Source organism: Primulina huaijiensis, chromosome 15, assembly GCF_012295235.1.
Source record: "Primulina huaijiensis isolate GDHJ02 chromosome 15, ASM1229523v2, whole genome shotgun sequence".
In the NCBI taxonomy this organism is placed as follows: Eukaryota; Viridiplantae; Streptophyta; class Magnoliopsida; order Lamiales; family Gesneriaceae; genus Primulina; species Primulina huaijiensis.
The window spans coordinates 25,002,912-25,074,303 of record NC_133320.1 but is presented as its reverse complement, the minus strand read 5'-3'; the positions used below and the strand labels follow the sequence as shown (position 1 = coordinate 25,074,303).

Here is a 71,392-nt window from a genome sequence, read left to right as displayed (position 1 = left end):
ATACAGAATAATTAATGGAATCGAATTCTTGAGTTTCGGAAGTCACAATTTTCAAATATAAGATTGGGGTGGACATGAATGACTAAGTTTTTGCCAAAATCTAACTTCGTCAAACTTTGTCCTTCGAAATCTCCAGCCGGATTATGAACCTGGCGGCTCTGATACCACTTAAATGTCACGCCCCGAAATCGAGACGTGTCATCGGCGTTGTTTAACAATTTAAAACCGTATAACAACAAGCCACGTAGTACATCAAATAGCCAAAAGCCAGTCTATTACATAAATCAATAATCGTCTTTACAATGCGATTAAAACGAAATGCGGAAGCGTATAACACGATAATATAACTAAGAGACAATGATAAGACTGGTCTTGAATTGGATTGACTTCATCACCATCCCCAAAAGTATTCTTGTTCTTTATCTTCGATTTGTTTCTCGTTCTTATCTGGAGGTGGGAATGTAAGGGGTGAGTACTTGGGAAATACTCAGTAAATGGGGGCCGATCGGGCATAACGAATATCAAGGTTATAATTATACGAATACATTATTATAATCTCAATCTTAAGCATGTTGAATCGAATATGAACAAGATACAAACATAGCACTGAAAATCATCTCCTTTTTCATGGTTTACTGATCAGTCCCCTATATGTTACTCCTCTAAGGGGCGAGGCCAAAAGAACGGTTATTATAACCCACCGCATCAGGGCCTTAAACAAAACATATCAAATATCGGAATTTCCTTGCCATTTCTAATTCGAATCATTACAGTGCATTTCAAAGATTTCAAACATGCTTTCAAATATTATAACGAATATCAATCAACAAATTGTTCAAAGATTTTCATAACAAATAGGAACGAATATATCATGCCGATCGAATTTCAAGAAACATACTTAATTTATTTTTTGAGCAAATGTGGACATACTTACGAAGAACAAGTATGTCGATATATATATCAAGTAGTACACTCATGAAATGCAAGTGTACGTAAAAGTATAACAAAAACCCACTTACGAAGAAATATATATAACAAAAGCCCACTTACTTGATGATAATCTTCAAAGATTTGAGGGAAAGACAACTAAAATTCGAACACGAAAGCTGCTGGACTGCGTCGAACCGGACAAGAATTATGCTACTGCGATGCTTCGAAAATGGACAAGAATGAGTTGCTGAAATTTTCAGAATGTTGTGAATGTTTTGTGCCTTCTTTTTGGTCATCATGCATGGTATTTATAGGCTCATGGAAGGGAGGTGAAAAAGCTCTCATTCAATGCCATTACATCCATGTTTATGGCCTTCTTGATGGCCTTAAACACCATTAACATGTTGTTATGTCTCTTCAAATTCCTCCTTGAATTCATGGCTTGAAAATGTGGTTTAAAGGCTCGGCTTTGTGGCTCTTCAAATGTGGCTCTTCAAATTCTTAATGTGGCTCTTCAAATTCTTTGGTCTTCACATAAAACGTCTTACAGAGTATTTTGAAAACAACTTGCAAGACACAAGTTAGAGGAATCAGACATTTAGTGACCGTTCCCATGCTACAAAATTTTCTTTTACATCTTGATTGATTACACGAACTCATTCGTCTCTTAGTTCAATAAATAATTCAAAGAAACCTGATCGCAGGAGGTAAAATTGGAAACCAGCTCGAGGAATCAGGTGAAAATGCTTTTGTGGCTGGGAAAAACATTTGGAATTAAGTTAGTGTGAGCTTTTGTTTTCTACTTACTAAGTAGTGGTTAAGACACACGGCTCTACAGTTGGATAAACAATTTCCAGTAGTCAAAAGAGCTGAATTTACCTTAGAGTTTCCTACATGGGTTTTTGACACAACATTAAAGTCCAAGGGGCCCACGGGCCCTCAGTGAGTGAGCATATAAGCAAGCTGGTGCACCAACTTATTATCATTAATACGCGATCTGTCAGGTATTCAACATTTGTGAATTGGGTGCTGTGGTGGCCTTCTTTTCCAATATTAGTTTATTTTAAGGAGACACAGACTAAGCCTGAAGGACAAATTCACTTTTTCCCAGTAATCTTTGTAAGTGTCAAAACACCTTGAAACCTGAGTATATATATATCTATCTACCTTGTTTTGCTTCCGTGATCAAATTCTTGATCTGATAAAACCCATTTATCCTTCTTTCCTTATATTGTTTCGAGTAGAATGGCAAGCAACTATATGATGTCATGGTAGAACGATGTGGTTCTTCGAAAACCAGCGGCCCTGAATAGTGGTAATGACAATGTTGGAGTCCGAGATGAATTAGGTGTGTGCTTGTTCTTTTGCATGTAATAATTCAACATACAGTTTCCTCTTTCTTCAATTCGTTGTTTACTTGGTTATTTGGTAAGACAACTCTGATATAGATGGTGTCGTGAATTGGGTCAAGATGACGCGGCTTAATGCATTTTTTTTGCAGGAGGAGCTGAAAGTGATCAGAAGTTGTTTATGGAGGAGGCCTCAGTTTCATGTACAAATTGCAATGTAAGATCAATCGTTCCTTGTATCAATTTTTTATCATTAAGGAAGCATGTTGCATCTACACAAACTTTTAACCGATCAATTGTTCCGTTAACTTTTGATTCTTTGGTTAAAAAAATCCAAAATTATATCGAATTTTCTCAAAATATTAGTCTACTGTACTTGATCAAAACGTATCAAATTAAGTAAAATTTGGATCCGACCCTCGAAATTCGAGGCTAAAAGAACAAACTTTTCTGGCAAGATAATATTTAATGGTGTTCGAAAATTACTAATGTCAAAAAACGCAATCACTTTTACTAAAAAAAAAAAAAGGAGTTCAGATTTTCGAAATTGAAAAAAAGAGAAAGAAAAAGGGTTTGGATCACTTCGTAAGTAATTAAGCATTGCTTTGCTTGTAATAAACGCAGCAATTATAGTATGTTTGAGGAAAAACTGTTCAAAATGTCAAAATGAACATTAATGTCATTATGTCGGGATTTACTCTCAATAAGAAATTATTTTCCATGAAGGATAAGAACCAAAATACAGAGAGAAAAGTAATATTACATAAAATATTTAAAAATGGGAGTGTCATTTTTTGTAATCTCAAGCTTTATATGTAAAATTCTATCATTTGTGTTGTGATAAACATCCCCAAGCAACAAACTAAGATATTAAAATAAGATTGAAACCAGGAAAGGAAAACGACACCACTCAATAAAAATCTTTACAACAAATCTGGAATTAAATTCAAAAAAGAAAAAGAAAAACAATGTTATCTTTAGAGATTACAATGACTCCAATTATGATTATCATTGTGTGCAAAGAAAAAAATTTAAAGCCTCGATCAAATATATAAATTTCTTTCGCTCGACGTGCATATGTATATTACTTTTTTTTCTTTATAAGAAGAACCATTCATACAACAGAGGTAAGTTAAAACCAACCTTGTTGTAACCTATACCACTGCACTTATAATTAACTATTGGACGTTAATAAATTAAAAGACCAGTGAAATGCATGTCTTAAGAACAAGGACTTAAATTAATTCCCATTTATTTATTATTATAATATCGAAGAAAACGTAGCAATCGCATGAATATTGATGGCTTAGCACTTATGAATCACTCAGTTTATATTTTTGAACCAATATATATAAATTCAAGGTACTGCTCCCCCTTTTGATGTATATATATACGAACATGGCCTGTGTTTTGATTCATTAAAATATATATGTTTTTGCAGGCTCAGCATTAATATTGAAGATCGGTGTTAGACGCAACAAAGTTTCCCCGGTATATATATATATACGTCTCTCCCTAAATTATATCTGGCATAAACAATCCACTTTATAACCAAATTCTCGACACTTTCATAATTTCTATTCCAAAATATTCTTGTAAAAGATGATTATATATTTGTATAACCTTATATGTTTTTTGAAAGGAAATTAATTAATTGCATGCAGGATATGTTTGGAGTAGTGTTATTCATTGTTGCGTTAGGTTCTTCACATGCTAGTTGCATATTTGACTGCAAAGATGAAGACCATTTTAGTGTGACAGACTATGGAGCCAAAAGTGATGGTCAAATTGATGATTCACAAGTAAAAATTTTCATTTTGGATCATTTTGTTAATGTTTGCAGTTTCATTAATTTTATATATAGTGCTTTTAAATTCAGGCATTTTTAGAGACATGGGATGCTGCGTGTACCGCACCAATTCCATCTTCAAGATTCATTGTTCCTCCGAACAAGACATATTTACTTAACCCGATTATTTTCCAAGGTCCATGCCAACCTACAACTATCTATTTCATTGTAAGCACGAATCTTTTTAATTTCGTTTGTGAGGAGTAGCTAGCTAATTGGGTGCTTCTTTTATTTTATTATGATGATTATTGTTAAATATTAAATTATGTACGTGTGATAATAATAATAATTAATAATATGAAAATCATGTAAAGTTTGGTTTGTCATGTACAAAGATTTCAGGCAGAATTATCGGGCCGGAACTGCCTAGCGAATGGAATGGGAAGGATGCGAGTGGATGGCTAGGATTTAAGGATGTGAATGGGCTAAATGTAGATGGATTTGGCACTGTGGATGGGCGTGGCCAGGGGTGGTGGGATCAATCATGCAGATATCATCCTCAATTGGTACATTTATAAATAAAATAAATGATCAAACTGCAACATAAATATGAATTTTACTTGAAACATTTCGTTTCTGAATTTGCAGAAACAATGCACCACATTGGCTCCAACTGTAAGTATGTCTGATTTATCACTTTTGTTTTTCCCCAATTTTATTTTAAGTGTGTATATATATATTCGCTAAAAATAAAATAAAAAATGGGCTGGGTAGCATAAAATGCATGTACCATTATTTGCAGACTTCAAATAATAGTTATGGAATGTGATCCAAAACAATATTGTTAGGCATTGAAGTTTATGTCATGCAACGACACCAACGTCAGCAACTTGAAGCTCGTTAACAGCGCGCAAACACACCTATTGTTGAGGGAATGCGATAGCTTTGTGGTCAACAATGTTGTGATCGAGAGTCCTGCGAATTCTCCCAACACCGATGGCATTCATATCCACTCCTCCCACAATGTGATCATCACCAATTCCAAATTTTCCACTGGTGTGTATCACTAATTTCGTGGAATTTATATAACAATATTATACTTTGTCACACGAGACGAAATTTTAAATTTTCAAAAATTCAAGCCTTGCCTCCTCGAAGATCATAATTATCATGCTTATTTTAATCGTTGCTTGATTAGTTGATGTTTATAAATTTAAGATATGATTTGAATACTTAATTCAGGGGATGATTGTATTTCTATTGGCGATCGAGTTTCCAACATCAAAATATACAATGTGGTGTGTGGACCTGGTCATGGTATTAGGTAATTAAATGTATTTGATCTTTTCATTATTTGACATAGTTTTCAAATTATAAAATATAAAAATAAAATGATATTTATGTTTAATTATATCATAAAATACTTAGTATTGGAAGCCTGGGAAGACGAGGAAATTATGTGCAAGTAGAGAAGATTCATATCTCTGACGCATTCTTCAAGGGAACAACCAATGGAGCCAGAATCAAGACTTGGCAGGTAAATTTTTTTACAAATGTATTTTCAAATCAGCAAGTTTTCTGATTTTAAATAAGAAAATGTGAATAGAACATAAAGATTTAATTAATTAGCATCGCTCTCACAAGCTTTCTTACGACTTGGGATTTTCAATTTACGTAATTTACTTTGTAATATGTAAAACATTTTACGTACAAATTAAAGGTGGGAAGAGGATACGTCCGAGATGTGACATTCGAAAACTTGATGTTCGATTCCGTCCAAAATCCGATAATCATCGATCAAAATTACTGTGACGTTAGAAACACATGCAAAGAAGAGGTACCGTTTTATTCTATTATTTGGTTTATAATTATTTTACGATTTTCATTTATCTTCTTTTAAATTAACTTCATGTATCAATCAACTATATATATAAAGATTAATAAATAAAACACAATATCTTGATTTGTGAAGGAAACCGGAGTTGAAATCAGCAATGTGAGATACAAGGAAATATATGGGACATCGAGCGGTGAAATCGCCGTTAATCTAAACTGCAGTTACTCTGTGCCGTGTTACGAAATATTGATGGAATCGATAGAATTGGTATCGAGTACTACACCTGGAGAAGAAGTCATTGCAGATTGTGCCAATGCTTATGGTCAAGAATTCGATGTTTCTCCCGCTTCATGTCTTTTGAATTGAGCCACCGCATCGTTAAATATCATATATGTTTTTTAAAAATATATTTTTGATTTAGAATAATAATTAACACGATTAATTAAGATTGTATATGTAGAATGCATGAATATGTTACTTACAAGCTGGGTACTGTGCTATTGCTGATCGGTTTTCACTCTTTACTTTTTTTTTCTTTTAATTATTATTAATAAAATATATAAAACATTAATTTTTATAACTGCTATTATTAATTTATAATACATATAGTCATTATATCAATAAATTATGATTATTATTAATAAAAAAGAACAATAATACTAAGATGTGAAATAAGATAATAATAACAACATTAAAAAATAAAAATAAAGAGAGAAGTGGCCCGAGGCGATATCAAGGGAGCGGCTGCTTTCCACGAGGATGAAGCTTGCAGCCATGCACCACCTCTTTCCGCGGGGGGGAGTGGAGGGGAAGAAGGAAGCGGCGGAATCTGAGGTTGTGGAGAACGGTACTCTCGACAAGACTGTGAATTTGGTTAGTCAAAAGGTTGCTGAAGATGGTATAGAATTTATGGAAAGAAAGGGAGGTCATGGACTTGGTCCGATTCATAATGACGAAAATAATGGGCCAAAGTTCAAGGATTTTGGGGGTATGAGTGAAGTTATTTGTCAATTGAAAATGGAAGTGATCATGCCTTTGCGTCGTCCAGAGCTTCCGCGGCACCTGGGAGTGAAACCCATATCCGGGATATTGCTATATGGGCCACCAGGATGTGGCAAAACCAAGCTAGCTCATGCCATCGCCAATGAGGCCAGAGTCCCATTTTACAAGATTTCTGCGACTGAATTGGTGTCAGGAGTTTCAGGTGTGCATGTTATTTACATATCATATCATAAAGTAATGCAAATATTCTGTACTTTTTTTTTTGAATTACTAATTTGGAGAGTGAAATGACCATTTTCAATATTAAGTGAAACTGTGAAAGACACGGTCTGTATTTTTGATTTGACATTTTTTAATAGGGGAAAAAAAAGAGAGAAAAACAGAGCTTAGAAAAACTTATGTTTAGTCTGAAACTCCCTTCTTGGTGGAACCAATTTGTGACGTCTCTAGGATCGTTAGATTGGCTAATATTCTATTGGTTAATATCAAGGAATATCGTTAACCGATAACCACACTATGAACTCCGTTTTTCCAGATTTTTAATTTTTAGTCGACTTCGTATCTGAATATGCCATGTGCCTTTTTATGGGTTCTTAGCCACCTGTAGTTTCTTACTTATTTTTCTGGGTTAATTGCAGAAGTCGTGCTTGATAGATTTTTTATTGTACTTTGCTTCCTAACCCCTTTTCGCAACCATATGAATTACTTTGAGTGATTTTTCATTTTGTTGTTTCTTCTCTTGGTATATAGGTCAGTTTGATCACTTGATGGATATTTATGTTCTCTTTAACTCCACAGTTGCTAATTTGTTCCTCTAATGTAATAGGTGGATGTATTAACGGCAAAGCGTGGTAAAGAAGGGGGATGGGTTGTTGAGCGACTCTTGAATCAGGTCAATAAAAAAAATCTTTTGGAATCGGATCTCTTTCGTATGATATCTGGTTCTCCTTCCTACGAGTCTAATATCGATCTGTATGTCTAAACATGTTATGGGCTAAAACCAACTATTTCTATTATTTCAGCTATTAATAGAGCTTGATGGAGCAGAACAGAGAAGGGGGCGTTTATGTGATTGGTGCCACGAATAGGTAGATGTTGTCATGCCCCAAGGACGGGGTTGGTCGACACCAACATTGCTCTCAAATTTACGTTCGAAAACAACAAGCCTCAGAAGTACAAAATTCAGAAACCAGTATATTTATTCATAATACTGAATATTTTATTATCCGATACAAACTCAAATACTAATGTTTTACAGCGGAAATGTAAAACCAGATATAACAATGTCTTAACAGATGCAGCGGAAAAACAAACATAATTCAGAACTGAGGAAAAACAGTCTTCTTCATCAGCCCCAGAACTGCATCTGCTCTTCTTCTTCTAACATTTCTTCCTTGTTATTATCTGAGAGGGGTTTGGTGGGTGAGTGATTTGATAGTCACTCAATAAACGGGGGCGGGAATAACTCCCAGTTTTCAAAACCATTTTCAACAGAAACAGTAATACAAATAATATACAGAAACTCTTATTTTCAGAACAGGAATCGGTATTCAGGAATAACAGGTTTCAGAACAGAAATCAGAACTAAAAATTTAGCAAGTAAGCAAGTACTGAGCACGTTTGTGAATTTCATGGCTAAACTGATATCAGTCCCCTATATGTTCTCTCCTCTAAGGGGTGAGGCCAATAATCAGTAATCAAGATCCAGTAATCAGGAATATTTCAGAATATATATTCCTACCATTAGTTCACAAGGTTTCAGTGCTTCAAAAATCAGAGATAAAAAATACATATTGTAAGAATATGATTTATTATTATTAGTTATTAGTATTAGTGTTATATTTATTATCTATTATGGAGTTCAAAACATTGACAAACGTGAGCTCAAAACATTGAAAAACAAGAGTTCAAAACATTGAAAAACAATTGTGCCGTAATTTTTGACTAAAATAATTAAAATATTTTAAAGCATGCATTAAATTATAAGAATTATTCTCCAATCTTACCTATAAATAGATGTTTTGAGAATGAGAGAAGACACACCATAAACCTCTCAAACTAGAACATGAATGAAGCTTGGACACCATCAACATTTTCTTGAGTGATATTTTCGAGCTAGAAATTCTGTTCATTTTCGAGAGAAACTTCCAGTCCAACGGTTTATTCAAATCTAATCTCCATCGTTCATATTACACTTTCATATGTTTTAAACATCACATCAAAATTTCAGCCTCATCCATACGGTCAAATTTTGTGAAACAATTTGGCAAGAAAACTGCTCGGATTTCAACCGAGTTTAGCTAATTTACGGATTTTCGGACGATAAATTCCAGCTTGTTTCTTCCGTAATTTTGGAGCACCTTTTCTGTAAGTAGTATTATGTTTTAAAGTATTTAAGTATGTTTTCGAAAAATCGATCGACATGATATATTCCTTCGATTTGATATATGAATATTTCGTTTCGATAAATTGTTAAGCATGTTTAAATCAATTTCAAATGCATGTTCCTTTCGTTTCAAAATTATGTTGTTTTCATTTCATGTTATATTCTAATATATATTCTTAAACATCAATTTGGTGTATTCTAAGAATTATGTTTAAAGGCACTGTTATGATTCAAGTTAGAAATGGTAAAAAGAAAAATTTTCCTAAAACATTATAAGATATGACAAGTTTATGGCCCTGATGCGGTGGGTAATAATAACCGATATATGGCCTCACCCCTTAGAGGAATTACATATAGGGGACTGATCAGTAACACTATGGATAATAAGATGAAATAACAGTGCAATACGAATAATATATGATATGTCTATATGCATATGATAAGTTATGCTCATTGTTAATATCATGTCCTGATTTTGTTATGAATTATTATTGTGACATGAAATTCATTTAATATTTACATAAATATATATAAGTTATGTCGTGTCTATCATTTTGTCTATTTATTGTTCCGACGTTTGTTGAGACACGGAAAATTTCGAATTGTTAAGAACTATATATGTATATCCTTGTGTTATTGTGATCGATCGTCCCCCACTCGCTGAGTATTTTCACAAAATACTCACCCTTACACCTCTCACCCCCAGATAAGAATGAAAAACAAGTTGAAGAAGAAGAGCAAATGCATTTCTGGGGATGGTAGCAAGGTTTCAGTTGATCAAGACATACTTTGGAATTTGGCTATCTTTTATTTTTACGTTGTTCGCTTCCGCACTCGTTTGTTAAGTTGATTACGTTGTAAAGACAATGTATGTTTTATCAAAAAGACTGGTTTGGTTGTACACTGTACTACGAGGCTTGTTGATTTACGATTGAATAATTGTAAAACAATACCGGATGTCAACTCACCCCGGTATCGGGACGTGACACATATAGACTCGCTCAAATCTCTGCAGACAAAGTTCTCGCTCAAATCCATCAGTCTCGGTTCGTTATTTTATCTCTTCTGTTATACATTGAATGTTCGATTCAGTTTTTCAAGTTTGCAATCATGAGTTTCACTCCGAACTTGAAATTTTTTGATGGGTGAAATTAAAATTTTGGAATTTACGTTTTTGGATTTAAATGCATAGTTTGGTACAATGTGTGTATACGTCGATTAGGAAGTTTGTGTATACATCAACTAGGAAGTTTTTCTGACATATATTTGCCTAGGTGATAAATCTATTTTTAAACCTCCCAAAGACTTTGATAGAAACAGAAAAGAATTTGCCAAGGGATAGTGGATTTGAGTACGCTGCTGGGTGATTTCAGAAAATTGAGTGGGGATTGGGGAAGTAGAAACTAGAAAGTAGCGGAGAAATTTAGATGACATTTCCCAGATATAAATGAGAATGCATGGACTGATGCCTGATTGTTCTATAAAGACTTAAATAAGTAAGAACTGGCTAAAGTTTATTCTAAGAAATGATAATAGAAATACAGGCATTGACATTAATCACTAATTTCCCTTGTTATGTAAAATTTGTGATCCAGTAGTCAGTATCATAGTACATTCTCGTGTCTTCATTCTTTATGATGTCTGTAGCTGATGCACTATGATTTACTTGATAATTGCAGTTTAATTCATTATTATTTTTCTAGTCCCTTTATGTTTAGTAAATTATATTAATAGGCCATGAATTAACAAAATATTCCACTCAACCATGTTTTATGTCTTTTTCTAATAATTTTGAAAAGTGGTAAACATAATTTACCCTCACATTTCCTTGATATTCAGAGTTTATCTTCCCTTACATGGCGCCCAAAAATAAAGCCAGTGCAGGTCTACGTGGGAAACACTAGAAACACGACACAGAAGAAGGAGATGACAACAATATAGCAGTTTCAAGATATTTCAAATTTCAAATGGTTCTTGGCTTGGTGTCTTTTGGTTGTTTCTTCTTATCCTTGTACTTTTTTTGACAAAGAAAATTATCGGAATCAGATCATACGAAATTGGATTTGATGATGACGTATTCAGCACATATCGTGCCGCCACTTATCTTTACAATGAGTTGTTTTAGACGTTGTCTCTCTACGAATCACCCCATATGGGGGTCATTCGTAGTCGAGATGTTTCAAGCAAGCTCTTCATCTCTGACGATGACAAGATCAATCCAAATCTCAATCATCAAAAACGAGTAAGAAAACTTTTTCTGCTGCCTTGGCTTTCAGTCAGCTTCAGTTAAATTGCTTGAAGTAACAATTGATGATACCGAAGATTGTGGTGTATGTGACATGCTACTTGCACTATTTTTGACAAATTTGAACACCAAACATCCCAAATATGCGCCTGTTGTTTGTGTCATTTCTTACCTTTCAAGGAAATTAGGCATTTTTACAATGAAGCAAATGAAGAATGAGAGGGCAGAGTCCAAGGAAGAAGAGTCAAAACGAGAGGCGAAGGAACTGCGAGAGGCGAAGTAAATAGATCATGTGGATGCATTAATGAGATGTTCGACTGTTGGTTCACCACCGAAGAGAAGTTAACGACTAGGGCACCTAAATCTGATTTGAAAATGAAATACCCGGAGTTTTTAAGAATGAGAGTACTAATTGATGAGATGCAAGCAAGAGCACGAGGTGCTTGAGAGTAGGTCTATTCTAATTTTCTGTATTTGAGTTTTTATATCAATAACCGGCTTATCTTTTCTAGATTCGATAATAGTGATGTAAATTTCTTCCGGTCATCAATTTTGGTCCTTTACACAAGAATCACGTGATTAACTAATGATTTTGTTAAACCATTTCGAAGATATGTGATAATCCCAAAACCCATGTGGAGTCGCTCTGATACCAAATGTTACGGCCCGACCCACTTGAGATATTGTCCGCTTTGGCCCGAGGCCTCACGGCTTTAAAACGCGTCACAATGGGTTGCTACACGCTCATTTAAATGCCCGACCCAATTGATGTCTTTTGGTTGTTTCTTCTTGTCCTTTCACTTTTTTGACAAAGAAAATGATCGGGAATCAGTTCCTAAAAAATTGGATACGATGCTGATATATTCAGCGTATAAAAAAATCATGTCGCCACTTGTCTTTAAAATGAGTTGTTTCAGATGTTGCCTTTCTACGAATCACCCCATATGATGATCATTCGTAGTCGAGCATTTTCAAGCAAGCTCATCATGTCTGACGATGACATGATCAATCCAAATATCGATCATAAAAGACGAGGAAGGAAACTTTTTATGCTGCTTTGGCTTTTTGTTAGTTTCACTCACATTGCTCGAAATAAAAATAGATGATACCGAAGATTGTGGTGTATGTGACATGTTACTTGTACTATTTTTGACAAAATTGAATACTAAACATCGTGAATATTTGCTTGTTATTTGTGCAACCTCTTACTTTTAAAGGAAAGTCGGGTTTCCACGGCTTGAAAACGCGTCACAAGAGGTTGCTACACGCCCATTTAAATGACCAACATCTCTCCCATCGTTTAGCGATATGGAATTTCGCCTAAAGTCCTTCACCATTCTTTTCGAGACTCAGTGAGAAGATGACAACAATATAGCAGTTTCATAACATTTCAAATTTCAAATAATTCTTTGCTTGATATCTTTTGGTTGTTTCTTCTTGTCCTTTAACTTTTTTGACAGAGTAAATGGTCGGGAATAACATCCTAAAAACTTGGATCTAATGCTGATATATTCAGCATATAAAAAATAGTTCCACCACTAGTCTTTACAATGAGTTGTTTTAGACGTTGCCTCTCTACGAATCACCCCATATGGGGGTCATTCGTAGTCGAGATGTTTCAGGCATGCTCATCATCTCTGACGTTGACAAGATCAATCCAAATCTCGATCATAAAAGACGAGTAAGAAAACTTTTTATGCTGCCTTGGCTTTTTGTTAGTTTCACTCACATTGATTGAAATAACAATAGATGATACCGAAGATTGTGGTATGTGTGACGTGTTACTTGCACTATTTTTGACAAAATTGATTTCCAAACATCGTAAATATTTGCTTGCTGTTTGTGTAACTTCTTATTTTTAAAGGAAAGTCGGGTTCCCACGACTTTAAAACGCGTCACAAGGGGTTGCTAAACGCCCATTTAAATGCCAAACATCTCTCCCGTCGTTTAGCGATGTGGAATTTCGCCTAAAGGTCTTCACCCCTCCTTTCGGGACTCAATGAGGAGATGACAACAATATAGCAGTTTCAAGACATTTCAAATTTCAAATGGTTCTTGGCTTGATGTCTTTTGGTTGTTTCTTCTTATCCTTCTATTTTTTTTTTGAAAAAGGAAATTATCGGAATCAGATCATAAGAAATTGTCTTTACAATGAGTTGTTTTATTCAGCACATATCATGCCGCCACTTGTCTTTACAATGAGTTGTTTTAGACGTTGCCTCTCTATGAATCACCCCATATGGGGGTCATTCGTAGTCGAGATGTTTCAGGCAAGCTCAACATCTCTGACGATGATAGGATCAATCCAAATCTCGATCATGAAAGACGAGGGAAAAAACTTTTTCTGCTGCCTTGGCTTTCTGTAAGCTTCAGTCAAATTGCTTGAAGTAACAATAGATGATAGCGAAGACTGTGGTGTATGTGACATGCTACTCGCACAATTTTTGACAAATTTGAACACAAAATATCCCAAATATGTGCATGTTGTTTGTGTCATTTCTTACCTTTCAAGGAAATTAGGCATCTTTACAATGAAGCAAATGAAGAATGTGAGGGCAGAGTCTAAAGAAGAAGAGTCAGAACAAGAGGCGAATGAACTGCGAGAGGCGAAGTAAATAGATCATGTGGATGCATTGAATGAGATGTCCGACTGTTGGTTCGCCACAGAAGAGAAGTTAGCGACTGGGGCACCTAAATCTGATTTGAAAATGAAATACCCAGAGTTTTTAAAAATGAGAGTACTAATCGATGGGATGCAAGCAAGAGCACGAGGTGCTTGAGAGCATGCCTATTCTGATTTTCTGTATTTGAGTTTTATATCAATACACGGCTTATCATTTCAAGATTCGATAATAGTGATGTAAATTTCTTCCGGGCATCAATTTTGGTCCTTTACACAAGAATAACGTGATTAACTAATGATGTCGTTAAACCATTTCGAAGATATGTGATCATCCCAAAATCCACGCGGAGTAGCTCTGATACCAAAGTTACGGCCCGGCCCACTTGAGATATTGTCCGCTTTGGCACGAGGCCTCACGGCTTTAAAACACGTCACAATGGGTTGCTACACGCTCATTTAAATTCCCAACCCAATTGATGTCTTTTGGTTGTTTCTTTTTGTGCTTTCACTTTTTTGACAGAGTAAATGGTCGGGAATCACATCTTAAAAAATATGATCTGATGCTGATATATTCAGCATATAAAAAATAGTGCCGCAACTTGTCTTTACAATGAGTTGTTTTAGACGTTGCCTCTCTACGAATCACCCCATATGGGGGTCATTCGTAGTCGAGATGTTTCAGGCAAGCTCATCATCTCTGACGATGACAAGATCAATCTAAATCTCGATCATAAAAGACGAGTAAGAAAACTTTTTATGCTGCCTTGGCTTTTTGTTAGTTTCACTCATATTGATTGAAATAACAATAGATGATACCGAATTTTGTGGTATATGTGACGTGTTACTTGCACTATTTTTGACAAAATTAAATACCAAACATCGTAAATATTATCTTGCTGTTTGTGTAACTTCTCACTTTTAAAGGAAATTCGGGCTCCCACGACTTTAAAACGTGTTACAAGGGGTTGCTACACACTCATTTAAATGCCCAACATCTCTCCCATCGTTTAGCGATGTGGAATTTCGCCTAAAGGCCTTTACCCCTCCTTTTGGGACTCAGTGAGAAGATGACAACAATATAGCAGTTTCAAGACATTTCAAATTTCAAATGGTTCTTGGCTTGATGTCTTTTGGTTGTTTCTTCTTAACCTTCTACTTTTTTCGACAAAAGAAATTATCGGAATCAGATCATACGAAATTGGATTTGATGATGACATATTCAGCACATATCGTGCCGCCACTTGTCTTTACAATGAGTTGTTTTAGACGTTTCCTCTCTACGAATGACCCCCATCATTCGTAGTCGAGATGTTTCAGGCAAGCTCATCATCTCTGACGCTGATAGGATCAATCCAATTCTCGATCATGAAAGACGAGTAAGAAAACTTTTGTTGCTGCCTTGGCTTTCTGTTAGCTTCAGTCAAATTGCTTGAAGTAACAATAGATTATACCAAAAACTGTGGTGTATGTGACATGCTACTTGCACTATTTTTGATAAAGTTGAACACCAAAGATCCCAAATATGTGCCTGTTGTTTGTGTCTTTTCTTACCTTTCAAGGAAATTAGTCATCTTTCCAATGAAGCAAATGAAGAATGAGAGGGCAGAGTCTAAGGAAGAAGAGTCAGAACAAGAGGCGAAAGAACAGCGAGAGGCGAAGGAAATAGATCATGTGGATGCATTGAATGAGATGTCCGACTGTTGGTTCGCCATCGAAGAGAAGTTAGCGACTGGGACACCTAAATCTGATTTGAAAATGAAATACCCGGAGTTTTTAAGAATGAAAATACTAATTGATGAGATGCAACCAAGAGCACGAGGTGCTTGAGAGCAGATCTATTCTGATTTTCTGTATTTGAGTTTTTATATCAATACCCGGTTATCTTTTCTAGATTCGATAATAGTGCTGTAAATTTCTTCCATTCATCAATTTTGGTCCTTTACACAAGAATCACGTGATTAACTAATGATGTCGTTAAACCATTTCGAAGATATGTGATCATCCCAAAACCCACGCGGAGTCGCTCTGATATCAAATGTTATGGCCCGGCCCACTTGAGATATTGTCCGCTTTGGCCAAAGGCCTCACGGCTTTAAAACAGGTCACAATAGGTTGCTACACGCTCATTTAAATGCCCAACCCAATTGATGTCTTTCGGTTGTTTCTTCTTGTCCTTTCACTTTTTTGACAAAGAAAATGATCGGGAATCAGTTCCTAAAAAATTGGATACGATGCTGATATATTCAGCGTATAAAAAAATCATGTCGCCACTTGTCTTTAAAATGAGTTGTTTCAGATGTTGCCTTTCTACGAATCACCCCATATGATGATCATTTGTAGTCGAGCATTTTCAAGCAAGCTCATCATCTCTGACGATGACATGATCAATCCAAATATCGATCATAAAAGACAAGGAAGAAAACGTTTTATGTTGCCTTGGATTTTTGTTAGTTTCATTCACATGGCTTCAAATAACAATAGATGATACCGAAGATTGTGGTGTATGTGACATGTTACTTGTACTATTTTTAACAAAATTGAACACTAAACATCGTAAAAATTTGCTTGCGGTTTGTGTAACTTCTTACTTTTAAAGGAAAGTCGGGTTCCCACGGCTTTAAAACGCGTCACAGGGTTTGCTACACGTCCATTTTCATGCAAAACATCTCTCCCGTCGTTTAGCGATGTGGAATTTCGCATAAAGGCTTTCACCCCTTCTTTCGGGACTCAGTGAGGAGATGACAACAATATAGCAGTTTCAAGACATTTCAAATTTCAAATGGTTCTTGGCTTGATGTCTTTTGGTTGTTTCTTCTTATCCTTCTACTTTTTTTGACAAAGGAAATTAACGGAATCAGATCATACGAAATTGGATTTGATGATGACGTATTCAGCACATATCGTTCCGTCACTTGTCTTTACAATGAGTTGTTTTAGACGTTGCCTCTCTACGAATCACCCCATATGGAGGTCATTCGTAGTCGAGATGTTTCAGGCAAACTCATCATCTCTGACGATGATAGGATCAATCCAAATCTCGATCATGAAAGACGAGGGAAAAAACTTTTTCTGCTGCCTTGGCTTTCTGTAAGCTTCAGTCAAATTGCTTGAAGTAACAATAGATGAAACCGAAGACTGTGGTGTATGTGACATGCTACTCGCACAATTTTTGACAAATTTGAACACAAAATATCCCAAATATGTGCATGTTGTTAGTGTCATTTCTTACCTTTCAAGGAAATTAGGCATCTTTACAGTGAAGAAAATGAAGAATGTGAGGGCAGAGTCTAAAAAGAAGAGTCAGAACAAGAGGCGAATGAACTGCGAGAGGCGAAGTAAATAGATCATGTGGATGCATTGAATGAGATGTCCGACTGTTGGTTCGCCACAGAAGAGAAGTTAGCGACTGGGGCACCTAAATCTGATTTGAAAACGAAATACCCGGAGTTTTTAAAAATGAGAGTACTAATCGATGGGATGCAAGCAATAGCACGAGGTGCTTGAGAGCAGGTCTATTCTGATTTTCTGTATTTGAGTTTTTATATCATTACCTGGCTTATCTTTTCTAGATTCGATAATAATGATGTAAATTTCTTCCGGGCATCAATTTTGGTCCTTTACACAAGAATAACGTGATTAACTAATGACGTCGTTAAACCATTTCAAAGATATTTGATCATCCCAAAACCCACGCGGAGTCGCTATGATACCAAATGTTACGGCCCGGTCCACTTGAGATATTGTCCGCTTTGGCCCGAGGCCTCACGGATTTAAAACACGTCACAATGAGTTGCTACACGCTCATTTAAATGCCCAACCCAATTGATGTCTCTCGGTTGTTTCTTCTTGTCCTTTCACTTTTTTGACAAAGAAAATGATCGGGAATCAGTTCCTAAAAAATTGGATCTGATGCTGATACATTCAGCGTATAAAAAAGTAGTGTCGCCACTTTCTTTAAAATGAGTTGTTTAAGATGTTGCATTTCTACGAATCACCTCATATGAGGATCATTCGTAGTCGAGATTTTTCAGGCTAGCTCATCATCTCTGACGATGACATGATCAATCCAAATATCGATCATAAAAGACGAGGAAGGAAACTTTTTATGCTGCTTTGGCTTTTTGTTAGTTTCACTCACATTGCTCGAAATAAAAATAGATGATACCGAAGATTGTGGTGTATGTGACATGTTACTTGTACTATTTTGACAAAATCGAATACCAAACATCGTAAATATTTGCTTGTTGTTTGTGTAACTTCTTACTTTTAAAGGAAAGTCGGGTTCCCACGGCTTTAAAACGCGTCACAAGGGGTTGCTACATGCCCATTTAAATGACCAACATCTCTCTCGTCGTTTAGCGATGTGGAATTTCGCCTAAATGCCTTCACCCCTCCTTTCGAGACCCAGTGAGGAGATGACAACAATATAGCAGTTTCATAACATTTCAAATTTCAAATAATTTTTGACTTGATGTCTTTTGGTTGTTTCTTCTTGTGCTTTCACTTTTTCGACAGAGTAAATGATCGGGAATCACATACTAAAAAATTGAATCTGATGCTGATATATTCAGCATATAAAAAATAGTGCAGCCTCTTGTCTTTACAATGAGTTGTTTGAGACGTTGCCTCTCTACAAATCACCCCATATGGGGGTCATTCGTAGTCGAGATGTTTCAGGCAAGCTCATCATCTCTGACGATGACATGATCAATCCAAATATCGATCATAAAAGACGAGGAAGAAAACGTTTTATTTTGCCTTGGCTTTTTGTTAGTTTCACTCACATTGCTTAAAATAACAATAGATGATACCGAAGATTGTGGTGTATGTGACATGTTGCTTGTACTATTTTTGACAAAATTGAATACTAAACATCATAAATATTTGCTTGTTGTTTGTGTAACTTCTTACTTTTAAAGGAAAGTCGGGTTCCCACGGCTTTAAAACGCCTCACAAGGGGTTGCTACACGCCCATTTAAATGACCAACATCTCTCCTGTTGTTTAACGATGTGGAATTTCGCCTAAAGGCCTTCACCACTCCTTTCTGGACTCAGTGAGTAGATGACAACAATATAGCAGTTTCATAACATTTCAAATTTCAAATAATTTTTGGCTAGATGTCTTTTGGTTGTTTCTTCTTGTCCTTTCACTTTTTCGACAGAGTAAATGATCGGGAATCACATCCTAAAAAATTGGATCCGATGCTGATATATTTAGCATATAAAAAATAGTGCCATCACTTGTCTTCACAATGAGTTGTTTTAGACGTTTCATCTCTACGAATCACCCCATATGGGGGCCATTCGTAGTCGAGATGTTTCAGGCAAACTCATCATCTCTGACGATGACATGATCAATCCAAATCTCGATCATAAAAGACGAGTAAGAAAACTTTTTATGCTGCCTTGGCTTTTTGTTAGTTTAACTCACATTGCTTGAAATAACAATAGATGATACCGAAGATTGTGGTATATGTGACGTGTTACTTGCACTATTTTTGACAAAATTGAAGACCGAACATCACAAATATGTGTCAGCTGTTTGTGTAATTTCTTACTTTTAAAGTAAAGTCGGGTTCTCACGCCTTTAAAACGCGTCACAAGGACTTGCTACAGACCCATTTAAATGCCCAACATCTCTCCCGTCATTTAACGATGTGAAATTTCGCCTAAAGGCCTTCACCCCTTCCTTTCAGGACTCAGTGAGGAGATGACAACAATATAGCAGTTTCATAACTTTTCAAATTTCAAATAATTCTTGGCTTGATGTCTTTTGGTTGTTTTCCTTGTGTTTTCACTTTTTCGACAGCCTTAAAAAATTGGATCTGATGCTGATATATTACGCATATTAAAAATCGTGCCTCCACTTGTCTTTACAATGAGTTGTTTTAGACGTTGCCTCTATATGAATCACCCCATATGAGGGTCATTCGTAGTCGAGATGTTTAAGGCAAGCTCATCATCTCTGACGATGACAGGATCAATCCAAATCTCGATCATAAAAGACTAGTAAGAGAACTTTTTATGATTTCTTGGATCTTTGTTAGTTTCACTCACATTGCTTGAAATAACAATAGATGATACCGAAGATTGTGGTGTATCTGACATGTTACTTGCACTATTTTTGACAAAATTGAAGACCGAACATCGCAAATATGTGTCAGCTGTTTGTGTAATTTCTTACTTTTAAAGTAAAGTTGGGTTCTCACGGCTTTTAAACGCGTCACAAGGGGTTGCTACACGCATATTTAAATGTCCAAAATCTCTCCCGTCGTTTAGCGATGTGGAATTTCGCCTAAAGGCCTTCACCTCTCCTTTTGCGACTCAGCGTCCTAGCTGAGATTTGCCCCACCATCAAAAGTGGGCTGAGTTGTTACATTTGGCATCAGAGCCAGTGTGTGAGGACGACGCACGTTGTGACACATTTTAAAACCGTGAGGTCACATACCAAACTGGAATATTTCACACGTGGGTTGGGCAGTTACATTTTGTATCAGAGCGACTCCGCGTTAGTTTGGGAGGGTAGGCATACGTGGGAAAAACTAGAAACACGACATAAAAGAATGAGATGACAACAATATAGCAGTTTCAAGAAATTTCAAATTTCAAATGAATCTTGGCTTGATTTCTTTTGGTAGTTTCTTCCTGTCCTTTTACATTTTTGACAAAGGAAATGATCGAGAATCAGTTTCTAAAAAATTGGATCTGGTGCTGATAGATTCAACGTATAAAAAAATTGTGCTGCCACTTGTCTTTACAATGAGTTATTTTTTATATTTCTCTCTACGAATCACCCCATATGGGGATCATTCGTAGTTGAGATGTTTCAGGAAAGCTCATCATCTCTGACGATGACAGGGGTTGCTACATGCGTCACAAGGGGTTGCTACACGTACATTTAAATGCTCAAAATCTCTCCCGTCGTTTAGCGATGTGGAATTTTGCTCGTCTTTTCGGGACTCAGTGAGGAGATGACAACAATATAGCAGTTTCAAGACATTTCAAATTTCAAATAATTCTTGGCTTGATGTCTTTCTGTTGTTTCTTCTTGTCCTTTCACTTTTTCGACAGAGTAAATGATCGGGAATCACATCTTAAAAAATTAGACAACGTTGCTGTCGACTAACCCCGATCTCGGGGCGTGACAGCCATCATAATAGCCCATGGAACCCTTACTCACAGAACTCCTAGTTCAATTGGTATCGGATCTCTTTAATCCAAGTACTTATTACCTGGAAAAAAGTCTAGGGTTCAAGATCTGAGGAGGCATTTAATCGGCTGCCTAGAATATAAAGTTCTGTGAGTAATCATGGACTATCACAAGGGTCGTGATTGCAGGACCCAAAAAAGATAGGTCCATTGGTCTTTCATTATTTGCCTGTGGCGTGAAGTTAAAAGTTAATTAAAGGTGATCACCTGAGGTAAAATGCTGCATTTTCCTTACTTATTGGCTTATGTACTTATGTTTATTCCTTCTTACCGGTCATGATGATTGGTTTTGACCCCTTTTTTTTCCGTGTTAATGGATGCAATTTAATACATCAAAGTAGGGCGTGGAACCAACATTTCAGAGTACAAAATGGAGTTTTTCCATTATATTAATCAGGCCATATTTTCTAATGAAACCACTTAAAAAAATGAGTTCTTATTCTTTATAACGACAAGTCAATTACATAATATGGTTGAACTGAAAAGGTTGTATCTGTGCAAACAATGAGAAGTATTAAATGGGTTTCTTTGGAGTTCACATCAAGCAATGGAACATTAAGATGACCTTTTATCTATTTCGCAAAATAGTGAAGTCTGAATAAAACCGTATGGTGTGGATAATATGAAAAATGCACCTGCCAGGTATTATTGATCAAAATAAGCTTCAATAAGCTTGAACGTATCTTTCTTGGCCTGCGATTATCTTAGCGATGGAGTATTCAAATTATTATTATTTTTTTAAAAAAGCTGAATTCGGGCATTGGCAAAATTATGAACTGGTATGAAAGAACTTTTGTTACTTCATCGAAAGAGGAAATGAAGCATATGTAACGAGTATTATTGGTGGGCAGAGTTGGTAATGGATGAGATATGGATGATTGGGGTGCTCGTAAGGCTGGATTGTTTTGTTATTTTGTGACAATATGAAATCCGTGATTTTGCTTCAATTTCCACATGCATGGTCGGTCTCACCCGATCCTTTTGTCCCTCGCGACCGTCTAGTCGATCCATACTCACTGTATCTATAATCTTTGTGTGAATATTTTACATTGTATATCAAATAAAAATAAAATCATAAACATGTATTATTTTAAGCTGTCCCGTATGATGCATGACACTCATTTAAATGGTTTAATAATATAATATATATTCTCCCTCAAAATTAATAAAATCTTATTAGTAATGGGATATAGGTAGCTATATATATGATAAAAGTGGAGATTGGAGAGATTCAATACCCGTGAATTGAGCAAATTGAAATTATAATATTATATTCCATGTCACGGGACGACAAATTCAAGAATTGTGGTGAAAAAGGGTTAAATCATCTCCTCCACTCAAATTTTGAGAGGGGGTAGTCAAAGTGGATGGGTTATATTGTAGTCAGTACCATTTTAAAGACGCAAACGTGGGAAGACGAATGGGATTCGTGAGGAAACGCGAGTCTGTCACATAACAAAATGTAGAAATATGAAAGATGACAAAAAGAGAAATACCATAAGATCAAAGGTGTCCCTTAGGTAAAATGATTGACAAGTGATGATGATACTGTAAATTTTAAAGCGGAAACAAAAATTTATTGTTGTAAATATAGCTCACCACCCACAGATCAAAAGATTGGTGGTTGCAAATTCTCTACCGTATCGTAAAAGGGGGAAACATAAGAAAAGAAGCTGACGCAAATACTTTTAACTTTAGGTACGTTTTCAGCTTAGTAGCTGCTTGCTTATTCTTGTTACTCGGGATGAGAACTAAAACTCACATATGAAACCTCACTTCATGTTCGAGTTTGTAGAGTAGATTCCGAGTGTATATATATATATATAATATGTGAGGTGCATGTAATTTAGTAAACATGTATTTGATTGCACATATCTTCACTAAATATTTACTAGTATGCATATACATACATCGTGTAATATATTTCCCTCAAAACCTTACCCTGGGATAAATCTGATCGTGTGGTACTGCTTAATTTGTCCAACTTCGCGTGAGTCAGAAGCCAAGTACAACCACGAGATCGGAGTAATTTTTTCTGCATATATAGGTAATTTAATTTTCAGGTTACACGGTTATTATTGCATTTTCAATTTCCACCATCCTAGTTAGCTTGTCAACAACCGCGTATATGGCATTTATTATGAATTACATATAAAATTACCCCAAAAAAAAATCAAAAGTCAAATTACCTTCTATATTTGGAGGATTTTGTAGGGACAAATTTGATTAAGGACTAGGCGTGGTTTTTTTGTGATGACATGTAACTATCTGCAGTCAAGTGGCTGCATGCATTATCTTGATTTGTGGATGAATTATTTATGAATAGCTTTCAAGAATGCAACCATAAAACAAACAAACAAACAAACAAACAAACGTCACATGTGCACAAGAAAATCATCAGATTGTCATCATTGATTCTTTTTAAAAAAAAAAAAAATAATAGGTCATGCATAATTGCACTTTTCTGGCTTCAAAGTTGCGTCGTCGTCCAAATACAAACCTGATGTAGCGACCATGCTCAAAATACCGTCTTACTTATTTCACTAAATTCTTAATTATTCATTGCACAATTTTGTATCTCAATCATGGATGGACTAATAATTAGACCAAACATTAACGTATCTTTAGGCCATTGTCCTAGCTAAGTGTTATATATAATCAATATTTATTCAGATGATGAATATAGACAGTTGGGTGCTTCTCTTATGATAAGATAGCATCTCATTAACCGAACTAATAAGCGTATATTAGTAAAATAACCAATTATATATGGACGTCTTGTAAATGTCCAAAAACGACTAACTATAATTTTGTGACTTAAATAGTACTGTACCTTACGACAAAGATCTAGAAACAAATTATCCATTGAGGTCTGAATTTTTTTTTTTATCAGCAGTATAAAGTGAGATCTGAACAATTGATTATGAATTGCAAGCTAGAAGATTAAAATAAAACTATTATGGTTACTTCTGTCTTCATAAATTCAAAATAATTTATATTCAATGTTGCGTCAATAAGCATAATATTGCTGCATATGACATTTTTCTTACCATTATTTCTATCTAAAAAGCCATGAATGCAAGTTTTATTAGGATTTAAAACTTAATCCTGATTATATATTGAAATTAATGATGATAATTACAAAAAAAAAATTAAAAATAATTCAGTATCAATGACTCAATGTGCCACAGTACTACTGCAGATTTCACTAGATTGAAATAAAAGATTATATGTATATAGACAGAATACGAAAACAAATCTGGCTTTCACCATATCTTTTAGGTTATCACTTCATAATCAAAAGCAAACTCATATATAACTAAAATAAAAAACCATTGGTATCATATGAGACAATCTCATTGAGATTTATCTTTGAGATGAATCGAGTGTAAAATGAATTTTTTGACATAAAAAATAATATTTTTCATGAATAAAATCGAGTAAGAGATCTGTCTCATCAGATTAACTTATGAGACTGTGAAATTTAAAATATGTATCAAACTCAGATATATATTTATATGTATATATAAATGAATTTTCACTGCAGTTGCCAACTGGCGAATTTTGGCAGCTGCTTTGGCAATTCACGTGAGGTACTTGCACCACAGTTCCTCTGTAATGGTATATATATTGTCAAGCAATTAACGTGCCATACATAAACGAAATACTTATATATTTTAAAATTACATCACTGAACTGAACTAATTAATATATATATATATATATGGTATATATATTATTTAATGAATTTATACTATATATCAGCAGTGGAGAAAATATAAAATATAATTGAAAAAGAGTGCAAGATTAACTCTATATAACAACTGAATGTAATTCCAGTCCTTTGCACCAATCACATTCCATTACCAATATGGAGAACTCCTCCAAGATTTTAGCTCTTCTCTTCATTTCCATGCTCGCAGTCTCCACAGCAACCACCACAATCAAACCTGACTGTGCTAAACCTAAACCAAAACCAAAACCAAAACCACACCCGCCCAAAACCCCCACCCTCCCTCCTATCGTTAAACCACCCATAACCCTCCCACCGGTGACCGTCCCTCCTATCGTAAAACCACCCGTAACTCTCCCACCGGTGACCGTCCCTCCTATAACCCTACCGCCTGTTGTGAACCCACCGGTTGTTCTCCCTCCGGTGGTGGTGGTGCCGCCCGTGCTGACACCACCAACCACTACACCTTGTCCCCCGCCACCATCTCCAGCGAAACCGGCCACCTGCCCCATTGATAGCTTGAAACTCGGTGCTTGTGTGGATCTTCTCGGTGGGCTGGTGCATATAGGGTTGGGTGACCCTGCTGCAAATGAGTGCTGCCCAATTCTTGGAGGGCTTTTGGAAGCAGAAGCAGCAGTTTGCTTGTGCACTACACTTAAAATAAAGGCTCTGAATCTACAAATCTACGTACCCATTGCTCTTCAGTTGCTTCTCACCTGTGGGAAGACGCCTCCTCCTGGCTACGCTTGCTCTCTCTAGTTCCAGTTGAGTATTATGTACGAACATTAACACACATACACACCATACAGAAACCAAAGAAAAAAGACATGCAAACTATCGGCTTCATGGCCACCTTTTTGGCCATGTCAATCTAGCTCCCTCTATATTTTATAGATAAAATTAATTAATTTTCTAATATACATATTTTTAGTTATTTTAAATGCAATATTCTTCTGTTTATTGAACATTCATTATAATATATACGGTAACGATACACTCAAATTTTTCGATTTATTAATATTGATTGGTATGTTTTGTCTTGCCTTATGCAGGTCTCTTACTATAACATTGATTCAAGATTACACAGAGACATGAGAGGATGTCGGTCGAGTCTTGAACTTCATTCGATTTCCATGTTGTTGCATCTTGTTTAATTTCCTTGTCTTCAAATGTCTTTTGTTAATTTTAAACACCATCCATTCTGTTAACGTTGTTTCCTCGTACACAAGAAATGAATCAATCCATTTTAGTTCTCCAATTTAATTTGTTGCACTTTTTTCGTTTTTGTGCTAATATATCACCAACACCCTTCCCTCCCCCACTAAAATTTTCAAAATATTACACAAAAAAGTTGAATTAATTTTTAATTTTCGAAATATCACACAAAAAGTTTAATTTTCACGCTGATTATTATAAATAGCTCGAAATAAAAATCAAATCGATACTTTCATGTGATTTCAAGATGAGCTATAAGCCATTGTTATACTACCATAAACTAAAGCAAGAGCTTTTAAAGAAACAAGTGTAGATGGGATATATATATCGAAAATAATAATGGCATCTACAACAAAATTGACTTAACATCCCTCCAAAAATACATTCGTCTCAAAAATCTAGACGCTAGCTATTAGTAACTAAGGAGGATAAGGTAGTGATAAGAAATGCTCAAAAAAGTGATTATCAGATTTTCTGTACAAAGTTTTGAAAATTTTATAAAGAAAATCTTATAAATTTTTTTTAAGCATTTACAAATACTAGCTGCCTAGCTAAATCATGTCTATCAAATTGGGCCGATAAAATCTGATTCTGTTGCTTGAACTATGTATCTTACAAACCTTGGAAAGGATGAGTAAGATTAAAGGCAAACAAAAGTGACAAAATATTAACCATCAAGCAGAAGGTCCGACTTTATTTGCAGTTTCAACTAATTGCATGGTACAAAGCGCCGTGTGCCTTACTGCGCTTTAGATCCTGATAGCTAGATTAGCAAAGTAAGATAATCTTTGCCGCGAGCTAATATTCATGGCTATCTTAAGCTTCATGAGTTTAAAAGCTTGTACGCAACCTTGTAAAGTTGAAATAAAACCTTAAATCATATTTCGCTGATAAGGACTGATCAGTAGCTAGCTTGGCTCCTCGAAAGAGCATCGGAACATGGGGTGCGAGACCGATGTCGAGGGAGCGTCATCGGTACGAGGATCCATTTCTCAACACTGCCAATCTTTCTGCAGGCAAGTTCCAAACTGACTTAGGCAAAGCTGAGGTGGCATCAAGGAGAAGAAAGCAACACTAACATTTTAACCCGAAAAATTGTGAGTTGCATTTGTTTCGGTACCCTGACCTGTTGTAATTTTCACGAAGAATCAATTTATCACGTTTGCTTCATCTTCGATTTTTAGACTGATATGTTTTTAGAATTACTGGCACTTTGTCACTCATGACACACACAGACAAGAAGATACAATGTATCATTTGAGATTTTTCGATTAACCTCCCCCGTATTTATTATGTTTATTTATTCTTCACTTTTCTCAGGTAAATTTCAAATTCATTAATGAATAAAAAACACCTACTAATTTGATAGTTCTGGTGCTTGATCTTAAATTATCCAATAGTCTGAATTGGTGAAATTCAATTTGACTTAGAAAATATTTTTATGGGTTTATATAATGTTTTTGTTATAAGATTATATAATAATAAATAATAAAAAAAAGAAGATAAAGTTATCAGTTTAATTATTTATTTTTTAGATATTTTAAACTATTTAACATGTGGGGCATCCAAGTTCCTGGCCGTGGGCCTAATATTCGACTTTGTGAAGAATTCGAAACAAAATCTTCGTTAAAAGCATTTATTTAGATGGAAGAAATTGAATATGATAGAAAAAAAAATATATGATTATTAAAATGTTAAAATAAAAATAGATAAATAATAACAAATTTGAGATAAATCGATAAATTAAGATTTTACACTTTTAATAATAGAAATAGATAAATAATAATAACGTCAAAGGTTAATTAAAAAATATATATTCAAACCTCTCCTCCTAAATCACATCCTATTACGATACTGGGGAGTAAAATACAGCACCGAAAGATCGTATTTTTTCGCGTGGAATTGTCACAATGCGATCAAAAGCGAAAAAAGTATAATTCCCTTGATGGCCTATTTTCGCAGAAGGCTCTTTTCATTTTGTTCTCTTCAGGTAATTTCTCCATCTATTCAAAGATGCAATTTTTTTTTTTGGATTGTATTCATAATTGTGAATGTTTTATTTACATGAATTGAGGGCATTGAGTGGTAAGCGGGTTCACTGCAATTTCAAATACGCTGCGTTTGGATGTGGATGGAGTTTGGTGGGTATCGGTTTCTGACAGTCTTTTTCTTTTCTTATACTGCAGAGCTCGAATCTTTGTCGTTCTGGATTTTTGAAAGGTTTCTTTTTTCTCATTCATTATGTGTTTGTATGCGCTGAATCATCGAGTTCTTAGTTGAATTCCTACTATTGTATTGCCTTTTGACTGTATTTTGTGTTTGAAAAAGGCTAACGTTTTATCCGACAAATAATGTGCGTCCTATTTATAAATGAATTCTATTCATAGCGGTCGGAGAAGCCTTTAAGCAGAAATTCAGCTCAATTGTCACCTCACAGCCAGGAGTGCAGAAATTGGAAGAACAGGAGGGAAACCAGATTTTGGAGGATGAAATTGTCAACATTAGGCAGGAATTTGAAGCTGCAAGAGAGAGATTTCTTCGAATACCTGATGCATTGAAGGAAATGCCCCGAGTGGATCCTAAAGGTCAGGAGCATTACCCTGCTCAAGTATTGAAAAATCCTGTTGATGGGATAGTGCATTCACATTAATCTCTGAAATGATGCTACTTTGGTTTTGAAATTTTCAGGCATATATGTAAATAAAAACTTGAGGTTGAATGATATCAAAGTATACGGGTTTGACTATGACTACACATTGGCCCACTACTCTGCCAATTTACAAACTCTAATATACGATCTTGCCAAACAGTATTTAGTTAATGAGGTTTGTTACTGTTTTTCTTTTAACACATGATACACGTACCGATTAAGTCCACTTTTTGCGTGCTTTATTTGTTGGAAGCAACTAGTGCTCTTGGCTCTCTGTGGGTTGTTTCAGTTTAGATATCCTGATAGTTGCTTGGAGTTCAAATATGATCCTTCATTTCCAATAAGAGGGTTGTACTATGACAAGTTGAAAGGATGCCTCATGAAGCTTGATTTCTTTGGATCAATTGAGCCTGATGGGTGCTATTTTGGAAGGCGCAAGGTATAGAGTAGTGATATTTCCTTATTTAGTGTCTATCTCACATGAGAGCATATGCCGAAAGGCAATTGCATCCCTGGATCATTACTTTTTTTCTCTTCCATTAATATCTTTGATTTTGATCTTCACATATAAGATCGCCTATTGATCTATACCATTTGCCAGCTACTTTCTAGGTTGACATCTATTCATCGTAGTTGTCATATTGTAAATTGTTCATGAAATGTGTAGACTGAACAGACATGTTAATTAGTGGTAAAAAAAAATCCGCTCCATTGAATTCTTTGGATTTCAAGTATCATGAAATACTTGACAGACTGAAATTTCTGGTTAGTTTATCCTGAATGACGTGCTTATCTGATCTATAACTTTTCCTCAACTTCTGATCACTGAAATTTGAACCTACAGGAGAAGGATTCAGTTTTTATTGGGACCCCAGTTTTTTGTGTTCTCTATAGTTTATGACATTTAAAGCTTCTATTGATCTTCAATTTTCTGCTCCTTCCATGAATACTATGCTTCTTGATTTCCTTAGGACTTAACAAACCAAAGCCCTTTAAAATGTACAGGAGGTTCTATCAGTTTAATCCCGCTTCATAAAAAAGGATGATGTGAACATGCTACCTAGTGAGCCTACACTGTTTGAATATCTCAAGCGAAATGGAGCTTTTAAGTTAATTGACAAATAAAATGATATAAACTCTCTGTATATTGCAGTTGAGCCGATCAGAAATTAATGACTTGTATGGCACAAGACACATAGGCCGTGTTCAGGCTCGAGGACTTGTGGGTTTGATGGATTTCTTTTGCTTCAGTGAGGTTGTTTATTAGTCAATTCTTTTACGTAGTAGCTTTATAGCTTTGTGTTTTATGATTCCATTTTCTTTTAAAAACTTATTATGCCGTTGATCTACAAGTTCTACTTTGTTTTGAAGTTCATCATTTTTAGGAATGTTCTTTATGTTTTAAAATTTAGATCGATCTCTTCTCAAGTTATTGTGTTAAAAGGTTGCTGACGTTCAAAAATATTTGTTTCCGAAATATTTTGGATGTTCTTCTTTTTAGTCTATTTTGTTTGAGATTTCTTTTGAACGAGGTTAAACCGCCCTTGATGGCCTTTTATTATTCTCTAATATGAGTACTTTATGGTATTCATACTTGCATGCAGGCATTTAACTTTATCATTTTCGTTTTATTATTTTTGGACATCATGTATTTTCTCCCATTTTCACCCATCATTAATATCTTGAATGAGTTGTCTTTAAAAAACATTGCCTATTCACCCCCATAAATTGTATAGAGATCAATTCGCCATGAGTCGAAACCCAAAACCATTATTTTAGCTTCATCCATGACTTCTGGTTGGTTTCTTTGAGTGTTCTTCTCTAGACAGTTGGTGGCGTATGACTGAGGATTATGGGGACTGAGAACAAACATGTCTACATTTGAGGATGTTGGTAACTCTTATCTTGAATTGAACTGGATGCAGTGCTTGATTTCTATACACATAAAAAAAAGCAGGTCTTGCGGAGATTGGAGAAAGGAATGGCAAGTCACTCATTTGTTTATGAGCAGATTGTTTAGAATTATCTAGATGGAAAGCTCATTCATGTAAAAACTTAAATCATGTAATAAAATAATTTTTGTTTGCCTCTCTGCAGTGTTCAAGTAGAATGGATAAAGGAACATGTAATATGAATAGTTCATTTGACTAATGAAAAATTTATGAATTCAATTTGTCAAGTATTTAGGTAGTCATAATTACTGAGCGCATGATTCTCATGGATAGTTTGATCTTAGTTTTATGATGAATACTCTCTACATCGTTTATAATACGATTTGCAAGAGAATTGTTGTTTTCATTGGCTGACAAGTTTTTACAAGTCAGAGCCTGAAGTTCATTATGAGCTCTGTATGCTACTTAGGCAATTGATATCAACAGTTTCTTAGATATTGAGGTTTATGTTGATACTGAAATTAGTGAAAAATATGTTTTCAGCACATTTTGGGCTAATGCGTATTGATTAAATGGCACGAGGTGATGCCAGAGGCAGCTATTTGCTTAGCCGACAAGGCTGATTTTTTATGATAGTTTTGTCTCTTTTACTTTTCAATCCTCAATTGTTTGTGTATTTGTTGATGTACTTTACTACTTTTCCTGGTTTAACATTAATTCGGCATGGCTGGTCTATTTCTCTGTTGATCTTAAACCCTAGGGTATTTAGCAGTGGGATGATGTAGATTTAGTAATAATAATATTCAGTATTTCGTCGAACAAATAGAAGCTTCAAAAGGTCAATGTTAAACAATTAGTACTACTCCTGTGTAAATAATTATTATATGAGTGATGCTTTAATTATGGCAACTTGTGAACCTGTTGGAACTTTTAAACCTTTCTTCGGAAGGGCAATTTCATTGTCGAATCAGGCTCATTTGTGTGAACGATCTGGTTTTGTTGTGTTGCAGTCATGTCTTATTGCTGATATCGTACAACATTTTGTCAATGCTAAGCTGGAATTTGACTCTGCATATGTCTATCAAGATGTGAATCAAGCAATTCAGCATGTACATCAAAGTGGGTTAGTCCATAGAGGAATTCTTTCTGATCCAAATAAGTACCTCGTAAAGAATGTATGTTTTATTAATCTTGTTATTCATATTTTCTATCTTCTTATTAGTGTTGGCAAAAAAAATTCTCATTATCAAGGAAGATAGTGCAATTGTTTGCTCAGATTATTGGCCACTCTGTGACAATTCCAGGGTCAACTTCTACGCTTTCTAAGAATGCTAAGAGATAAAGGGAAGAAGCTTTTCTTGTTGACAAACTCTCCGTATTACTTTGTGGACGGAGGAATGCGGTTTATGTTGGAGGTAATTGTCATATCAGTAGACAGTAGGATTCCGATAAAGTAGAAACAATCAATTCACTCCTTGATTTTCACTTTTCTAATGTTTAATAGTAGATGCTGTAATGGTGAAAGAACTAGTTTAATTTTTTTTATCGGGTTGAAACTTTTGATGGTGGGTATTTTGGTGCATTATAAACAATCAGAGTTTATTCATTCTCGCTCCATAATATTTCTGTTTGATTTCGTGTTTTTACTTGTCTGAACCTTTTCACAAATGAATTTGATAACCCATTGAAATTTTGGCTCTATGACCATTGAGATGATCTTCAATGGCCTAACACCGAACACGTAAATGAATACTAAATTTTTCCACAGAAGGGGATATTTTTTTCCCTTTTTTTACATTTCTTTTGTACTCATTTTTTTCAAGTGTCCATCTGTTCCCTGCATGCAAAGTGTTCTTTGTGAGGGAGACTAAGTGTTAGTTCATCCTATGGTTCGACTAGTTGTCCGAGGTTGTCGTTAGAAATAAGTCTTCCTGGTTACTTTTTGTCATCTCAAGTTTTTTGGTTAATAAATTATCAGTAGCACTTATAAGAGGATAAGTTTGAAGAATCGTTTTAAAAAATTTTGAGGCTGCACACTCTTATCTTTTCAGCATGAGAAAAGTGATTTTTATTCATCAAACAATCTGAGTTTCTTGATGCTCATGGTGGCTTGGAGAACTCTTCTATTTTTGTTGATGCTCTTGCCACTGTTTTTCTTTCTTTTTGTTTTTGTCTAATTTTATTTTAGTTTTGATGCATAATTACTTTGCCAGACCCACTGTTTCTATTCTGTTTTTTATTTTTGTTTTTCCTATTTTTTGGGTCTCCATCATGTATTACCCCTTTTGTTTTATCAATCCTTCCAATCCTATAATCGTTGCAGTAAGTCGCATCTCATCCAAATGGCATAATAAACAGAGCTATCCTTTTTCTTTTCACCCTTAAGTATAAATCCGCCCTTCTGTTTATATTTAGGAATCAACTTATCCCATGTCCTTTTTCTCGCACTGTAGATTAAGAGAATTTAGTCAATTTATATGCAACAGATATGATCTTTTCTTTTTTCTTGGGCACCAATCTGTGTGTTCAACTGATCCTATCAAACTTGTAGGCATGCCTATAATATTTGGACTAACTAATTGAAACTAAGTTAGATTATGGATTGCTGCTTATCTCAATGAGAAACAATTTTACGATAATATGTTGGAGATATGTGTCTACATCGTCTCTGCTGTTCAATAGATGAAGCTTTCAACCATAAGACCAGAAATTTTTTATGTGATTGACAAATTTTCAGAACTTTGTACAGAATGGATATCTCACCGTCATTGTGTAGAGAGCATTATGTCATTTTCACTACCAAGCTAGGTTTATCTACTTTTCATATTTGGGAGCATTGTTCTTAGCTACAATACATGTAATTTTGTTTACCACCTATTTCGTTTGTCATCTTTGTATAGAAATAAAAATGCTAGAAAAATGTAATTGGTGTCTTTTGTTCCTGAAAAACTAGGACTCATTGCGGCACCAGGACTCTTGGAGGGAACTATTTGACGTAGTGATTGCTAAAGCCAATAAACCAGAGTTCTACACATCAGAACATCCATTTCGGTCCTCTTCTCGACCCTTCAGTACTTCTATAATTTATCATATACTTTTATTACTGAAAAAACCAAGTCTGATGGTGTTACCTGTTAAGCCATTCCATTGATCTATTTCATGTTGAAACCATATTAACATCAGTGTAAAACTGACTGGTGAAAACAATTTTTCGGTTTCCCACATATACCTGTAGATATTAGCCATTCCTACGAAATTCCTTTTGCTTCGTCTCTCTTTTTCTCATCTGGAACTTCTATGTAGCTGTTACGATGAGGAGAAAGATACTTTGGCGTTTTCAAAGGTAGATGCCTTTTCACCCAATAAAATTTATTACCATGGATGTCTGAAGACTTTCTTGCAAATAACAAAGTGGAATGGTCCTGAGGTATGATATTTGGATGAGCTCTTGTTGAGAGTTCTATTATAATTTTTTAATTTATTATTGAACAACTTGAAGTTACAAAAAGTGAATTCCTTGTTATTAATTTTCTATGGAAATCTAGGTGATATACTTTGGGGATCACCTCTTCAGCGACCTACGAGGGCCTTCAAAATCTGGGTGGCGTACAGCTGCCATCATTCATGAATTGGAAGTATGCCTCTTTTCAAGTTGGCTTGTTACATACTTTGAAGCAATTATGTTTTTATGATGTACATGTGGGAGTGTGTATGTGTTAGATTGTCGATGCTTCATGGTGCTTCTCTGAGAAACGTGAGCCAAGTTGCATGAGCTTTCATCTTCATTTTCTGCAGGATTTTCCCTTGTTAAAATGATGCTTATGAATAGGAAAACTATATGTCTGTAGGAGGTTGTCGTTTAAAGGAAGGGAAATTAACACCATTATTATAATTGATATAATTACAGCTATAAACTAGTTTCCAGCTGCTAAACTAAGAACAACAATTTTTTTTTAAAAATGATTAGAATTTGCAGTCTCAAAGATTACATGGTACCGCTATTTGTTCCTGGTTGTGGTACTCCTTTTGAGGTATGCTAGCCTGTAGATGTGAATGTTTCTGTATCCCAAAACAGTTTGTTTCATTGTCCATTGTGGTTGAATTTGTCAACTCCTTGAACATTTTAGGTATTTGTAGTACTGGTTTTCATGTTCATCCTGTTGCCAGATTTTGTCATCAATACCTCAATGAGCCAGAGATTGAAAAGTAGACTTATATTTTGTTAATGAGAATAAATCTAGATTAAAAAACGCCAAGTGCAGTCTATGCATCTGAGCTAGTTTCATATTCTAGGAATCCAGTAGACTACTCTCCTTGAGCCATTTTAGGTCCCATGATATAAATGTTCACCAAATGTATCCCAAAAATGTGTGCTGAATTCTTGTCTGATGCACTGTTCTTTGTGGGCGTGACTGAACTTCGCACTGAACTGAAATTCTCTCTTATGAGGTTCATATGAGGATGCAAAAATCCCTTTTGTAAAATACTCACTCATATTTGTCTGATGGCCATGTTTGATGCGTGAACAGTAAATAATTTCTCTTTTACTTATTTACAGAGTGAAATACAGATCCAGAACGAGGATAGTTATCGTTTTGAACAGGTAACCCTTCAAATGGGGATATCTTCGACTTTCTCCAGTTTTCTCTCTCTGTTATTCTGAAACAACTATGCATCCTCTTCTCCAACAGGCCAAGTTTCATATAATACAAGAGCTTCTCGGCAAACTACATGCTACGGTAGCTAAGAGTGGAAAAAATGAAGCATATGCATCTCTTCTTGAGGAGCTGAATGAAGAGAGACAGAAAACGCGCAACATTATGAAAGCCATGTTTAATAAGTCATTTGGAGCTACATTTCTGACTGACACAGGTCAAGAATCTTCATTCGCATATCATATCCATCAATATGCCGACGTTTATACCAGCAAACCAGAGAACTTCCTGTTCTATCCACCTGAAGCATGGCTTCATGCCCCTTTTGACATAAAAATCATGCCACACCATGTGAAGGTAGATTTTTTTTATACTGAAGATGGAAAAGGAAAAGAGTAGTTGCATAATCGTCGTTAATTATTCTTTATTATTTTCATGTCAAACAGAAGTGTGATGTGAGTTATCGATTATGTCATTTGTTTTTTGGACACAAACTAAATCAGAAATTATCTTGTACACCAACAGAAACTGTAGGATGTTGCGTTGGTTTTAGGGACTACATTGTTTCATGATTCTCTATTCAGGTCAAACATGGAGATTAGGAAGGAGTTTTGCTGATATTGGTTCTTTACGTTAGCATCCCGTTGCATCTTTTGTAACATTAATTCTTCACTGCAGTCCCTTCTGTTCTTGTTAACTCGGATGTAACGGAGCAGATAAATTTGCAGGGTTTAACCATTTCTTTCAACTCATTGATGCATGTTCTGTATTATTACACTAATTCTTCACTGCAGTCCCTTATGTTCTTGTTAACTCGGATGTAACGGAGCAGATATATTTGCAGGGTTTAACCATTTCTTTCAACTCATTGATGCATGTTCTGTATTATTATTTGATAGCGGCATTTAGAAAAAGTTGTGCTTGTTTAAAATCCTCCTGACTAATGAAGCAAATCTAGAAGAAGACAAATTCCTGCAGTAGCTGGCGTTATTTGGTGCTCTATTTTTTATATATTCTGCTCAAGATTTTCAGTTTTTGGCAAAATAAACTTTATTAGATATTATGTTACTTGTTCTCATTATTGCCTGTGTTTTCTAATCAAGTATGATCACTTCCTTTCAGGTTTCTTCAAGCCTGTTGAGAACTTGATTCCTTGTCATTCCACCCGTCTGTGTGGAAATAGAACTAAAATAAGTCATACTCTTCCTTCGAATCTCTGGTAGCTGATATACACATTGAGACTCCTTTGATCGAAAAAATTCATGTCAAGCTTATAATTCGTCATCGATGGCCATGACTAACAAAATCCGACGAGCGACGATCAAATTGTAAGTTGTATTACCCCTTATCCTTTACTCTGTAACTTGTAATCGATCGTGAAAGATATTGTGATTTGTTAGGATACAACCAAGAAGACGAAACACAAGCTGAGAGACTTGAGGACTACCAATCTCCTACTGATACAGAACACTCTTATAAAATAGAGAAAATAAGTTCCATTGATTTTGACACTTAATTTGAACAATAATATGAATTTGTTGTGACAGACTGGACCTTCTGATGTTGAATAAAATATTGTAGATGAAGTATAAATATTTGGTTTTCATTCTGTGGGTAAATTCTATGTTAACCATTAAACAGGCCCCACGATCCAATGGATATCAGGGAGTATTTATTCCCGTGTGGCGTGTAGGATAGAAGCAGCCTGTTTTACCATCACTAATGCGTACGTGCATGTGCTGCCTACTTCTATAGTTGTTTTTTTGGGAATAATTTTTTATTATTTTGTTATAGTTTAATTAATATTGAGATAATAAAGAGCTATATTAAATATGTACTTTTTAGATATGACGTATATATTTGAACTTTTGAAAATGGGTGGAAATATGGTAGGTATCGGTAAATTACAAACGTATTTGAGTTTTAAATTATTATTTAATAAATATTTATTATAAAAATCTATTTTCATTAAATTTCTATATTTCTTGTCACTACCATTTCCGTTTCTAAAGTTTTTAAAAATTCTAAAATGTTTTCTTGAATCTCATCCAAATTTTTGAATTTTAAATGATTATATCATCATTAATATAAAAAATTATTATAAAAATTCATTAATTAAAAATAATCACAAAATATCATATATATATATATACACACACACACACACACACACACACACACACACACACACACACACACAGGCAATACTTATTAAGAGGAGCTAGTGATTATTATACATAATAGTCCTAATCCTAATCCTAATCCTAATCCTAATCCTCAATTCTCGTTGCCATAAATTAGCTAACCGAGGAGATTGTGCTTAATAATAATTCAAATTAACAATATATACGACATGGTATGTTATATTATTTTGTAAAAATTAATTAAATCTCAACAATTATGGAATTAATTCTCACTTCAGGTTCCATTTTGTATATCTATATATAGTCCATTCAACAAACGATAGGCAACCAAAGCATACGTAAATTTGTTACTCTCTTCCAAAACATATTTATATACAAATTACAATAAGAATGATGTCTGTCTCTTCCTCGATCTCTTGCCTTCTCCTTTGCCTCATTGTTTTTGCATCAGGTAGCATCCATTTACAAACCATATATATGTTTGTGTGTGTATATACATACATATATAGATATATAAACTTGAAGAAATAGAAGAATAATAACTTGTACTTATATCTCATTTCATTATACAAATAAATTTTAGAACACGCTCACTACATGCTATTGTACGTAGTTTATTCATGTGAAAATGCTTTCCTTCACTTTCTGACTCTCACACACAAAGAAAAGAAAATTTGTTCGTGGCCAACAATTTTTCACGAACACACACATACATACATATAAATTTCTGAAATTTTTTTTAGAAAATTTCTGAAATATGAAAAATATATAATGCAGCGAGCGAGATGGTTGTGGGGAAAACATGCCAATGCTCAGAAGGATATGGAATATGTGATGGGATCGATTGCATAAAGAGAAGTGTTGCAAAACACGCCCAGGTGATTATGTAAGAGCCGCTTGCACTCGTGCTGGAGGCCCTGTCATACCCCAATGTCTTTGCGTTTATCGATGTCCTTGCCCAGTTTAAAAGACAGTTCACTGAACTTTTCGTGCTGTTTTGAATCCATATGATATATGGATAAATTATTTCAATGAAATTAGTGGTAGCCTGGTGAACTTTCATTGTTTCTCCATTTATGTTTTTTTTGTATGAGCAACTTCTAAATCATTGAACAACTACTGGAAAAAAAAATCCACCATTTGCCATTAGTATATAAAACAAAGTAGATCCACTATGGTGTAGATGTGATGAAAACCAAACTTCCCATTAATAAAAATTATTTAAAGAACCAAAAATCTAGTAACTAATTCCTATGAAATTGAAAAGCAAAACATGAAGCTTCTGGAGTAGAACTTTCGCCTCCACATCTATAACAAAATATTTTATTTTTCACATTCAATGCTTCACAAATGGATTATAGCTTTGGCACAATTGCTTGTGGTGCTAGCAATTTGAACACCACATCTCAATTAACTTAAAAGGAGGATGTCAATATCATTTTGAATTACTGGAAACGTTACAACGTTTTCAAAGAAAGAAAAATTGAAGCAAGAGTATCAAAACTCTTTTATCAATATATGTGCTAAATAAACATATAGGTGTGCGATTGAGAAACTAACCATAAACATGTGATGGACTTTTAGATCAAGCTTGAGTTACAAGACTGACTAGGAGGCGGACAAGGCAGTGAGCCTTGCTCCATGAAAGGATTTGTGAACGGGTTTGTGGAATCACGACCAGATGTTTGTTCGTGCTGCTGACGTGGCTTTATGGGATCAACTTGCTCTTGTGGGATTTCAGCTATCTTCATAAAATCATGTCCATCGGTTGATAACTCTTGTTGCCGATGTGGCTGTTCTTGGAATGGTGTTTGCTGTTGGAAAATTTCATGCATGTAGTCATGATGTTGCTGTTGCTGTTGCTGTTGCTGTTGCTGGATGAATGTTTCTCGATGTTGGGGGATTTGAGGCATCTGCATAAAATTTGGCTGTGGTGCCTGGCTTGTGGTGTAGAGGGTTGTCTCTTGATTGTAACAACTGGACTCGAAAGGATTTGAAGAGACCATCCCCACATGATAAGATTCATTTTGACTAGTTTTAGCCAACGCCATTTCATATAGACTGTCAAGTGTTGATCTGTCCAGCACATTAACCTGTTTTTTTTTCACATTGAATTGGACAAGAATCAGGAGTATCTTGAAGTTTTATGGAAAAGATATCAAATTAATGCAGGAAGAACACAACGAGAACTGTTTGCCCCAAACTCAGTGTAAGACGCAAAAGCATTCACTCATTTGCTTCATCTCTAGTTCTCTCCAGAGAAGCACCAAGGTGCACTGTGGGTACTGATGAACTAGCATTTAGACCCAAGGTGAGAGCACTTAAGCACACTATTCTCAATTTTAAAAAGTATAAAAACTTTGTCACAGAAAGAAAAACCACGACTCATAAGAGGAGCTTAAACTGCTGCAAGCCTTTATAGCACCAATTTAAGGTACACTTTTATTTAATGTCCCCATCCAACATCGAGTTCTGGGAGGTGTTCATGATTTATAAGGTAATACAATGGATTCAGCTGGCAATTTAGATTAATCATTCTTGTATGGTGAGGATGTATCTGAAGTGAATGTGAGGGTAGCCATCTGTACGTAGTTGTGCTCGAGAAATCATGAGTATGAAAATTCTGTAATGCCTTGAACCTAGATGTGAGTTGAGCACTGATAACTTTGACTTTACCTAACATGATGCATGATATAATATGAAATAATCAGCTATTGTAATTGTGATTGTTCGGACATCATGAACAACAAATGCATATTATGCATTACACAGTTGTAATTATGCAACAGAATCGGGAAGAAAGCGTGACAAAATAAAAATAGAAAGATTGCTTATTGTGCTGCAATCAGTTCATATATCCTTGTAGGCAACTGGAGTAAATATATTATTACCTTAGTGTGTGCAGCAAAAGATTGCAGCACAATAAGCAATAGTTCATATATCCTTGTAGGCAACTGGAGCAAATATATTATTACCTTAGTGTGTGCAGCTAAAGCTGCATCAGAATGTGGTTCTCTTACTAGTGCAAGCTCCCAACCAGCTGGTTCACTTGACAACTCTGAACTACTTGTGAGATTAGATGCTCCTTCTACACATGATATGAAATGATGACATCATGCTTTCTGACTACTATTAGGATTGACGAAACACATAAACACAAGAACTACCTAGTGAAACACTGGGGGAAGCTTGTTCAGCCAATTCAGATGCTTCCTGGCATGGTTCATCCCAGCTCTAAGAATACAAGAAACTTGATACGGTAAATTACTATAAACTATCTGCATTTGAATTGATCATATGAATCAGATATTCAATACCAATAGATCGGGAATCAAAGGAGCTGCTTCAGCATCGGTTTTTTGGTCCTTGATAGAATCTACAGATGGATGAGATCCCTCTTCAGTATCAGTATCCAAATTTGATGTCGGCTCAGTCACTACTTTCTGAATATGATTATCTTCATTCTGATACGTGAAGGAAAAACCATTTAAAATATGATTCACGGGTATGTAAGGAGCAAATAATCTATTGAAACATTTTCATGGGTGATCAGGTACTCGTTGGTTCCTTTTGTTTGTGGATGATCATACTATTGTTTCATGGGTGTTCCTCATGAAAGACAAGTTCGAAACAACTTCCCTATTGAAACATTTTCATTCAATGATTCAAACTCGGTTCTCTGCCCAAATATAAGTCATCCGCACTGATCGTGCTCGTGACTACTTTAATTATGTGTTGGGAAATTATCTGGCCTATCGTGGGATTGTCCATCAAAGTTCTTGTGTCGACACATCTCAACAAAATATGGTTTCTTAACGGAAAAATCGCCACTTTCTCAAAGTTATTCGTTCTCTTCTATTCACACACACAGTACCTCGTCATTTTTGGGATGATGCAGTACTCACTGCCACTTACCTAATCAATCTTATGCCTTCCAGTGTCCTCAACTACAAAACCCCTATCGAGGTCCTTCTGGAACACTTTCCTCAAACACATATCCTAAACTCTATTCCCCTCAAAGTCTTCGGGTGTTCTGCCTTCGTTCATATACATTCCCAACATCGTAGGAAACTCGACCTGCGAGTTATTAAATGCATTTTTCTAGGGTACTCCCCCAACCAGAAGGGCTACAAATGCTAATGTCCGATCACCAAAAAGTTTTATCATTCTCTTGATGTCATCTTCTTCGAAAACGAACCCTTCTATCCCAATTTATCCATTCTGGGGAGAGCAACATCAATGGTGGAAGTGGAAATGAATCTCTAAATTGGGATCCCAATTCATTTGCCGACCCAATCTCTGTCAATCCAGAATCTAACCACCTACCAACTTCCTCAAATATACCCCTCAAGGTTTATTCAAGAAAGAAGATCATCCAAATGGACAGACAACAAGACACAACACTTAGTCAGCCAGTCCAAGACTCATTTACAAGACCAATTACCAATGAAAAAGACCAAGGTACTGCTGAACTTGACAGTAATTCTCCCATAAGAACAAATGTGAAATTGATGAGAGGCATGTTGCATTGAGAAAGGGAAATAGAACATGTACCCATCACCCGATATGTAACTTTGTTTCATTTAAATCATTATCTCCTGCATATCGTGCCATTGTGTCCAATTTGGATCAAGTTCAGGTCCCAGGTTCAATCGAGGATGCACTCAAGGGTCCTTTGGAAGTCTTCCGCCGTCGATGAGATCAAAGCACTAAAGAACAATACATGGAAGATTACTAAACTTCCCCCCGGTAAACGAATGGTTGGGTGCAAATGGATTTTCACAATGAAGTATAAGGCTGATGGAAGCATTGAACAATACAAAGCACGACTTGTTGCTAAGGGATACACTTAGTCTTACGAAATAGATTACCAAGAGACCTTTGCTTCGGTAGCAAGACTCAACACCATCAGGGTACTCCTATCAATTGTCGTCAATCTTGACTGGCCACTATTCCAACTGGATGTTAAAAATGCATTCCTCGATAGGAAACTGAATGAAGAGGTATGCATAGATATTCCCTCAGGGTTTGTGACAGAAGCAGTGAAACACAAAGTGTGCAAGTTGAAAAAGTCCATATATGGTCTTAAACAGTCACCTCGAGCTTGGTTTCATCGGTTTACCAATGTGTTGAATAAACAAGAGTATTTACATTGTCAAGTAGATCACACGTTATTCGTCAAGCACACCGAAGGAAGGACTACTGCTCTCATAATCTACGTCAATGACATCGTTCTCACGGGGGAGAGTGAACTAGAAATGACTCGCATAAAAGGATCTTCTCAAAGGAATTTGAAATGAAAGATCTAGGTAAACTTAAATATTTTTTGGGGATGGAAGTGGTGAGATCGTTTCATGGAATTTCAATCTCGCAACGAAAATATGTTCTAGATCTACCGAGATAGACCGGAATGTTGGGGTGCATACCAGTTGACACTCCAATAGACCCGAATGTGAAAATGGGTATGAATCAAGATCGATTGCTTGTTGACAAAGGAAGATACCAGCGATTGGTTGGAAAATTGATCTACCTATCACACACTTGACCTTACATAGGATACATCGTAAGTGTTGTCAGTCAGTACATGACTAAACATACTGAAGAACACATGGAAGCGGTATACCGAGTGCTACAATACTTGAAGGGCACACCTGGAGAAATATTGCTCTTTAGGAAGACTGATAAGAGTAAGATTAAAGACTTGGGCACAGGTCAACCCCAAAAGCTAGCTAAAAGGAGGAGGATTACCCAAGTATACATAACGGACTCCCATGGACTTTATTCAGTCGATGTAGGACAACTAGCACACATTTTTCATGCCCATGAATGAACAACTAAATGATAGGTGGCCTAACTATAGGCAGTCCAACACATAACAGTGGACCTTGGCTCCGATACCATGTTAAGATTATGAACTTGGGTATATCTCAATCCCAAAAGTTAGCTCAAGAGAGAAGGATAGTCCAAGTATATATATAGAACTCCCAAGGACTTTATCCAATAACTTTATCCAACCGATGTGTTACAACTAACACACCCCATCACGTTTAGGAATGAAAAACTGGAGCGTAGAGATATTAACGGGTGGCCCAACTATGGGCAGTCTAGCACATAACGGTGGGTCTTGGCTCTGTTACCATGTTGAAATTATAGAGTTAACCTAACTCAACTCCAAAAACTAGCTTAAGGGGAAGGATTGTCCAAATCTATGTATAGAATTCCCAATGATTTTATCTAACAGATGTAGGACAACTAACACACTTTCTCACGCTCAGGAATGAACGACTGGAGCGTGGAGACATTAACAGGTGGCCCAACTACTGGTAGTCCAACACATAACGGTCGGTATTAACTCTGATATCAAATAAAAATTANTTAAAGGTTCTTAAATGTTTTGAATAATTCAGGCACTATTACATACTGCTTTCCAGGGAAGCATCAAAGCTTGTGGAGCATCCTTTACATACTCCTCCATGGCTGTGAGAAATGAAGGGGGAGGCTGCAGTGTTTCAAGCAACATTTGGAGTTAAAGGAGTTAAATTCGATTATCTGAAAGAACAAAACATGCAACGTGTAAAGTCGCATACCTGCTCAATTTTGACGTACTTCTGTCTTCGACCAAAATCAACGCTCCTGCACATCTCATAAAAGTTTGACAACCTCTGTGCCTGCAGTATTGTGCCCAGCATTGAAGTAGCATACACCTATGGTGCTAAACATAGTTTGATTGCACAGTAAACTAAGAGGGACAAAACCTACTTGGTCCCCTGCTCTTCGATAAATTTCAAGTGCTCTGACAGCATCATGTCGTTGCATCTCAAAATACTGTAATGAATACATGCCACCGATTCTTTGTAAAGAGATGTATTTCTGCCCTTTATGGAAATACAAAAAAAACTAATACATACTTTGTCAACCAAATTGAGTACTCCATCTGTTATTGCCACATAAAGCCTCACACTTTCAGCTGCAACCTGAAGTAGCAGATTGAAATTCAAGAATTCATATAGATCAACAATGAATGAAAATATGGCAAGGAGATCAGTCTTAACAATAAATGCTCACAATTGAAAGGGAGTACTGAATCATGAAACTACACAAAGCTGCTCCACCTGGCTGCACAATTGCATGCAATCAACATATATTAATTTAAAAAATAAAAATAAAAATCGCATGCAAGTAACTTTAACAAATATTGATAGAATAATATAAATCATAGAACTCTCACTAATTGACAATTCTGTACCTGGCAAGCAAGAAGGCGAAAAAGCAGTTGCTGCAAAACAGGCAATTGCTCGAGCAAAGCAGGAATGTCAAACTTCTTAGTTCTCTGTTAAAAATACATTTAGCTCACAGCAAGGAAGTGGAACATATTATCAAAAAATCTCATCCATAATTCATAGTAGCTTCCATGTCAGCACAAACTATCAAGTGGCAAGATATAATTCAGTCACACTTCTCAAGCCACCAAAAGGGAAGGAGATGAGCTGGGAGCTACAGCACATATAAAGATTAGACTCCTTCAGACCTATTAAATAGAAAAGGAATACAAATAGCTGCCACAGTTGGCTATTGGCCTGTGAGCTATAAATGATTCAGAGACATGGAAAGGACGTATACAAACCACTCAGCAATTGCTGGAGGATTTATTTTCAGTCAATCCATTCCAGAGTCAGTGCCAGAAAACTATTTTTACCTTGAAGTTACCTTGTCTTGGTAAAATCCAAGAGTACAGTAAAGGTAAAATAAGTAACATAAACTTGTGGAAAAGTGGGTTAAGAAATGCTAGCCAAAACAACAAAAGAAAGCAAAGAAAAGCTACATAGTGAATAAGCTTTATGGAAACAGAGAATAGCATTAAATTTAGAAAGGAACAATGAAATTCTCCAATAATATTATAAATATGCTGTACCCATAAACAAATAATTGCATCAGTTTGAAGTAGATATGTTGCAGAGTATGAAGGTAAGAAAACATAAACAAGAGGAATGCAATGAAGTGACTATCATTCAAAAGATTTCATTTTTACAGTTAAATTCAGATAAACAATGTAAAGACAGTAACTTAAAATAAAATTGTCAAAAAAAGATAAAATACTTGCCGAGTGATCTCTGTAGAAATCGTATTTGAGAACACGAAAACATTCCAGGCATTCTTCAAGATACAAAGCATATGTACGGATCCAAGTAGAATTGTCCCATGCTTAAAATCAGAAAAACCCAAATAGTAAGTTCCCAACTGTTAACATTTACGATTTCCATATGGAAAAGAAAAATTTGTACCACTGGGACTCGATTCATCCTTGAAGTGTAACAAGTTTAATATATGACCTCTGCTACTGTTATAACAAATTAGTTCCTCACAAAATGAAGGATCAACCTCCCGCAATGCACGATGTATAACAATCAAAGTTTTTAGTGCAACCTGAGAAAAAAATGGAATAAATTTCTCATCAGAAGTTGAAGAATACATTAAAACAGCAATTTACGAGTAGACAATCTAGTAAGGATAAATATTTTGAATTGATTCAACTATATCTAACACACATAAAACAATAAAAGTGAATACAATGATGGAGGATGAGAGAGAATCAAAGCATTGGTCTGTGCACTACAGAGATTAAGAATTATTAAGGTTCAAACAAGCACTCCACTCGCAGTCTGATTTCAGCTAAAGTGTTCAAATTGATAAAGGAAACAAAAAGTTTCCCAATAAGCTAATGACAATGTTCAATTCCAATGAGGAAATTGATTTGAGTTACTTAGACCTTTTAGCCCGTGTTAGAATAAGAACATTAATTTTGGGCTAAGTAAGATATTACTTGGCTTCCTTGGTGACAAAAAATCTTAAAGGTGCCATGTGGCTAAAATTCAAAAATACGAGTGAATATTAGAAAATAAGATGGGGGTCAAGAAGCATACCGCCCAAGTACGTGTTTTTCCAAGACGCCTTGCAAGTGCATCTATGCAATAAACAACATCTGCTCGAGGTCTAGAACCAGAAACTGCACCAAGAATAGCTGACAAAAAATAACAGAAATCTGCATTTTACATATGCCTGAACTCCAAGGTGTAAATCACTGACTTTTTTATCAAGAAAATAAAATAAAAGGAAACTGAAGCACAATATCTGGAGACCAATAAACCAAGAGTTGTGGGCAATGATACATCCAAGGAATGGAAATATAATTCAAAAAGCTCTAAAAAAGAATTGTCTGCTCACTTCTCACATGCTTCTCCTTTGGCAATGCTTCAACATGGTTTGTGGCTTTCAGAACAGCAACATCTAGATCCTGTAATACATAATCTTATGTTTTCCCTTCGAAAAATAACGGTATCAAGAAAATGAATTTACAGCTCAAGCAACACCTTATAAACACTATTGACTTTGGCCATTCCAACCATTGTTGAATCCTTAAGAGCTCCCATAGCTTTTCTGAAATTTTGCTGGCCATTACTTCCAGCTGCCATTGAACGAAACTCCAAGGAACTGACTTAATGACGTCCTTCTGCACTAAAATTTGACGGTAAACATATGGAAAACAACAGCTAATGTCATCCATCTCAAAATAACAATAATCTTCTTTATCAATAAAAAATGTTGAGATGATGACATCTGCATTGCAAAAGGTAAGAGTATTTCATAATGTAAGATATTGACACCCAGATGCCAATGATTAAGCCGTTCAGCCCATCCTCTTTATTATTAATTTATTGATCTTTAAAGTTCAAGCTTTCTGTCTTCCCAAATTGAGGGTTTTCAAATTCATCACTTATTTGAGTGCAATCCAGGCGCAACGGTTAATATTCAGTAACCTTCATGCACGCAGTAATCTTAATTTCACATGTTCAATTCCATTTTTGTTTTCAACTCGTCTAAATAAAAATCTTTTCCTTGGCGTAAAAATTAACATAAACATATAATGTATCGTCACACCATATAATATTGAACATCTCTCAATAAAATAGCCCGAACCCAAACATGAATAAAACGATCAACTCGATCCTCAAATTCCTAATAATCGACATCATCATAATATAACAAAAGATAATCAAATTACTGGAACGCAAAACACATCGATAGAAAGATGCACATACATTCAACTAACACGCAATTGCACAAAAAAGAACACCCAGCCATTCAAAGGAAAAAAAAAAGGCTAGATAATTATATGGTAATCGAAAAACGCGCACCAAACAGATGCATATGCAGAGATTGAGCAGTGCCACGGTGATTTACCTTTAGGTATTGACCGCCGGCCTGAAGACGGAAATAACGCCGTTGAATGAGTCGAAGTTTCGGTTATCGTAAAGGAGATCAAATCCAGGGAGATTTTACTCCCAGCGCCGGAGAATACAGTGATAAATTGCCCGCGAGGTTGTTTTGTAACCGAAAGATTTGGGTGTATGAGCATTGACCAAAAACAACGTCTCTGTTTCGCATGTCCACTTTATTGCGTTGCATGAATTGTCCACAGGTTGTTCGGAAGAAATTTATTCATTTATTTATTTAGGAAAAATTACATTTATTATGTATACAACAATAAATATACATTTAAATAGTGTACCAATATTCTATCTATCTATATCTATAATCTATAACTCTTGTTATGTAAGAGATACATAATGGTCTCTTGATATGCCAAATTTTAAATTATAAAATAAATCAATTAAATTATCAAATTGTAAACCCAAAATTAATATTATGTCTAATTTGGGAACATTAACTTTATGAAAAAAACTTATTAAAAATTAGAAAATTTTAAATTTCATTTTAATTTTTTAAACAATTTTATTTTCACAAAATTTCAACTTGACATATACACAACGTGTGAACACAAAGAGCTAATAACTAATGTGTGTGTATATATATTATTTCTCTCTACTACATAATAACACATCGACGGCTTAGAATAACTATCTTACTCATTTTAATGGATAGAGAAAAATACTGCTTTTATTCAATAAAAAATATTTTAAAAACCTATTTTACTCAATCCTAAAAATAACTACATGATTTGTTAATATAATTAAATACTTAGATATATTCAAAAAAATCAATAACTTAATTTTTTTAAAAGTGATTTATATTATACTAAAAATGTGTGCACACGAATTATAAGACATAGGAAACAATGATTACATGAAACAAAATATCGCTACATCATATCGACGCGCATATATAATTATATTGCATGCACATTATACCTGAAATTACGTTTTGAAATCTTAACTAAGAGGAGGGGAAAAAATCTTGCAGACAAAAGAAGGGTCTGTTTAGAAAACTCGAAATAAATATAAATCTGAAACAAAAAGAAAGAGAATGATATTTTATCGACAGAAAAATGTGCTCTTCCATTATAAATAGTAGTCAGAAATATAAATTTAGGGGATGGACGGCGCTGCTCGACAAGATAGAAACTACTACTTCTTTCTCCTGGCTCGTATATGCAAAAAATAATACCCTCGTTTTCCACCGATAAAACTCTAAATAAATTAATGAAAAACTATATAATCACATAAAAATATCAAGAAAACATTGCCATCTCAGTCATATATATTATTCAAAACCAGAAACATCAACCTCCTGACAGCGTATCAAGCCAGCAGCTCCGCCCTAGCACAGCCACTTCTTGCACTCTTTGTTCACATTCCATCTGACCCTGTGCATTGACACTATCTTGGGAGGGAAAACTTGGATTTCATTCACTTTTTCTTAGAGTTACTACTTGAGGTGTAAAAGGTAAGTGATCATTAAGGAATCCCTCCTGGGTATGTTTAGCCAAAGCACGACATTGCTTCATGCAGAAAATAAAGCAAAATTTATTCCTGAATCCAGCTTAAGACTTAAAGTCAACTTCACCCGAAGCTCTCCCTCTCTACCACTTCATAAATCAATGTCATTGGATGAAAAAATATTGAGAGTGTATAAAAAAAAGTCTCAAGTCACTGATAGTTCGATCACTAAAATCATTGAAAGGCAAACATCGCATAATGAAGACATATAATTTCCTCCAGTATGATTCAGCCAAAAGTTCAGGATTGGAATATGGTATTGTATAAAACTAGTTAAACTATTGCCACGTCATAGAGAAAGAGTGTACATAAAATAAATACCATTAGTTCCAAATTACCTTTTCCTATCACCGCATTTCAAAATTGAACATCTAAATACTGGTTGCAATTTAATGAACCGAGGACCGACACGCTCTTGGCAATCAGGATATACAAGTTTCACTGTCTGAGGAAGGGGAACCTCCCAAGTCCCACCTGCATTTGATACATGGTACGCTGAGAAACTCAATTACAACAAATACCACAATGAAGAATGACTTAATGTAGGAAAATGTGCTGAATAAAGAGCTATTACAATTTATGCAATCATACTCAGGCTGAGCATGCGAGTTACAATTTATGCAATCATACTCAGGCTAAGCATCTCTCACATTCAATGAGCTGATTAAAGAACTATGACAATTTTATACAATCATTCTCATGTTGGGAATATCTAAGATAAAGAGGCAAGGTTGTGCCAGTATAATCATTATATCTTGCAAGCAAGTACTAGCGTACAAGGGTCCTTGCGACACGTCTCAAACTTTGGATTTTTGTAAAGTTGCAAGTTGTGTTGTTTCATATTCATGATGCAATGCCTCTTTAAATGAGCGGGGACATGAAGGTATTAACTTTTCTTATTTGAAAAAAAATGATGTGGAGGTATTTGACTGGATATTGCGCCTGAGGGAATTAAAAGATGCAACTTAAAAAGAAAGGAAGCCTAAAGGAACAAAATAAAAAAAACCACAAGAATGAAGTGATAATAAATTATGGGCAATTGATGCTAAACATGAAGACATCCTTGTAACCCAGATGACTATGAGAAAAATTATTTTTTGTAGTGATTTGACGGAGTATACAAGAATTACAACTAGAGCCTTTAAACATAGTATGCATTCGGCTTATAGCCTCATATTTTAGGAGACAATCATCCAAGAACTCATAGTTCGACAAACGATTTCTAAATTTTTATATTAACGTCATCTATGCACCATATTTCATTTCTCCAGAGAATCCAAATAAACAATGTAACAGTCTAACAGATAGTGCACAATATAGAATCTACACACAGAGTGATCTCCACCCAATTCAATGGGAAGTTCAAGTCACAAATAACTTATTCATTCCACTAGGATATCGTACATATGTAAATAAATGAAAAAAAAAGTTAAAATTTAGGATTCAAATTCCGGAGCCTGTGGAGAGTTGAGAAAACAAAACAGTGGATAGCTTAACAGTATCTTACATTTCTAACGCACCATTTCCAAGCAAGACAGCAAGATAACCCATTCCTTCACGGATTGAGGGTCACAACCATTATATGGCCGCCACTTTATATCCCATGCAATTTTCCCATTATGAGCTAAACACAGCATCATTCTAGGCAAAGCAACAACCTTCGGAACAAAGTATCTAGAAGTATCACAAGAACCAGTACAATTTATCTTATTGTGGGGCCTCAAGGAGGAATTCATTAGATAGCTTGCAGACAATGAAGGATTCAAAAGGGCAGGTTCTTGACGTTCGTCTTGCCTGAGCATATGCAAATCATTATCGTGAACCTGGGTTTGATTTTGTGCCTTTGCTTGATTTCCTCTGCCCTCTCAGGAGAACTCGATGTTGACGCATTTGAATATTCTGTCTGGTTACAATATTTATGTGATCTCCCAAGGTCTTCAAAATGTTTGTTATGGAAGTTTTGTCTGATGGTTGCGATCTAGAAGAACCCTCAGGGTATTCAACAGCAAGAGGTTGCACATTTTGATTGTCAGCATCTGCCTTCTCTAAAGGGTCAATAAGAGGCTTCTTTCTTGGCCTTCCTCTTGGCCTTTGCATTTTAGTTGGCTCATTAGCCATGACCATCCCCTTTTTCTGGGTTGGCCTTGGCATTTTATTACACTGAGATAGTACAACTTCCTCCTCACAGACAGCTAACACACACCAAATTAGAATGACACCTCTGCCAGATAAGGGGGTAAGGGGTGCCAATCTTGTGATATGAAGATTCAGGAGGATAAGAAGCAACTGCAACAAACTATTACGTCGATTTTCAAAGGTGAACATAGAGTTAATATGACAATCAAACATGCAGAGAAGGTACTACATACATGATATTGAGAAGACAGATTTATCTTTTAGCGTCTAAAACCGATGCAAAACGCGTAGGTGAAGTAAAATTTGTGAAATGTGTCATCTTGATTGTAGAAACAAACCAATTGCAAGAAACTTATCCTTCACACAATCATAGGGTAGATAACAAGGAAAGAATAAGTAACATATTATTTCAAGAAAATAACTACACTCAGTTAATCAAAACAGATTATCACATTAATTTCCATCATGCATGCAAACAATGGAAAGCTCTCCAATACTATTAGCAAAGACGATCCTTTTACCACCAACCTATAAGAAATATTTCAAACCAGAAATCTGGACGAGTCATATCTATTTCATTTCTTTTTCCTTTAGTTACAGCACAAAATAATTTTTTGTGATTTATGTCCACAACTAAGAGTTTTCTAAATCCGTTCACCTACTCATGCAAAGCAATTTCCACTGCAGTTATTCTGCATAATTCCTTTTCCAAGCGGTACCCCTCGTTAAAGGAAAAGATTCCTACTTGGATGAAGACACCATACAATTACCTCAGGCTCAATGCCATTCTCTGAATTATGATCAACTCTGCGGCACCAATCCAATGCCCAGACAGCACCGCCAACATGCATTACAAAGTCTTTGCTGAAACAAAGTAAGGAACCATTGATGAATAGCAACTGAAATTTTCTACGTACATCCCAAGAATCTAATTATTCAGCCCACCTAGATTTTCTACCATTAATTTTGCTCTCGATCTGCGGATTTTGAAGCTGCGTAAAATCAATAAATAAATTCAAATTAATACCAAAAGGAAAAACATTATTTGGGAGGGCCTATGCCGCACGTGTGCGCCGATCACTCGTGTAGCGTAGAGGGAGCTATGAAACTTTCTTCTGCAGAATACCTTAGGAACACTTGCAGCTGAAAATTGAGGTAATGTAACCTCGCCTACTATATCTTCTTTCTCAGAATTATGCCGGAAAGCAAACCGCACAACCCTGGAAGCGTAATTAATATCCCTCCACTCTCTGCAACAAATATTTCACACATAAATTTGCACGCTTCAAGATCAAACTATCTCCCCAACTGAGCGTTAAAAAAAAAAAGCTACCTTAAGAAAGTGATGGAATTAGAGAACCTCTCGTTTTCAGACTGATCGGAATCCACTGTTCCGGATAGCCCGCAGAGATTGACGATTGTGTCGACTGCTTTGAAGTGATTCTCGACCGAATAATCAAACTCGGAAACTGATATTTCCACCGCCGCCTCTAAGTCGGCATATGGAGCGAGTGCAGGAAATTGGACAGGTGGCATGCTTGGCTGGTTGGCCAGTGGTTCAGAGATTCACTTCTTGGTTGATGGAGATTCTTTTCCGCTTCAATGCTTGGGAGAGTGGGGCGTCCTCGTCAATTTCCATAGTTGCCTCTGATTCTGATTCATTCTGTTGGAGAATTTATAGGAGAACGGGCCGAGTCGGGTCTTCCTGCGCACTTTTTTATACAGCCCGGAAACATGATTGGCTAACAAAATTTCAATTAACACTAGAAATTATGTTTGATTGAAAATTTGGAAAAAAAATCAGTTAAATTTATTAATTCGGTTTTGATTTATTTTATTGTTATAAAGAATTAATTATATCAAATTAACCGATTTATTTTTAATAAATAAATTCCATTTTTTTTTAGGACAAATTGTACGATCTTGGTCTTTGAATATTGATCGATACTGACTTATATTTAAAAAAAATTATATCGAATAAAACCTGATTACAACTAGAGAAACATGTAAACTTAACAAGTGTTCCAAAACTGAAGACATTCTCGACTATATGATGCTATATTTTTAGCTCTAACTCTTCAAAACAAGAAGAAATTGAATTTTTTTTTAGAGCAACGAAGACGATCAGAAAAAAAACTCACAGACAAAGAATCGGAAGAAGCGATGCAAGTTGATTGGTGGGTTTCAGTAGTCGGGCTTTATCTTCTTGATATTGAAATAGAAATAACCAAATTCGAGTTGACCAAATGTAAATAAAATTTAGAAAGGAAAAATGTGTAAATTGATGAACTTGAGGACTTATAAAAAAAAATAAGTTTTTGGGTGTCCCAAAGAGTTTCAATCACGATTTAAGGACTGACAAAAAAATTGCGTTTCTAATTTTTCTTATGCTTATGAAATTCAATATTATTAAATAAATTAAGTACAATAATCTATCTATCTGATTATTAAATATGTAAATTGCCTTAAAACCATGTTTTTGGATTCGGACTAGTTACTTGTCCCCCTTGTCTTTTTAGTTGTCACCAATCCAGGAGAAAAATACTGAGCTAAACCCTCTCGGGGTCACTGCATTAGACTCGATAAACGGTATCGTTTCAATGGCAAATCAAGGAGCGAAAAAACGTAAAGAAGAAAATGCCCGTCACATGAAGAACCTTCTCCGCCTCATCATCGTCTCCAATGTAACCTTAATAATTCATCCACTGTACAATTTGAGTTTGAATTTGAATTTGATCTGTATTAGTTTTCGTGATTCCCTTTGGTTCGCAAAATTTTGATTGCAGATAATTTATGTAGCGGTGAGGATCGGAGTCTTCTACTCCAGCTTCACGTGGAAGCATTGTGCGGGATTGATTTTGACTTCGCTTGCTTATGTAATTCCGTATCAGCAGCTCTCTGTAATGGCAAAACCTGCTTACACTGAAGGCGGGGAGCTTCTCGATGGTGGATTTGATATGAGTACTGGAGGGATTTGTGGGTATGTGATTTTTTGTTATTATTATTTTTTTGTTCTTAATTAGTCGTAATTGATGTGGCATGGCATTGATTTAACAAATTCAAACAATCTTGTTTTAAAGAATTGGATTGACTTTTGAATTTGGATATCAAATTGTGATGATTGAGAGTATGAAATTTGAGGATTGGATGAATTTCGAGTCTTGAATTTTGAGCTGTTTATTCTAATTTTTGTTTTTCAGAAAATGAAATGATTTGAGTAATAAGCTGCATCCAGTTCAAATTATCGCTATAATGTATTGACTTTGTTGCAGGATTAATTGTCATACTGAATATGTGGGACAATGCAGCGAGAAGCCTTTAGCAACGCCTACTATACAAAAATATGAATGATTATAGTATAATGATGTTAGCAGAATTAACAAATTGATTACAATAAAGCTTATTTGCTGCCCTGAGATTTTTATTGGGCTTTTATATTTATCATCTAATGGCTAATTAATCGGTATAAAGCGGCCCTTTTGGGTTCATTGTAGATGAAGATAAGAATCATGGTACGGTTTGCACACTTTCTGTTGGTATCTTGGTTTGTTAATATTTGTTTTTATTTGAACTTTTTCATTAGTTGCTGTTCGTTTGTGATCTTCCATTGGAATGGTTTCTGCCATTGTTTTAAATTTTAAGTACCCTTATCCATTTATGCTTAGTTATTTATTGCTTTTGTGTTTTATATTTTAGATTTCATCTTGTCTACCGTGTTGATGCAAAAGTATATGACTGCTGGTGCAAAAGAGTTATTTCAAATGTAATAAATTATTTTACTATCCACTCGCATTATTGGTTCGTTTTTGGTTATGTATTCCATAACTTCAAGCTTTGAATAACACCATTCTACTTGAGGGTCACGATTCAAGCTTAGTGGATGCCTTTTCTTCTGATATCCGATCAGGAAACTGCATGTTTACAGGCATAATGTCTTCTCATATTGAGTGATACTCATTCCCATTACAACTCTCAATACCGCAGGCTGTCTGTCTGTGTATAGGATGACTTAATATCAGATTAGAACGCTTGGACTTGTGTTTACTGACATAGGTTCTTGACTTTTTCTCCTTACTGGGAAGCGCGGTGGAGGTGAAGAATGGGCCGTTGCATCTTGAAATGATGTAAATTTGATGTTTGGAGCTTGCTGGTTGATATGTTTTAAACTATCCCCTTAGTGGATGTTCTCAAATATTTCTATTTTGTTTGATAAGGTTGCTTTGGCACTGACATATTCGAACTGTCGAAGAAGAATGCAATAAATGGAAGAACATGTTGCTAATTTTGGTATATGTGAATGTTACTTGGCTAGTTTCTTTAATTGCTTCATAGTTTTTTTTGTTGCCACGATATACACCATGCATGCCACTATATACATCATGCATACCATATCCCATATGGATATATATTTTATTCACCACTCACAAATCATTTACATGAAGAGAACTATAGTCTTATTTTTTGTCTTCTTCTTTTTTTATTGCAGATATTTGCACGATTTGATCTATGTTACGTGTTTTGTCCAAGTCAGTTCCATAATATCTGAAAAATTTTGGCTGGTTTACTTTGTGGTAAGTTATATGTATTCAAAATTCAGATCTTTTTTACCATATCTACTCATGCATTGTTCCTTGATATTTATAAATATGATCTGATATGATTTGTTGAACAAGTTATTGATATTTTATGCATGTCAATTTTATCCATTCCACAACTCTGCAATCCTGTTTTAGCTAATGTATCTAATTTCCTTATTAGTTTCATTAAAAGTCGAATGAACTTGAATGGTTTTTCATTTTCTTTTCTAGATTCCAGCATTCGCAGCATATCAACTATTTGGACTTGTCAAAGGGTTCTTGCCTCATGGTTCAGAGGTACTTGCCACCCACATTTTTGGCTTTTCAGTTTTCTGTCTTTCATCAATGATAATTCTGCAAAAAAATCATAAAATGGTGTCACGGTTCTAGGATGGTTTTCACTTATATTGATCAATGGTATAGGGAGATGAAGAAGATGAAAAAACTCGAAAGAAAAGAGAAAAGATGGAAAAGAGGGCTTCAAGAGCCAAATTTGTCAAGACAAGGACCAGATAACATGAAATTCTGCTATCGAAGCATTTGAATATTGGTCCAGAAAATTTTTGTATGAAGTGGTTTGTCGAAGCCGATGCCAGCTAATATCGGACTTTAGTCTCATATGGCAATGACGACTACGACACGACAAGTTCTTGTGTTTTATTTTCAGCTGTATAAGGAGTGATTATAAAAATATTTGTGTTTGACCAAGAAGTAGGACATTGTCACGAGCTAGGAGCCGGGACAGAGGATACTAATTTATTTTAAGCAATATACGATTAAAAAAAAGTGTCAAATCATTTATTTATTAATAAATAATAATAATATAATGTTATTATCTATTAAATACTAAAGTTAATATGCGTTTTATATAAAATTTATAAAAACTTAATTGGCATTTCATTAACAATAACCACGATTATAAATTTATCTTCTTATTATAATTAAAATTTGAGGGGGTCAATTATTACCGTAGCTCGGCCGACGTCACGAGATTATTCACACCTTGAATAATGAATGCATTCTCTTATCGCAACAACTTAAAGACCACTAAAATGATTAACTGCTGCTTCTCTTTTCCAATTTATGGCGATGTCTGAGTTTTTTAATACATGAGTCATACAAGAAGAAGAAAAATGCAAGTTATTTGAATAAAATTGTAAACCACATCGAGTGTAGGTTGAATGAATTGAAGAATATATGGGGAATGAAGCATCTAAAAACACTGATTTTGATGCAAAAGTATCTTATCTTGAAACAGATATTTTAAGAGAGTCTGCTTAATATCCGAGAATACCAAGTATTCTTCAATCAATCTTTACTGACGAGAATAGGTAATGGACAAAGTAAAATGAAGTGAGAAAACCGATGGTGCCAGTAGAAAGCATAATGGCAACTGCCATTATCAGCGAGTATCCAACATAGAGTGCAGCTGACACGGTCCCACTCAAACTCTGTAGGTCGAAGACGAGGTAGTTTATGGAATAGAGGAACACATACAGTGCAACTGAACCCGAAGCATAGAACGCTTTCCACCACCACGTCCAATCCTCGACGCAGAGATGCATGTACGTTAGGACAACAGAAACTTCAGCACAAACGGTTACTAACAACAGCATTACAATGAGCAAGAAACCAAATACGTAATAAAATCTTCCAAGCCAGATGCTGGAAAGTATGAAGAACAGTTCGATAAAAAGGGTTCCGAATGGGAGAGTTCCAGCACCAAGAATTAGTAGCCATGAGGGATATTTGCGTGAGGGGATCTCTCTTGGGATTTGATTGGTTCGGACAGGGTATTGTATCTGCTCAGCTTGTGTGCCTAAGAATCCTCCAACAAGAGTGAGTGGCACCGAGATACAGAACCAAAGTGCAAAGAGTGTGAAGTACAAGGAAATGGGAATAGCACCGGTGCTATTACTTCCCCAAAGGATGAAATTCAAAGCTGTCAAGATAACAAAGATAATTCCCGGAAAGAAGCATGCTACTGACCAAGAAACTGATCTCCACCCTTCAGATGAACCTTTTATGGTCCTCCACATGCGTACACTTGTGTAACCAGCAGCAATTCCAAGGAAAAGATAAAGCATTATCATACCAGTTAACAGCATACCTCGTGAAGCCGGTGACATGAAACCAAGGGCGGCAAACACGAGAGTGACAAGTGACATCCCGGTAATTTGAACTCCATTTCCAACCATGACACAAAGTAACTTTGAGTGTGATGGTTCTCTGAAGACGTCACCAACGACAAGCTTCCATCCAGAGAGCTCCTCGTTCATCTGCGCCTGGGCTTCTTTGTCTAACTCTTCATACCTTGTCAAATCTCTTCTCACCGTTCTCAAGAAGATGACAAAAACAATGCCTGCCAAGAAGAAAATCACCATCAATGAGTTCAGAATCGAGAACCAGTGCACACGGGATCCTTCCATCCTCAGATATGCATCCCACCGAGATGGCCACCTAATGTCGCTTTTCACAAATGCAACCTCATAGGTAAATGACACCCGCTCTTGCTCCCTGATAATCTGAGATTTGTCAAGCTCCTTTGGACAGCTTACAGATGTACTATTATCATACATGTGAAGTTTTGACATCTTCTCGGGGTCATTCTTAATGCTGCAAGGAACAACCTCAAAACCAACAATCTCATAACCTGAAGCCTTCTTTTTATCAGATTGTGAGATTACACCCATACCTTCTTCTCCAGTACCAATAATCTCCACACCTGCTCCTTCGTACTCATGAATCAAAACTGTAAACTTGAGATGATTGATAATGTAATCATCGTCACTGTTGGCAGGAGCGTATCCAACTGGGAACCCAGTCCATTGGATTTTAAGTCCGTTTTGCTCTGTATACCTCATAGCAGGCAAATTGTCGAGATTGATGTTAACCTGATACATATCCCGAGTCCTCTGTTTCAAAAGTTTGACCTCGTGGTCACTCAACGGAGATGTAGTGCATAGGTACACAGTTTCGTTAACATTCATTCTGAAACGATATGGAGAATTATCGATTTGATCTCCCATTAGAAGTTCTCCAAGATTTTCAGCACTTTTCTTGACTCCCCCTATAGGTGGACAATAAGGAAGACTGTAATAGCTGAAGGGAAGCTCGGTTTCAATGGAGGTCAAAGAATTCACTTTGGCATAAATCTCTTCCCCTGTTGAGTATGTATGCATATAACTTCCGGGTAGATAAAAACCATTACATGCTTGCAATGTGAGTACCAAATAGATGAAAGCAGTACATAATTTTCTTCTTGAAATCAAGATCAATTCCATTTTCAGCAGAACGAAAGCAAAGAAAATGTCCTGCAACTTGCTGAATCCAAGCTAGGATCGATGGCACATTAAAAAAAAAATTTCTGCAATCAGATAAATTATAGAAATGACAAGTGGCGACTAAATGAAGATCAATAATTAAGTATTACTAATCATGTCATGATGAGGGCATTTCAAACAATATTAATAAGAAAACATGTGTCATTTTCACTTGATGATACTAGAGGTTTACTAAGATGCATCAAGCTACTAAGCCTAGCATCTTGCGTATTAACAAACAAGAAAATCAACTTAGTGATCAGTTTAGAAAAGAACACGAGGATCAGCAGAGTCCAAAAAATAATTAGTCTTTTCAAGCCATGTTTAACATTGAACAAAACCGTTTCTGTGCCAAAGATAGTAGCATGAATAAACATAATCAATTATTCAATTTGCACCTAATATAAGCAGTCAGATTAAACTTTTTCCTACCTCCACAAATTACTAGGAAAAAATACCAGAAAGATCCGACCTCTACAACAATATTTTGCAAGGGAATATAAACATGTCAGATAACAGATAGTATTCCAAGGAGGCATCTGATTGTAAATGAGCATATAGCTCCGTACAGATAAGTAGGAACACGTGCAAGCTCCAGTCAACAGTATGCAATCATCAATAGCATCCGTCATGCACATCATCCTTTCCGATTTCAATTGAGTAAGAAACAAAAAAGTAAGCCGATGTTATTAGCAAATTAACCATAACAAATCGAACTTTAACATCTTCACCGCACAAGTACGCAGAATTTAAAGTGTAACCGCACATGAATAATTATAGTTGCACACCTCGCACCGACAAACTGCGTAGGCAGAATACTAGTACATATTCAAAGAAAAATAGAAAAATGCCAGAAATTTGAAATCTCAAGCACGCAATTAGAAAAAAAGAACATGAATCAAAACGATCATCCCATAAGTGGATCTACACACCCACCCAAGAAAGGACCCCAAACACCGACAATTACGCAAGAATCAGAGATATGTAAATTCAATCGAACTTTCGACTAACCTACAATGTGAAAAAAAAAATACAATCATAATTTAAGTTCGCCTACATTGCCAAAATAAATAAATAAATAAACAACGGTACGAAGTGTTGGGAGAAACACATACCAGATGCAGATCTGAACTCGATCGCGCGCAGTTAAGGTTTATCGAGAATGAGAATGATTTTGATTTTTATAGGGGAAATCGAAAGATTTTGTGTAATAGGTACTGGCATGTTACCACCAGCAAATGCGCAGCTAAATCACGAGGATCTGAAGTTTGGGACGTATACGTGCGATTTTTGCATGACATCGGCTGGTTCAAAGACATTCATACCCGTGCTTAAATTGANTTGGACATTTTAGTCAATCATCGAGTACACCATCTGGATCTATCATTTTTGTCATTTCTATCATAAAAAAGTTTAACGAAATGATATAAAACAAATAGTACTAGTATGAGGTGTTCGCATTGAGGCGGATCGACTTGATTCATATTTATAATAAAAATACAAAAAAAAAAACTTTTCATGAGTATATTTTATAAAATTAACCATGAGACAGTCTCATAAAACTTTTTTTAAAATGAATTGTTGATAGAATCAACAAAAAAAATATATAGAATAAACTGTCGAACTTTATGTAAAGTCTATATCCGACTACATATTCCAAAATCATGCTCGATGGTATCGGCGACCAAATCAAGTTTATGTCATTCTCCTTCTCACGTGTGTATTACTTCAGTGGTTGCTGATCTCTGTCAATTATTTCTTCATGACCATTATTTGGCGATAGATTTTAGGCAGTGCCGCGTGAGGTCGTGCAAGGATGGGCTGCTTAGCTTGTCGGTTCACTTACATGCAATGTATTGAAAAGTTATGCCATTCAGTCAATTTAGTTGGTGACACGTGCAACGAAGAAGAGACTATTCTTGCTATTAAATGAAATTAATTAACATAACATATTCCCCTAATTTTCTCTAAGGTTTTTATCTTTTAGAATTGAATTTGAATATAAAGTTAGATACAAAAAAATGTGTTGAGAAAGGCTATAAAGTTCAAGGAATCGTAAAATAAGTTCTAATGAATCTAAATGACAACTAGTTATCCAAATTAATATCAATAATTACAAAATAGTTGTTCTGCCTTTCCATGGAGGACTTTAAGAACACCCAATACATGTAAAGGAGTTATACATTTGCATTAGGTCTTGTTCTTTTTCATAAATAAGTTTTATACTATTAATGAATCTAACACTATTCTGAAAATCCAAAAAAAATAATGAAAATTAACTATCATTTAAAGATACTTGTTTTTAAAAATCAGAAATTTGCCCGGTTGTCAAGGGTTTTATGTTTGACTTTTTAAAAATTGTAGAATTTTAAACGAACACCGATTTTAGATAGGGATTTTTTTTTACTTTTTGCAGTCTTCACTTGGGTACTAAATGCATTTTACCCATTTTATGATACTATGAACCTATAAGATCAAATCATTATCACTTAAAAAATACTTGGAGTTTTCTTGAATTATTAAGGTAGGAAATAATGTATTCATTCAATCATTCCGTTCTTAGTTCATCAAGTCTCAAAAGTTTGAGCATAAGAGTTTATTTCTTATAGTTGGGAGTTGAAATTAAATAGTAGTCAGAAAAATTTCGGACTAGAATGTGTGTGTGTGGATATTCAGTATAAAATGATTGAAAAATTGTATATATTTTTTCAAATAGACTCGTTATTTGTCAATTAATAATGAAATAGGTTGGCGGTGTGCATGGGAGACTTATTCTGGCCCAATTTTCCTTTGGATCAGCTCATTAATAGTTGGGTCCAGTTATTTGGTGGACACATAAAATTCCTTGGACGACGTACTAACGTCGGGAGCTTGTCTGGACTTCCAGTGAGGCGGCAAATGGGTGATCTCCGGTGTCTTGCGGCAAGCTCTCGCATATTTTGCTCTTAATTTTTTGAATTTTAACATTTTCAAATGTGCTCGCTAAACGTTGATTTATCATTCAACCAATCTTATTAATTATACAACTTAAAAATGCTACGATATACTAGTAACATTGCTTGTTTATCTAAAAATATCCCGAAAAGAAATTACATTATTATTATTTTTCAAAATTGAGTGCACAAACACAATTGAAAACCAATTCGTGATTAAAAATAAATAAATAAATAAAAATAAAAATAAAAAATTTCCTGGGCAAATGTCTGAATTCATTCCCAGATTTAATTTTATTAATCAATTTGTCGTTGGCTATTTTTTATTGTTATTTCTTTTTTTTTTTTTTGTTGCTTTTTTCGTCTTTTTTTAGGTTTGCTAATGGACAGAGGCACGCATTCAAAGTAGAAGGTGCAGAAACTGCTGAATTCTGCGTTGCCCAAATTAAAAACTACTGAATTAATTAATGTGAACGTGACAGCACGCCTCATACCCTTTTTAAAATTATTATTTTATTTTATTTTTTGGATTACTTAAAAATACAGAACAAGCAGATATGATCCCAGTCTCTTCGAAGACATTATAAAAATATTGTATAAAATGAATTTGAATTTCACTTTAAATCTTCTCTTATAATTTTTAATTTAAAATATCTAAACTACAAATCACGGATGAAGCCTTGAAATATTATTTTTTTTCCGCATCAGAAGAAAGGAATTTTGCACTCTGATTGCTTTACGACCATATATATGAAATGAGCCGAGAAAACAAATGGGGAAATGAGCGATCATGTTTGAAGAAAGATTGTCAAAGATAAAACAGATGCAAAGGGACCTAGCTATCAAGAAAAAGCAATTTAAAAGGGAAAGATATTCATCTAATTTATTGTAATAATTAAAGAAGAAATCATGTGGGTAATATCCGAAATGATCAAGCATGAATGCATAAAACAAAGCTTAATATAACGATATATGCCACCATCCCAAGTGCAAGGATTTGTTAAATAAAGAAGCCAATCTTGGTATCAAATATGAACCCTTTAAATCGCATATAAACATGATGCTAATATATCAGCCAAATCCAAAAGAAAAAGTGAGAACAAATAAGGGATTAAAAATTGTCACAAAATTATAGATTGAGCCGTCCCGCCAATATCACCACCACCGTCAGAAACCAATAGAACAGCAATGGGTCGAGAAGTCAAACCCCATTTACAAAGACGAGACTTGGAACCGGCCCAAGCCGAGAATTAAGAAGACGTACGTTCATTTTCTTGGCAGCTCCATGCTCAAATTCAGTTCTCACGGCTTCCATCTTTAACCAAAACTTGATCCTCCACCGCCCATCCCACCACCGGCCGCCGCGGAAGAACCACCCTATTGCCATATCAACAGGAAATCCAAAGCAAACGTTCACCCATCCAAGAAATTAGTAAATGTATAAAGGGGTTTTGGGAAGAACTTCAAATGGTAGTGCCATGGTGTATTGATTTTTAATCTTCCTCTTGTTGTTACAAGTACTTGTTCCAATGGCTTTGATGGGCATTCTTGTCTTTTTGCTTCAAAATCAGAAGCATACAAACATTTTCGAAACAAGAGCAAGAAAGGCTAGGACATGCGAATTTGCTTTGGTTTGTGGTTTTGTACATGTCTACTGCCTGCACACTGCTCCCTCTGTTTTATCAGTAATGAAGCCAAGTAAATGAAGTATAAAAAAAAAACTATTTTTTTTCACCCTATTTTTTAGAGGAATGAAATAAACTATATAAGATTTTCTTAGTCCAAATAATATTTCATCATATAAATAATTTCCCATATACATATACAAAAAAATTTTCCAAGTAAACGGATTATTTATTGTGTAATTTTAGCTTCATTTAGCCCCAACTACATAAAATTGATTAAAAAATTTATCCCATAAACCCAGTTTTTTTAGCTCGATCCCTTTCATACGCAAGTAACTAGATCTATAATATATGTTTCTTATAAAAATATAATATATGGACATTTTCCTCTAAATTATTAATATTTTATTTATGTGTGGACAATAATTTGCCAGTTTAATGCATAGAAGCACTAAAGTTGTGTCCCCAGTGTTGCTAGATTTCTCTGCGCCATTTTTTGGTCCTTAATTTAACCTTCAGAAATGAGAAAATCCCCTCTGTATCCCCTCCCTGCAGTTGAATACTGTTCCAGCTTTACTGACCAAACATGCATCAATTTCGAGGCCCTTTTTTTCGAGACTACCATTAAACCAAAGCCCTAACCCCAACGTGGTTAGTTGGAAAGCCTAGCACGAGCAATTGCCACGTCCAATACCAATTTTCTTCAAAAAATAAAATAAAATACACACACACACACACACATACACATCTTAATTTAATTATTAGCATAGCTTCTATTATTAAAACAAAGCATCTTATTGTATCGGTTGGGCACTAGGAAAAATCGTTGTTTATAGGGTAATTTGGTCAATTGATTTGTAGGGGTTTTTTTTTTCCTAGGCTAGGGTAACTGTAGCTTTGATTTTAAAAAGTAACTTGAAACCATCAAGTTTAGATGCAAGTTGTGGTTTCGTTTGGTCAATTTAAAGAACCAAACAATGATTTAATTCAATGTTTTATCTTATGCAACAAACGATATCTTAGTCTCTAAAAAGTTAAATTTTAATTTCAAGAAAATTTGAAAGTTGGTGATCAGTCAAATAAAATTTAAATGTGGGGTAGGTAAATCGAAAACAATTATTGTATCCATCGGCACAAAAAAAAAATGGGGAAGAGACAGGATGCTTATTCAAATTCAGAATTCAGGAAAAAGCTTAGTATAATTTCCGAGGCTAAAAAACTAGTACATATGAAAGATAAAGGAGAGTGAAGTAGGTACCTGTATAACAAAAACGGCAATACGCACCAAGCCCAAGACAAAAAATGAGTCCATAAAAACAAAATACTATATATAAAGAAAACCAAGAATGATAAAAACAAATAAACATTTTTTTTATTTGGGTAATATTTAAATTTATGGACATAAATGTTCGGCACTCAATTTCAATATAAATCAAAAAAAAAAAAAAAAAAAAAAAAAAAAAAAAAAAAAACAGTCAAATTTTTTAAAATAAAAATGGATTGAAACCCAAGATTAAAACAAAGAACATCAATCGTACTCACAAGAGATATGTATATATTTTAAAAAGATGAAACATTGATTTTACTGAATATATATGCATCGTTGCCATATATGAGAATTGGGTTGGTACAAATAGTTAAAGCAATATTGCCACTTTTCTTTTCTTCTTCATTAATGCGTCAGTACACACAAGAAATCTAAGCACCAATATCGCATTCAACCCCAAATGGGTCCATCTATATATACACAAAATCAATATTTATAGTAACATGTTATTATATATATAATAATAATAAAAATAAAATATGGAAGTTGGAGTACCTTGAATTAAAGTGCGAAAAGAGTGCACGAACGAACCCATAATTTTGGTCTTCTGGCCGGAGCTCCCTTTGTGTGTGCAAGTTTTGTACAGTAGATATAGTGACTGTGTATTCTTTTCTTTGGAAGAGGAAGCCCAAACATTTGTTAATAATATTCATCCTTCTCCGGTTTACGCAAGCTGCTTACTTTTTGAAAAGATAGTAAAGTGCAGCGTATCTTTATATTTTTATTATACCACACAATATTCCTGTAAAAATATGTTCCATACGATGATCAATCATCGATGTCGGGAATATGATCTTTACATTTTTATGGCACCACCTTTTAACTGCGGGCATATATCGATTTCTTTATTTGGGATCAATCATACTTAATTTCTTTCTGGGAAGAACAATTCTCAACTGAGTACAAAATCAACTTAATGATGTTTGTTTTTCGTTGATTCCAGTATAAATAAAAATTTATATTCTGTTCATATGTTTTAGTATTTTATTTTTATCGGTAAATTATTTATGTCATTGAATATTAGCTTCCATAATTTAAATAAATGGAAAAACACACACATTTAGTATATATTTTTACGCCCAGATTCAACTAGCAGTGATATTTAAATTGTCGGTTTAACTCTTTTTCTCCCCTTTCGAAAAGATCGATTTCATAATATACTTAAGTGGCATGGCAAATGCACAACAGGGCATGGGCTGCATGGACCCAAAAAAGACGACTCGAATCAAAACCCGAGACATATAAATATATACACATATATTAATAATGAAAATTAAATTTTATACCTATATATTTTTTTAAAAAAATACTTGAAATCTATAGAGGGAAATTCAATTTTTGAAAGTTAAAAAGACGTGAAATGATCTTGGCATTATCTCTCACCACATTTATTTAACTTTAATCAGTCATTTTTTATACCTCTCGTATATTTCAATGGAGTCCTTTAGCATAGATCGCAATAAGAACATGAAGACTCTTAAAAGATTCAAGATTTTCGATTGTCTTTTATTGTTATGAATGTATTGGTTTCGCACTGGCATATTTTTTAGGTGTTACGTAGGTAGAGCTTCGGGTGGGAACGTTGCAAAATCTGATAGTGGTTGGGATGTTGGAGTAGCTTCACGCAGGATTCGTTTGTGCATATAACACTCTAATCAGTAAGCTCAAACTCCAGCATGAAAATATGAATGATATATACCATCTCCATCTTTTCAACGTAAATTGTCGGTTGATCGATCGAGTTCACTGCTAAAACAGGTATGGGAATTACCTGTGGGAGCTCAAGTACTCACATTTTCAGAAAAAACAAGAATAGAAATGTTTTCATTTGAAGAAATTTCTAGAGATTTTTTTTTGGTATCCTTCCACATATAAATATCGTTTGTGGTAAGCAAAATGATAACGTATAAAATCAAAAAGATATGCTTACTCCCACTAAATTTATGATCCACACAATCATCTAATTCATTCATCTCAAAACCAAATGAGATAATTATTTGATGAAACTTGTGGTACCATTGACGAGAAGCTTGCTTTAATCCATATATGGACTTTTTAAGTTTGCACACCATATTCTTGCATTGAATTATACTCCACTCATTGCCTTGACCCACTTTTGAAAATTTGAATCTTGCATGGCTTGACTAAAAGTAGATTGGATCATCCTCCACCATACCATTATTTTCCTCGTGTTTTGGAGTAGCACTATGTAATCATCCGGAATAGCGCCCTTTCTCTAATGAACCTCTGTAAATACACTTGTTCTTAAGACCCTAGTTCTTGAGTAGGAATGGCAATAGGCCGGGGCGGGGGCGGGTTTGCCATCCCCATCCCTGAATTCCATCCCCACCCCCATACTCGCCCCAATCCCCACTTTTTTGGGTTCGGAGAATCTCCAAACTCGAAACTTCGGGGATCAAATTCCCATCCCCGCTTCCATCCGCGTTTCAAAAATATTAATATGGTAAGACGATAATGGATTCGGAGATAATCTCAAACCAAAACTTATTATTATCTATTATTATTAGAGATAGTATTAATATTAATATTAATATCAATATCAATATCAATATTAATAATAATATTATTATTAATATTAAAAAAATAATAATATTATTATATTATTAATACTAATAATACTATTATTTTATTATTGATATTATTTTTGGGGCGGGTTGGGGGATTTTGGGGATGGGGATAGTAATCTCATACCCGTCCCGAACTATATCGGGGATTTAAAAAAATCCTCGAACCCGAAAAAATCGAGGATCCCCATCCCCATTTCGGGTTTTTTCCGTGGGGCCCCAAACCCATGGAAAAAATTATAATCCCTATTCTTGAGGTTGTTCTCTTGGGAGTTGATTGACAATGTGTGGGGCCCTTAACTCTTAATCTTTATCACAATGCAATTTGATTAGAGTTGATTAATTACAACGGAAAACGAGTAAAAATTTTCTTTACAATGAGCCTTAAATGTGATAACTATAATTATAATACTAAAAATAGTATTTAATAAAGTCTCGTCTAAACACATCACATCATAAAATAAGCTCACGCATGATTGAAATCAACTACATACAAATAATTCATATCCCCGTGACATGCCCCGGTATATAGATACATATATACACTAGGATATAACACTCAACCTCGACTCAGATGTGATTCTCTCCAGAAATACCTTCTTCGGTCTCCTGATAACCTGGAGTACCTGTCATTATTCACACACAAAGACAACAACATCCTCACTTGGGGGGTGAGCAAACACTCCGTATGGAACAACCATAATATATACAACATGTATCTACACAATGATATATGATATGCAATGCATGCATGTCGTGGAGATATCAGGTCAAATGTCCATCCAATGAGCAAGTATCGGAACCAATCGAATCGCTATCAAATCAATGCTCGAGCTGACACACTGACCTCAGTCAAGTATAAGGGAATATCCGTATTATAGCGTCAGCAAAGCTCCATCAAATCTCAACCAATCAATCATAGGGACCACAAATGACTATGTTTTATAGGTCACATAATGCCAAACATAGTATCTTGCTCAAAACCCCATAATCAAAATCCAATTATATCAAGGTATCCAATGATCATAGCTCAACGTGCATGTCATGTATCGATACATGTATAAAATGATGTGTGTTAACAAAATATTTATTTTATACATCGATCTATCAATCATGAATGTCGTGTATGCCACAACAACTTAACAAATAAGGCATATAGACACATATTTCCATTCAAATCAATCAAGGATACAGATACCTGTCGTATGTTACTCGATCACAACATACATCAATTCTTCGTTTCCAGTTCAATGTAGCTTTAGGATTTCAGTACAGAAAATTTATCTATATAATCAAAATATTTATTTCAATCATTCATTCAAATGCAACCCTAATAGCGTATTTGAATGTATCAGTTCATTTTACGCTATTTAGTTTAACCTTTATGTTATTAGTATAATTACATCGTATTATAAATCCTAATAACTTATTATTATACAATCATTTACAATCAAAATTTCAAGTTTCACAATTGTTTTGAAAATTTGAAAATTCATATAAATTTGAAATCATAACATAATTCAATTCTGACTTTGAAAGTTAGTTTTTTGTCGGTTATTCTATCGCATATATTGAATTCGAATTCAAATACATGCTATTCAAACAATTCAATAAATAAAATTTCTGAATCGAGAAAAAATTACCTCAAAAGAACGCTCTCAACACGAGTATTCCAAATATATAATTTGTTTCGAGTTTCGACAACGTTTCGAGATAGATTCGAACAATAGAACTTTGTTTTCTTGTTTTTCCTTCAACGTTAAGTGGAAATGGAAGATAGATTATGATAAAATCCATTCTTATTGGCCTTAAATCGTGTGCAGCAAAGGCAGTGCGTGCATAGGCGCAAGAACTGGCGTGGGCGCGCGCCTAGTTCTGTCCGGAAGATGTTTTACAAAGCTGCGCTAGATCCTGCGCGGGTACGTGCCTTGTTATGTCCGAAACGTTATTTGAGGTTTCAAATTAACAAAAGTGGTCAACATGAAAGTTGTATATCTATATCTTGCTTTCATTTGCCACTAACCTCACTCAATTTAGATATTGGACGCGAGAGTTATGATCGTTCTCCCAAAATATGTCAGTACAAGAACTTCAATGTATGCGATACATTTTGAGATGATTTTGCCTCTATTTCCAAATAGATTTGTACAAAACTCAAAACATGAAAATTTTAGTACTATGTATTAGCTTTCTAATGAAATTGGTTTCATTTCATTTGAAGCAATACTCAGATAATTATGCTAAAGACCGTAATATGTGCGACTTCTCTATTGTTGTTCAGCACAACATTCAAACACAAATCAATTATTACTACAATATTTCATTATCACAACATATTTTCTCACTTTCATTATCAATTATATACTTCATACACTTAATAACATGACAATTTCATGAATTATCGAGAATCAAAATATGATTTACGATAATACGATGTGAGGTCCTTACACAATGTCTTATTGTATTTGCATCACATCCTGATTAATAACATCAATACAATCCTGAACATTATGAGTATCAATGAATGGGATATGAACCAGATCCTCTTGAAGAGTAGTTGGAACCTATTTTTCCTCGAATACAAAGTTTGTTGCTTTATTCTTCCTCCAAACTCAATGTCCTCAAAAAATATTGCAATTCCCATCTCAAACATTTTCTTTTAATTGGGATCATAAAATTTATAACCCCATGATGCCTTAGAATACCCAAGAGTAGTTGCCGACTATAGGACTCGTGTCGCGGTAAAGTTAATTGACGCTCTAATACGACGTGTCCCACAATCTAACGCAACAAGGCTCGTGCTTAATAATGATTATAGAATAGACCTGATATAATACATTGGGCCAAGTTGAACCAACTTTTCACATATTAAATTTGGCCCATTATGGAACTAAAAGCTTGGTCGGTTCAAATATTTAGAGAAAAAGAACAGAGTTTGATAGTCATATCTTATATCTCTTCCCATTAAAGATTACGTTTACCTAGATATTTATAATTTTTTTTAATAAAATATTTTGAAAGTTGTTTTAAGAATAAATATGTATTTTATAGTTAAATGTGTTTGAACAACTATTATATATACAAATTTTAATTATCGTCTATCCCACATTTTTAAATTCTAAAATACCAGAAAACGCATCTCAAAAATATTTTATAAAAAACTTATCCAAACACATACTCTAAAGTTTTTTTCCCACTTATAAACACATTAAAATATTTTTCCAAATAAAACCTTGTTATCTGTTTTCACTTATGTTATGCGTCGTTGACACAATAGTACACAAATCAAACGATTGGTATTGTTAAACTTTGTGATTGTTTCGTTAAACAAATATTTACGAATATTTAAAAAAAAAAAAAAAAAGAATTCCCTCTATCCGAAAAAGTATGTTCCACAATCTTATTTGATTTCTTTCTTGATCCACGTTTTTT

The 71,392-nt window shown here is 35.0% G+C and overlaps 6 protein-coding genes and 1 pseudogene across 15 annotated transcripts; 4 read left to right on the top strand and 3 right to left on the bottom strand.

Annotated features, from left to right (window-relative positions):
• Positions 1 to 1,467: 1,467 nt before the first annotated feature.
• LOC140958670 (polygalacturonase QRT2-like) lies at positions 1,468 to 6,391 on the top strand. Of its 2 annotated transcripts, none has more exons than XM_073416204.1 (13): positions 1,468 to 2,049; positions 2,175 to 2,278; positions 2,435 to 2,496; positions 3,721 to 3,770; positions 3,944 to 4,081; positions 4,159 to 4,296; positions 4,464 to 4,634; positions 4,717 to 4,743; positions 4,917 to 5,124; positions 5,311 to 5,392; positions 5,497 to 5,605; positions 5,789 to 5,905; positions 6,041 to 6,391. In XM_073416204.1, the coding sequence occupies exons 3-13, from the start codon at positions 2,481 to 2,483 to the stop codon at positions 6,269 to 6,271; spliced, it is 1,287 nt and encodes a 428-aa protein (XP_073272305.1). In that variant the 5' UTR covers positions 1,468 to 2,049; positions 2,175 to 2,278; positions 2,435 to 2,480; the 3' UTR covers positions 6,272 to 6,391. The 2 variants fall into 2 exon arrangements, with proteins under 2 accessions (XP_073272305.1, XP_073272304.1); XM_073416203.1 differs by having other exon boundaries at positions 2,432 to 2,496.
• Positions 6,392 to 25,171: 18,780 nt separating this feature from the next.
• LOC140958475 (uncharacterized) lies at positions 25,172 to 26,361 on the top strand. 2 transcript variants are annotated; one of them, XM_073415926.1, is made up of 2 exons: positions 25,172 to 25,879; positions 26,156 to 26,361. In XM_073415926.1, exon 1 carries the CDS (start codon positions 25,242 to 25,244, stop codon positions 25,860 to 25,862), a length of 621 nt encoding a protein of 206 aa, XP_073272027.1. In that variant the 5' UTR covers positions 25,172 to 25,241; the 3' UTR covers positions 25,863 to 25,879; positions 26,156 to 26,361. The 2 variants fall into 2 exon arrangements, with proteins under 2 accessions (XP_073272027.1, XP_073272026.1); XM_073415925.1 differs by having other exon boundaries at positions 25,186 to 25,867.
• A 1,788-nt stretch (positions 26,362 to 28,149) lies between these two features.
• On the top strand, positions 28,150 to 37,179 carry LOC140958637 (uncharacterized). Of its 3 annotated transcripts, none has more exons than XM_073416156.1 (15): positions 28,150 to 28,308; positions 28,505 to 28,538; positions 28,706 to 28,903; positions 29,007 to 29,143; positions 29,258 to 29,407; positions 30,122 to 30,223; positions 31,871 to 32,035; positions 32,165 to 32,275; positions 33,814 to 33,911; positions 34,164 to 34,287; positions 34,406 to 34,495; positions 35,419 to 35,463; positions 35,552 to 35,872; positions 36,638 to 36,843; positions 36,916 to 37,177. In XM_073416156.1, exons 1-14 carry the CDS (start codon positions 28,264 to 28,266, stop codon positions 36,662 to 36,664), a joined length of 1,647 nt encoding a protein of 548 aa, XP_073272257.1. In that variant the 5' UTR covers positions 28,150 to 28,263; the 3' UTR covers positions 36,665 to 36,843; positions 36,916 to 37,177. The 3 variants fall into 3 exon arrangements, with proteins under 3 accessions (XP_073272257.1, XP_073272258.1, XP_073272260.1); XM_073416159.1 differs by having other exon boundaries at positions 28,224 to 28,308; positions 28,647 to 28,903; XM_073416157.1 differs by lacking the exon at positions 30,122 to 30,223 and having other exon boundaries at positions 36,916 to 37,179.
• A 1,689-nt stretch (positions 37,180 to 38,868) lies between these two features.
• Positions 38,869 to 51,192, bottom strand: LOC140958636 (putative clathrin assembly protein At5g35200; annotated as a pseudogene).
• A 74-nt stretch (positions 51,193 to 51,266) lies between these two features.
• LOC140958638 (uncharacterized) lies at positions 51,267 to 53,292 on the bottom strand. Of its 5 annotated transcripts, none has more exons than XM_073416160.1 (5): positions 52,924 to 53,285; positions 52,717 to 52,840; positions 52,536 to 52,582; positions 52,361 to 52,454; positions 51,267 to 51,740 (listed from the first exon to the last, which is right to left on the bottom strand). In XM_073416160.1, the coding sequence occupies exons 1-5, from the start codon at positions 53,124 to 53,126 to the stop codon at positions 51,267 to 51,269; spliced, it is 942 nt and encodes a 313-aa protein (XP_073272261.1). In that variant the 5' UTR covers positions 53,127 to 53,285. The 5 variants fall into 5 exon arrangements, 2 of the variants coding, with proteins under 2 accessions (XP_073272261.1, XP_073272262.1); XM_073416161.1 differs by having other exon boundaries at positions 51,511 to 51,750; positions 52,924 to 53,292; XR_012171815.1 differs by having other exon boundaries at positions 51,511 to 52,011; positions 52,119 to 52,582; positions 52,717 to 53,085.
• An 804-nt stretch (positions 53,293 to 54,096) lies between these two features.
• On the top strand, positions 54,097 to 57,003 carry LOC140958562 (uncharacterized). Its single transcript, XM_073416050.1, has 5 exons — positions 54,097 to 54,274; positions 54,377 to 54,570; positions 56,077 to 56,161; positions 56,399 to 56,464; positions 56,591 to 57,003. Exons 1-5 carry the CDS (start codon positions 54,191 to 54,193, stop codon positions 56,681 to 56,683), a joined length of 522 nt encoding a protein of 173 aa, XP_073272151.1. The 5' UTR covers positions 54,097 to 54,190; the 3' UTR covers positions 56,684 to 57,003.
• A 360-nt stretch (positions 57,004 to 57,363) lies between these two features.
• LOC140959252 (transmembrane 9 superfamily member 12) lies at positions 57,364 to 60,808 on the bottom strand. Of its 2 annotated transcripts, none has more exons than XM_073417121.1 (2): positions 60,606 to 60,808; positions 57,364 to 59,534 (listed from the first exon to the last, which is right to left on the bottom strand). In XM_073417121.1, the coding sequence occupies exon 2, from the start codon at positions 59,449 to 59,451 to the stop codon at positions 57,472 to 57,474; it is 1,980 nt and encodes a 659-aa protein (XP_073273222.1). In that variant the 5' UTR covers positions 59,452 to 59,534; positions 60,606 to 60,808; the 3' UTR covers positions 57,364 to 57,471. The 2 variants fall into 2 exon arrangements, with proteins under 2 accessions (XP_073273222.1, XP_073273223.1); XM_073417122.1 differs by having other exon boundaries at positions 57,364 to 59,502.
• Between the last annotated feature and the right edge of the window lie 10,584 nt (positions 60,809 to 71,392).

What these genes read in the sequence shown, in the direction of transcription:
- LOC140958670 (XM_073416204.1), top strand. An exon ending in CTACAACTATCTATTTCATT is followed by an intron (nt 4,297 to 4,463) that starts GTAAGCACGAAT and finishes TCATGTACAAAG; the next exon opens with ATTTCAGGCAGAATTATCGG. An exon ending in GGACCTGGTCATGGTATTAG is followed by an intron (nt 5,393 to 5,496) that starts GTAATTAAATGT and finishes TAAAATACTTAG; the next exon opens with TATTGGAAGCCTGGGAAGAC.
- LOC140958475 (XM_073415926.1), top strand. Translation starts at nt 25,242, where the DNA reads ATGGAGAACTCCTCCAAGATTTTAGCTCTTCTCTTCATTTCCATGCTC.
- LOC140958637 (XM_073416156.1), top strand. Translation starts at nt 28,264, where the DNA reads ATGGCCTATTTTCGCAGAAGGCTCTTTTCATTTTGTTCTCTTCAG. An exon ending in ATAAGTACCTCGTAAAGAAT is followed by an intron (nt 32,036 to 32,164) that starts GTATGTTTTATT and finishes TGACAATTCCAG; the next exon opens with GGTCAACTTCTACGCTTTCT. An exon ending in ATAGTTATCGTTTTGAACAG is followed by an intron (nt 35,464 to 35,551) that starts GTAACCCTTCAA and finishes CTTCTCCAACAG; the next exon opens with GCCAAGTTTCATATAATACA.
- LOC140958638 (XM_073416160.1), bottom strand. Translation starts at nt 53,126, where the DNA reads ATGCCACCTGTCCAATTTCCTGCACTCGCTCCATATGCCGACTTAGAG. An exon ending in AATTCCATCACTTTCTTAAG is followed by an intron (nt 52,841 to 52,923) that starts GTAGCTTTTTTT and finishes TATTTGTTGCAG; the next exon opens with AGAGTGGAGGGATATTAATT. An exon ending in ATTAATGGTAGAAAATCTAG is followed by an intron (nt 52,455 to 52,535) that starts GTGGGCTGAATA and finishes ACTTTGTTTCAG; the next exon opens with CAAAGACTTTGTAATGCATG.
- LOC140958562 (XM_073416050.1), top strand. Translation starts at nt 54,191, where the DNA reads ATGGCAAATCAAGGAGCGAAAAAACGTAAAGAAGAAAATGCCCGTCAC. An exon ending in AGTACTGGAGGGATTTGTGG is followed by an intron (nt 54,571 to 56,076) that starts GTATGTGATTTT and finishes TTTTTATTGCAG; the next exon opens with ATATTTGCACGATTTGATCT. An exon ending in TCTTGCCTCATGGTTCAGAG is followed by an intron (nt 56,465 to 56,590) that starts GTACTTGCCACC and finishes TCAATGGTATAG; the next exon opens with GGAGATGAAGAAGATGAAAA.
- LOC140959252 (XM_073417121.1), bottom strand. Translation starts at nt 59,451, where the DNA reads ATGGAATTGATCTTGATTTCAAGAAGAAAATTATGTACTGCTTTCATC.